The 60,948-nt window shown below is 39.9% G+C and overlaps 4 protein-coding genes across 8 annotated transcripts in view; 2 read left to right on the forward strand and 2 right to left on the reverse strand.

The window, feature by feature from the left end:
- SFTPD (surfactant protein D) overlaps nucleotides 1-15,841 on the forward strand; it is a 17,912-nt gene extending 2,071 nt beyond the window's left edge. For 2 of the 5 annotated variants that reach the window (XM_053949660.1, XM_053949661.1), the window contains exons 2-7: nucleotides 1,594-1,648; nucleotides 5,826-5,913; nucleotides 6,342-6,466; nucleotides 13,346-13,484; nucleotides 14,519-14,596; nucleotides 15,295-15,841. In XM_053949660.1, the coding sequence (XP_053805635.1) occupies nucleotides 13,361-13,484; nucleotides 14,519-14,596; nucleotides 15,295-15,671 (579 nt within the window). In that variant the 5' untranslated portion in view covers nucleotides 1,594-1,648; nucleotides 5,826-5,913; nucleotides 6,342-6,466; nucleotides 13,346-13,360 and the 3' untranslated portion in view covers nucleotides 15,672-15,841. Of the gene's footprint in view, nucleotides 1-1,593; nucleotides 1,649-5,486; nucleotides 5,914-6,341; nucleotides 6,467-10,763; nucleotides 10,853-13,345; nucleotides 13,485-14,518; nucleotides 14,597-15,294 lie in introns of those variants that run through there. The other 3 variants (XM_053949662.1, XM_053949663.1, XM_053949664.1) reach the window with 3 other exon arrangements.
- A 6,548-nt stretch (nucleotides 15,842-22,389) lies between these two features.
- On the forward strand, nucleotides 22,390-24,547 carry LOC128791778 (pulmonary surfactant-associated protein A-like). Its single transcript, XM_053949659.1, has 3 exons — nucleotides 22,390-22,589; nucleotides 23,229-23,306; nucleotides 24,008-24,547. Exons 1-3 carry the CDS (start codon nucleotides 22,433-22,435, stop codon nucleotides 24,382-24,384), a joined length of 612 nt encoding a protein of 203 aa, XP_053805634.1. The 5' UTR covers nucleotides 22,390-22,432; the 3' UTR covers nucleotides 24,385-24,547.
- A 12,275-nt stretch (nucleotides 24,548-36,822) lies between these two features.
- LOC128791777 (uncharacterized) lies at nucleotides 36,823-41,219 on the reverse strand. Its single transcript, XM_053949658.1, has 6 exons — nucleotides 41,021-41,219; nucleotides 40,625-40,704; nucleotides 40,090-40,204; nucleotides 39,342-39,448; nucleotides 38,994-39,108; nucleotides 36,823-38,158 (listed from the first exon to the last, which is right to left on the reverse strand). The coding sequence occupies exons 1-6, from the start codon at nucleotides 41,082-41,084 to the stop codon at nucleotides 37,971-37,973; spliced, it is 669 nt and encodes a 222-aa protein (XP_053805633.1). The 5' UTR covers nucleotides 41,085-41,219; the 3' UTR covers nucleotides 36,823-37,970.
- A 2,517-nt stretch (nucleotides 41,220-43,736) lies between these two features.
- MAT1A (methionine adenosyltransferase 1A) lies at nucleotides 43,737-60,660 on the reverse strand. Its single transcript, XM_053949655.1, has 9 exons — nucleotides 60,329-60,660; nucleotides 53,618-53,695; nucleotides 52,995-53,117; nucleotides 51,206-51,318; nucleotides 49,489-49,632; nucleotides 48,617-48,835; nucleotides 45,447-45,629; nucleotides 44,788-44,921; nucleotides 43,737-44,499 (listed from the first exon to the last, which is right to left on the reverse strand). The coding sequence occupies exons 1-9, from the start codon at nucleotides 60,420-60,422 to the stop codon at nucleotides 44,397-44,399; spliced, it is 1,191 nt and encodes a 396-aa protein (XP_053805630.1). The 5' UTR covers nucleotides 60,423-60,660; the 3' UTR covers nucleotides 43,737-44,396.
- Nucleotides 60,661-60,948: the final 288 nt, after the last annotated feature.

The following is a 60,948-nucleotide window of genomic DNA, read 5'->3' on the forward strand; positions in this document are numbered from 1 at the left end:
TCTTCAGTATTTAGTGATGCCTTTGCTCCTGGGGCTCTTTTATTCTAGGTCTAAAATTGACTGATAATGTTCACTTAGAACCTAGAGTGGTATTTATCCTCTGAGTACAGAAGTCCACTGCAGTAGCTACTGACATGGAAATAATTTCTTTTTTGAAGTTTCAGCTATTTTTGTGCAGCTCTTCCCATGTGATTGGAAAATGAATTGTGCTGTGACTACAAAGAGGAATAAAACAGTAAACCAGTCAGACAAGTTGCTTTGTGTGCAGTAGAAAATCATGAGAAGAGAACAAAATGAATCTATAGGCATCAGCTGAGTTACAGGAGATATAAATCAATATTTAGATGCAGTGGAAAGCAGAGTTTTTTTGTCTTAAATTAAATACAAAAGTCTGCTACTGAAATGTTTTCCAAGGGGAATTTAGCTCATGCAGGAAAAAAAATCAAAAGGCCCTATTTGTGATAGGTCCTTAATGGAAGTGATCCTATAAGCTTGTATGATTTTCTTGATGGGAGCTTCTTTCACCTCAAGTGAACTACAAAAACACAATTATGGACTGTATTAACTAGAAATGGGTGAATATCATGACAACAAAGCCCAGTACTACAAGTCTGACAATTAAGAAAAATGTTTCCATTGAATGCTATAAGTATTTAACCATGGAGGAGCAGATTTTCAATTTGTCTTCCACTTAGTTAAAGACTAAGCTAAGTGCCTCTAAGGAGAGAAGGATTGTGGCTACAGTGGCAAGGTATGGACCCATGAGAACATAGAAATAGATCTGTACAGAGGAGCATTTGATGCCCAGCTCATCTGTTTTATAGCTGTTATTTTCATTGCCTAATTCCCTGCCTACCTTTATAAGTAATGACATTTATTTTCTCTGCACTAGGTTATACAGGTACAGAAAAAAAGCAATTACTAAAATTGGTAAAGGATATGAATTTTCCAGAGTATGATTTATCTACTGATCTGCTTCATGCCCTCCTTGTCATTACTGGCAAAGTATCTTTGCAGTTCTTAAGAGAACTGCATTCCTTTTCTGCATTAATTGGTGTCTTGCAGCTACGAATAACAGAACGTTTAAAATTTTGCCTGGAAGTTTTTAATCAATATTTATTACCTAAAAACACAGGAAATGGTGCAATATTTAAAAGATGTATTTGGGTTTAGGGATCAGAAACAATTCAGTCTCCAATGCATTCATTTGGAATGATTATGTAAGTCTATTTTGAGGCACAAAAACCACTGTGAAATGTTTTGAGACCATTTCATCTGGAGCTCAACTAAGAGCAGTGACATGTTTTACCTCCAGTGCATCTGCCAGTAGGTTGCAATGACTAAACTACTGATTTGAAAAAAAAAAAAAAACCAACCTGGAGTAGTATTTTGAAGATATGAATGGTTGTTTTCTTTCAACTGTTTTTCTTTTTTAGAAATACTATTCCTGATGCCATAGCAGCCACTTTCTCAAGAGTTCAGCTTTGAAGTGTAATTTAGACTGATTCTTACACTATTTTTCCCAGCATATCGCCAATAGATTTGAGAAATTTATGAAGCTTCTTGTAACCTTAAGTTAATGTTTATTTTCAGAGATCACTGTGTTTCATTCAAATGGGATCTATACAAACCATAAACTGGTTTGCAGGTAAGTGCAAAAATACTTTTATGCTAAACACACTGGAAATTTGCAAAAGCAGAATGGGAAAACATTCCTATTGCATGCTCAGTTTCCTACGGCCCAAAGTTACCAGATAATTAACTTTTAAACCAGGCTGTGTACAGGAAAGGCATGTTTGGCCCCAGCAAGGATTGGGTCTGTAGAAAATCTGAGCTGCACTTCTTGGAATAAACTCCCAGTGCTTAAGCTTTTAGTTTCCTTTGGGTGTCACTTCTCATTTCCAGCATTTCCTGTCCTATAGGCTTACCCTGGGGTAAACCACCTCACAGGAAATGCTCCCCCAGCTCTCACACCTCCTGTGCAGAAGGGAAGCTGCCAGCTCCCCTTTCTTTTGAGGAAACCAAACTGCTCTTTATTACACTGGTGAAAATCCCTCTCTGCTGGAGCTGCCCTGGAAAAGCAGCTGGGCAAGTCTGTGAGTCTGGGCTTACCTGGTCAACTCTGCAGTCCTGAAGCAGTGCTCAGAGGAGCAGAGCAGTGATGCTGGACTCTGACAGCCTGGAAGGCCATTATGTAGGAGTAGGCTGATCTCAGGCTGGACGAAAGTCCGCAGGGCAGGAACCACACCTAGAGATAGAAAATGAGCTCTTACTAAGTGATATTACTCAAAACTTTAAAATTCAGCAAGGTGTTATCAGATGTGCCCTAAGTTCTGACCTTTTTCATCGTTTATGTTAGGGACACCTTTTCTTCCTTGAGGAACACCTTTCTTCAGTAGGTGCTAAAAGGGAAGAGTTTGAAATTGTGGTCTATTGTCTTCCAGGAGGCTTAAAGCAGCATTCCTAATGACCACTTAATTTTGCATTCATTATAAACTAATCTGTATTTGCTGTTATATCCCTGATTAGAACCAACTCATATGGTGCTAATATGACCTCCACAGAGCTTATAAGTAATTCAGGATGAAAGCAGCATTTGCTAATCGGCTGCTGGGTTTATCTTTCTAAAACACAATTTCAGGTTAAGTACGTGCTCAGGAGGAGCTATCCTGTCACATGTGAAAAAACACAATCATTGAAAGGCTCTTTTCATTCTCTTTAGTTTTCAAGTGGCAATTTTTAGTGGAAACGACAAGGTGCAAACAGGAAGCTATTCAATCAGTAGCAACTCATACTTGTTTATTTTTTCCTTATAACACATAAATATGGGGGAGCAGGAGGTTAATGGATAGCTAGAGCAGTGGAGAAGTGTGTTCTTTGCTGTGGCCCATTTCCTGTTGTGAAGGCATCAAACTCTTCAGTTTAAACATGCAGAGGAGAAGCTTTATGCAGGCTCTGTGACTTTAGCACTACCAAATGGCTCTGCTCTGTTGCTTGACAGCAGGAGACCTAAGGAGTGAAAAATGATTCCTCGGTTGCAGTTTGGCCAAAAATGCTCAGGGGAATAAATAATGCAAGATTGCCTGGAAACCTAGGCACAGCCTTGTGTCTCTTTTAAGCTCTGCTAAACCTCTCAACACTAGCAGCATGACTGGATACTCTGTGCTCTCTCTAGCACAAATGACTTTTTCCTGAGGCACCTGCAGTTAAAATCTCTTTTTATGGCCTGTGACCCCAGTGAAGATTCAGACATCAGTAGCTTGAGCTGTTTAGATCAGTGCTTCAGGGCAGACAGTTGTAAGAGCTCTTTCCTGGCTTTCTGTGAGCTCTGGTTTGTTTATGACTTCAGCTAGTGGCACAGTTTGTCCCTCAGAGCTGAGCTTGTGTGTTCATCCTGCATTGGGAGGAAGACTCTATGGTGTGCAACTGGTTGGTATCCTCTTCCAGGGTGTTTAAATTCAGATAAAATTTCAAGCAGCTGGACTAAACACACAGCAAGTGAGAGCAGCAGTTGACCCACGTTTAGGTGTCTGATTTCAGTCTAAGATTGCTACGCTGGGCTTCATGCAAACAGACCTGCACCTGCTCAGCAGTGCAGCAGCCTGAATTCCAGTGTTTCATTGTACCTTTCCTCATCAGGCTTTCTGGGCTTACTTGGGAGGATCCTGAACAAAATCTTTTCCCTTTCTTCCCACCTGCATGGTTGTGCTACAACACTCGGCCACCTTCGCCTTGTGCTTCAGCTACGTAGGAAAAAAAAAGTTCTATGCAAATTTCCACCCTGCCCCAAGAATTATACCCAAGCACATTTATAATTCAAAGTTTTCTTTTGCTGTAAGAGAAGCTAAACCACGCAAGCTTCTTTAGCTGAGATAGACACAGCGTTTCACTAAATTTAGTTGGAAATCCTGAAACCTCTTCAGCAAAATCATCTTGTCTACATTAGTTACTCTCTTGATTAGCTCCTATCTTGCACATAACATATCCAATGACACCTCTGTGAAGGTGTCCCATTCAGACGTGGTTTGACCAGCACTACACTGCCTACAGATCACAAGCTATTAACTTCTCTAGCCCCTTACACCCTCTCCACTGAAATTAAGGACTTTTTAAATCCTTTTACCTCTTTACCTTTTTATTCTAGAGATGCAGCTGAAATGGAAAAAGGGGAGTATTTATGGTACTTCCCAAGCCTGTTAAGTGGAACTTTTATTTATGAATCAAAAACTAGTGGAGCAAGTGTTATCTTGAAGCCTCTGATTGTCCTCTATGGGCTGTTATTTTCTACTACATGGTATTTAGCTTCAAGCTGCAATTGCCACCCTCTGGAGAATCTCATCTGTCATTTTTATGAGTGAAGTGCATTTCTAGCTTTCATGAGTAATGGTGGAAAAAAGTTAAAAGCCTTTCAATGGAAAAGTTCTATAAGCAAAGTGAAAATATTAATTTCTTTATAACATCATGTTTTAAATTCTATCTTAAAGCAAAACCTGTACTGTTAATTAGTGAGCATTAAGTGTTGGCAACAATATGGCAGGACTGGATGAGAACAAAAGTTTGCAGCTCCTCACACAATAGCAGTTATAAAAGCTATTTAAGACATATTTTAAATGTATCTGCAGTGCTGAAGTGTATTATGTATATCACTTCACTGAAAATTGTATATTACTCTTTGGCTCAAGTTACTGGGAGCTCTCCAGTGGTTTTGAATGCTCCAGTCCTAAGGTTTATTTTTGACAAATACTCTCAAAATAGTTCTGAATTTGGTCTTTCTTCTGGCAAACTGTCAAAAATATAATAATTTACATCATTTACAGTCACAAAGTATGCTCCTCAGGAAAGGTAAAAAACCATAAAATATGGCAGTGATTAAACAGTTGGGCCCCATTTGTGTGGGAAAAAGCTGCTAGAGAAATGCAATATACTGCTGGCATGGTGACACTAGTATCAAAACAGGAGCACAGTTGTTCTCCAGGTTTTGAAAACTAAGTTTTATAAGCTAATACTTAAAATCACTTCAGCTTTAGAGGATTGTCCATGGGAACAATGGCAATGGCCTGACCCTGTGAAAGAGGCACTCCATTGTACCCAGCAGGCTGGGCTGTGCACAGGGCTGAACACAGACACAGCTGGGGAAAACCTGTTTTCTAGCTTGGGCCCCTGAGGTGTTCTGGTAAGGCAGACAAATAATGAGACTACTTGAAAAAAATAAGCATATTTGAAGAGTTCTTGTGTAGATTCCCACTCCTGGGAAACAAGTATGTTCCTGTCTGCCTAGAACAAGTCCTCAAATCCAAGTAAGAGTGCCAAAACTAATTTACAAATAAATACAATTAATACTTTCATATACTATAAAGGTATATTTTATACTAGAATAGGTAGCTGAAATGATTATTAATAATTGTGTAGAGTTTCTCTTGTCTTACTAACAAAAATAGTGCTTAATCTTCAAAACAATACATATAAAGCTACTATAAAGGCTGTGACCCCCCCCGGAATAACAAAATGATATTTTATTAGTTAAGTAGTTGACATTCATGGTTATTACATTTCTCAGAGTTATTAAACATTCTCTTTGATTTGTCATTCAAGTTAAGTCTGCTGTGTTTTAATAACCTACTAAACGACTTCAGTTTGAATCATTTTGGCCTCAAGCAATATTCAAGATCTTCCTATGTCTTGAGAGAGATTCTGTGGGTGTAGAACTTTGTTAATTCCTGTTTGTTTTATTTCTATTTCTTTGAGTCTTCATCTGTTCCTTGTTTTTACCTATTAGCTGAACTACAAGGGGCTTTAAATAGAGTTTTTCTTGTTTACCCTTTCAGGAACCTTCCAAGAATATTTCTGCACCAAAACCCCTGCAGTAACTGCACCTTACATCGTTTCAAGTCAGCTGAGCTATATCAATCCAAGGTAAGGAGATTAATCTGCTTCCTTGGGCACTTACAGCCTTTCCTTTGCATGTCAGCACTGCAGCTCAGAGCAGCACCCCTGGCTCCTGCAGCCCGAGGTCTGAGAGCTGCTCCCGGGAGTGAAGCACAGAACCACCACGTGCAATAGCAGGAGCTGGGTGGATGCAGGGCTGGGCCTCACCAACCCATCAGGTGCTTTTCAGGGGAACTGAAATGATGAAGTACCTTACTAGCTGTCTGCTATAAAATGCTCCTCTGCTTTTGCACATATTAGAATCTAAACATGTGCAAAAGAAGCAGATTTGGTATTTTAAGCTCTATGTGCTTCCAACAACGTAATCAGCTAAAACAGAGAGACTTGTCTGTTCACTCTCCTGAAAAAAGCTATGGAAAATGGAATTCTGTAAAACCTGTTATCTTAATTTTCAGCTCATAACAGCAATAAAAGCCACAATAAGTGGTGTTTGCTGAGAATTCATTAATGGTTGTGTCCCTTCAGTAAAATACAAAGCAGCTTCATTTCACTGTGATCATCAGACCTTAACAGCAGCTTGGTGAGTTCATTATTTTCCTTTGCTACTCTGCATTTTCTGCCATGTGTTTTCAACAACAAGTTTCTCCCAAGAACTTTGAATTTCAATTGCAGATAAAATGTTGACAATGCTTTTGGATACATATGTTCTAACACTTATCAGAGAGACATTACGCAGCCATTTCCCAGCAATAACAACATAATAAGAGCTTGGCAGATTTTTTTTTTTTTTTCTATCAGCAGGCTAGATTATTTTAAATTGATAACAAGAGCCAGGTGGCTATTCATAAGGGAAAGATATGAATTGCATACACACATTTCCAAGGCAATGTTGGCCAGTGGCTGTTCAAGCATAAATTGCTTCCTATTACCACTTTTGATGGGAGGTAAATGGTCCAGTTCATCTCTATGGGAACACAAAGTGGCAGGACACTTCCAGCATTACTCTTTGCACTGTTCCCAGTGAAAGAAGGCAATGTTTACTCCACTGTGACACACCTAACTGACATTGCAGTGAGTAATTTCCTTGTGCTGTTGAACAAAGATTAGGAATCATGCCCCATACTGTTATGTAGCATTCCTGTAAGAGGGCTGCTTGGTGCAGAAGATGCAAGGAGGAATTAGAGTTGGTAATGTGTCCTACAGGATAAAAAAAGGTGAATTGTTCATCTGAGGGGGAAAACCAGGATTCCTCAGTGATCCTAGGAATAACATCTCTCTGAACTTTAGTTATTCTAGCTTTGAAACGGGTAAGAAACACACTTGAAAACATTACTAGGTTGTGAATTCAGAGTTAAATATTTCTGGTTTCTGTTTGTTTATGAAAGGACAAGACAGAAGCTGATTATAATATGGTCCAGATTTTTACTAAACCTGGATAAAAAATATGGGAAGGGAGAAGGGAAGAGCACTTGTCCTGCCCAAAGGAAGGAATAAGGCTATGTCTAAAAATCTGTTATTGTCAAAACAAGAGCTGCTTAATGCCTTTGTTTTAATGTGCTCTATTTGATTTTCTCCTTTTTTAATTCAAGGCATAGAAACAATAGTTCAGTCAAAATGACTTGACTCCAGCAACTTGCCTACAATTTTCATAAAACCCAAAAGACTACTTTGATATCTGTAGTTTAAATAAATTATTTCAAGTATGTGAGAGAAAAGGAATGTAATATAATCTGAAAGCAAAGGCCAAGTAGTTCTGTTAACATAGGCTTAAGTTGCAGGTTCTTTGGCAGGAGAGAACCATGACTTAAAAAAAAAAAATATGGAAATATGGTCACCGCTTTTCTTGATAGGAAAGTTTGAATTATTTTTCCTAGAATAGAAATTTGATAGATTAAAAGGGATTTGGGTTAGGGTTGAATTTCAGTTCAGTCTGGTGAAGCCAGCTCTTCAAAATCCGATGCTCCAAGCTGTATTACTCATCTCTGCTTGGAAAGTCATGATCTATATTCAGTATTCCTTCTTTTTCTCCATACACCTTGTACACTTAGATGTAAAAATCTCCCTAGGATCCACTCCCCAAAATAACAGTGTACTATTGAGCTGGCAGCATTTCTTTGATGCCATGGGTTTTTTCATAAATATAAACAGGTCTCATCAGCAATCACATTCTTCCTGTAAGATGTTTATCCTCAAGTTAAGGTCTAGGGCACACAGAGCAGAATTTTCTTTCAGTATTAGCAGTGTGGTTAAGTGCCACACTCTACAATTTTCCTCCCATTCCTGCCTGAGTGCTCTGTAAATTAGCATACAAACCATTTTATCAGTGTTTCTTATGGGGGACTGTTGAACTTCCCATATTTTTGTTTGGTTTTGTGTCAATAAAATTGAATTCTAGGAGGGGAGGAGGTAGCACTTCACCTACTGGATTGTTTCATGACATAAGAGGTGACATACACTTAGTGCCCTGTATTTCTGATGAAGTCTTAAGCTGATGCCAATGAGCCCTCTTAAAACTAACTATAGACACTTAACTCTATATGATTTAAAGCTCAGCAAATAATTTAGAGTGGAAATACTAGAATACAAATATAAAAAATGACTATTGTTTTGAAAGAGGTAAACATGGAGAATTGACCACACCTGCTTACCACACAGATGCTGTACCAAGGACTCGCTCAGAGAGTTGATGTCAGGAACTTGCAGCACAGTGACACACTTTAAATTATTGGCTCACAAATTACTGATATAATCTAGCAAGGCTGTACCTCGCTATTTTATGCGAAAGAGCACAGCATGCAGATCAGGATATGCTAAGTTACCATAATCAGCTCACTTCAAATCAGCAAAATGAGTTTACCTTGTGTTCTGAAAATGAGAGGCTTGAAAGCTGTATAAAATTCCTTCTGGTTCTGAAACCCCCTTGGCAGTTAGTTTTTTGAGGGTAGCATGCAGAGCTGTTATAGAAAGAAGCAGTCCTTTTGGCTACATCTTGAAAATCAGATTCCATTTTCCCCCCAAGTTCTCCTTTGCTGAGAGTTGAGCAGGGTTTGGGTTTAATCCACTGCAGCACATAATTTTTAACATTCTTATGGTTCTTCCTAATGATAGAAAGAGGCATGCAGTACCTGGGGTCCACTGAAACCATTAAAGTTCCCTGGCTGAGTTTTGTGGATGTTTCTCAGCTAAAGGCCTTCAGCCCTTACCACACAGGTTCACCTGCAAATTTCAGAATTCCCATCCCAGCTATTCTACAGGGATGCTAGGTTGCAGAAAAAAAATTTACTTTCTTTCTTCCTTGTTTGAGTTTGTTTGTTTTCCCTCATTCTCTGCTGCATAACTAAGGAAAGTAAATCTAAGGAATAAGTAATCTCTCACACTGGATTATGTTTTAGATTTCTTATCAGATTCCATTGTGTTAGTATGATCTGACTCATGGGAGAACAATTGTTATCAAATGTATCTTTCTTCAAAAGTTTTACCAAAAGATAATAATTGATAAGGTTTTCCTAGATCATAAGCCATGTTTTGCTCATGCCACAGTTTCATAAATGGATAGAGATAAGCTAATGGAGCTTTACTGATCTCCCCGTTTAATGTTTTCAATTCTTTAATTTTCTTATAATATAAACTGTGTTAGGTGGATGAAACAGTACAAATCTCCAGAGACTTATCATGTTCATGTATTAGAGCTGCATGCATATGCAATGATGCAGCAGAAAAACTAGCCCTTACAACTGTTGCAGAGTTGCCTAGAAACTGGATCTGTTGAGATTTGTTCTGGTAACATTCCCAAGAACTTGGGCACCTAGTAATTTAAAATTTTGCTTCTCAATATCTGGATCCATTAAGTTCCATCTTACTCTGGAATTGAAGAAATTTCCTTTGTACCCCAGAGGTCTGCTAGCATCCAGATACAGAATTACATGTGTCTTTGACTGTGCTCAGTTGTCTGGTACCTGTGCTATTTCCAAACTGCATCAGGACCTGGAAAAAAATATTTTATCTGTTGGGTACTGTCTAATCCACATTTTATGCACTCAACACCAGTTTTTTGCATCTACCTCATCTGGACTACAGAAAGAAATAGTTTCCATTGGTGGTGTAAAAGGACTAATCTGCATTCAGAGCTCTGCTGCCCAGCTGGTAGAGGAAGGACTTTGAAGATAGATTGTCTAGACCATACATTTGTGAGTGCTAACTGATCATTTGCTAAGCAGGAAACCTGCTACATCCTCAGTTTGCTGTTTGTGGGGGATTTTGAGATGGACAACAGGGCATGCTGGGCACTTTTAACTGGAGGACAAGGCTCACAGTTGTGAATGGAAGTGGATTTAAGTGCCTGCACTGTGTCTAAGGGGAATTCTAAATGTATCACCTGCTTTGGTATTTTATCTTGGCTTGGTCAGCCAGTTGATAATAAACATCTCTAACTGCTGAGCAGGGAGGCTAAAGATGTTAGCTTGCAGCTTAGAATCCTGCTGGAATTATTCAGAGAGAATAACAGTATTATTAGGGATGATGACAAAACTTAAGTACTTTATGTAAAATGCAAATGAAAAATAGAAAACATCCTATCTTTAAGAGACCAAATTATAAACTGACAAAACACAGAAAATCTGTGAAGCTGAGGTATTTCTATGTCTCAGGTGAGGCATTGAAGTATTGGCTTGCTAAGGTTTATAAAACAAACCCCATCTAGGATCAAACATTCTAGAGCAGAATGCATCAGAACTAGAAGGAAGTTACAAAATCTCAATATTTCTTTCTGGGAAACAAGAGGAGCAAAATCTCTGGTTTCTTCTTCTTTTTTTTTTCTTTTTCCCTTGAAAATGATGTCTATTTGAGAATTTTGTGTATATATACATATATTTTCCAAGATCCATCTCTGACAAAGAGAGGATCAGCTGTCTTGTGCAAGAGAGACCAGAATGAGCATTCTAGCACATAGCTGGAAAATTGTATTAAGGTAAGATAAGTACATCAGATACAGAGAGGGGAGGAAAGTTTAGAATTCTGATTACTGGGTCAGACTATCTGGAACGTACCATGCTTCCCTAAGATTAATCACAAGAGTATCATGCCTTTTACAGGAGCCACTGGTAGTCATCTGCCATTTTTTGCTTTTATAAAACAACAAACAATTTTAATATATGACCTAGAATTGCTGAAAGTTACTTTACACTTTTATAGCTTTTGTGTCTACAAATCTGGGGTTATCTGTTAGTTCTGTATTGTATTTTCTACAACTTTGGCTTTATTTTGTTAAAAAAACCAGAAATTTCTCAACCCTTAAAACTGACCTCAGTATTTGCATAGCAAATATATGAGCAAAACTGAAAAAGCTAATTCATGGCCTCAGTATCCAGTCTCCACTTCAGCCACATCATTTAGTAAACACCACACTATATAAAGGGGATTTGTGTGAACTGCTTTTTCATTTCATCTTGAAGCAGAAGGGTAAGTTGAATTTCCTTTTAATAAATCACAAAGAATTTCATCTAGAAGGCAAACCTGTTCCTTTTGATTTCTGTGGTCATATTTACATTCTGAAATTAAATTTCCCTTTATTAGTAATTTTTTTTACTTTGCTTATACTAGCAATTTTAGTAGATAAGGAGGTGCCTGAAGGACACTAGATAGTAATGACTGATGAAGGTCATTAAAACTGGATTAAAACTGAAGGGCTGTGTTTTTTCAATTTTGCTGTATAACTGATCAGGAGTCTGACTCTGCATCATAATCCAATTATGAACTGGATGCAGTAGTCCATTCAAATGTAATTCCCTGAATGATCATCACCAGGCAAAGGGTACATGTTGTAATTGCATTTCCTTATCTCAAGGATGTAAGTATTCCTAGCCACCTAAGGTAGGTTTCTGTTAGGGTCTTTAACAATCTTCTCTCTCTGAGTCACTGGCCAGTGTTTCCAGAGGTGTCTGCTGGCCTTCAGTAAAGGGTGAACGACCGAGATGCTTCAAATTCAACAAACCAAACTCGACAGCACCTTTTATACTGCACATGTGTTCTCAGGTGGACTTGATTTTACATTCTTTAAAGTGCAAATTCTTGACCATACTGCTATTAGTTAAACAGATCCTACTTGCTGCAAATTTATGACATAATTGAATATTCATATATTCAAGAGTATGTCACATCAGATTGAGGCTGATGAGACATTCCCCTAGAAAAACAAGTTGCTGTTGATACAGATTAAAAATAATCTCAAAAATCTTCTATAACAGTGTCAATATGGAAGATATAAACAATGCTTTTTCTTTTAAAAGCTCACCTCACTTAGTAAATGACCCTAGACTGATATTTTGATTCTGCTTGGAATATATACTTTGAAATGTAATAGCAAATACCTTGTTATAGCTTGATGAACCTAGGTGTTAATAATCTTACAGCATTCAAGCCAACCAAGTTTTTATTTTAAATTTTAAGTGGAGATAGATTTAGATGTGTAAATGCGGATTTTTTTTTTAAAGATGGAAGTTTTTAAGAGGGAGCAGGTACAGTATCCTCTTTGATTTGTGCCAATAAAAAGTAAAGTAATGGATATTAATTGTATAAGTCAACCCACGAGCATCACCCCATTGGAAATAAATACCTATTCTGGCATCTTGAACCTTTCTTTATATCTCCTGTTAGTTTAACTGAATGATATCAATAACTGGATATTTCTATGCCATAGTATCTTACAGTCCTTCAGGTTTCACAGCTGCACAGCACACCCACTCACTCTGCTGTAAACCCACAATGTACAGTTTTTAAATGCTTTTTAGTCACGACAGCTCAGCACTAAGATTATAACCCTAGTTATTATTTTATCTGTAGGGATAAAATAAGATGAATAAGACCATTGCCAACCAGGAAAAATGTATTTTCTACAAGATTAACTGACATTTGCAAGCTTGTGGAATTTTGTTCAGAACAGGATAGGAATGTCAATTGAGCTATAAAGTTTTGCCCATGTGTAAAACAGTATCAGTTTATGCTAAATAAATGTGCTTAGATAGTGTTGTGCTTTAACAAGCTCCCAGACATTACCAGTACCACTGTAACAGATTTGCCTTTCAGGTTAATATCCTATGCATTGAGTGATTACTGTCCTTGCAGACAGCTAATGGCTTAAGAGTGATCAGTTACCTCTGAACCTATCATTTCTCAAGGATTAATCCAACAAATTGTCAGTGACAGTGAGAGGGATAATTTATCTTCACTACTCCAAGTTTATCAATCTAGAAAGAGTTTTGTGCATAAACTACACAATGGTTGCAAAATAAATCTGGGAAATCTCTTACACCTGAACTATATACTTTATTTAAACAAGGAAATAATGTAAATTTCAAGAAGGAATGATGGGGGAGGAGCATGCAGCCATGTAAACCAATGCCTACAATTTCTTCCAGAATCATTATTGCCTGACAAATATGTGGTTTGTTTTTTTTTTTTACAGCTGGCCTGAGAAATCATGTTGTCTTACTCATCCTACATCCTGATAGCACTGGCTGCTTTGTTAGTGACTTGCCATGCGTTGAGTAAATGTCCAGGAATTTCTGGGCTACCTGGTATCCCTGGAAGGGATGGACTGAAAGGTGAGCAAACTTGCCTCTTTTGCAAGAGATCCACATCACAAAGGCTGCGTGACTAGAGCAGATAAGGCAGAAGGACACGTGCTCCCAAGGAAGCAGATGTGTTAAGCACAGGAAGGAAAAGAGAATGGAGGAAATGGGCAGTTTAATTTTTTTCTAAAAAACAGGTCTCCTCTTTCTTCTGGGGGAAGAAACACTGTAACATATAAATATTTTATATATATGTAGAAAAGTTTTCTCCAGGTCTGCTGACAAGGCTAAAGCACTATCAGAATTATTCCCAGACTCCCTGTATTAGGCCAAATATGTTTGGTTTTTTTTTTTTAATGGATTGTGAAGTGCAGTAAGAGCTACAACGTTATAGCTCAGGGATGCAGCAACCTTTTGTGCCTCTACATTGCTATTTGTTTCAGCTGTGAATTGTGGATTATGATCATGGGAGTACATTAGTGACTTTATTCTACATGTAGGACCTCTGTTACCTGTGGAAAGTAGTATGAAAAATAGACTCTACCTTTACAGTGGGTTCCCATCTTTAACAAGCAGTGCTGGATATATTTCACACTATCCAGAAACCTTTCACTTCCAGTGTTTATGGCTCCCATTAAAGCAAGACAAACACAAAGCATACACCCAGAACTTTAAAAAGAAAACCACACGGTGCCGTAGAAACTGTTTCCTCCTCCTCAAAGTATCCCTTGTGCCTGTTCACTACCAATTAGTAGAATGAAACCTCTCTTTGGCAAAGCCAGTTTCAGAGATATAACTAGCAAAAGGCTTCAACCTGTAAAGCTTCAGTTTCTTTTCTGCAGAGGGCAATTATCAGCATTTCAGAGGATTGGATGTTTTTGTTAGTTTGTTTTAATTTAGATTAACAACAATGGGAAAAAATACAGGGAAAATATTTATTTTACACTTGCTAATGTTAAAAAATACATTTGCAAGTTAGTTCTGGAAAGTAATTGATTTTATCCAGGGGATTGCTCCTAGCAGCACAGCCTAGTATAACTGTATAACTTTTGTTTTTATCTCTGTAGGTCTGCCTGATTCTCTGGCCAGCAAACACCACAATGCTTTAGCAAATTTGAGACACCGACTTTTCCAACTCGAGGCTGGTAATTCTTCCCCTTGTTACTTTTTCAGCTCACAATCAATTTAAAGTGCAATAGGCAAAGTTAGCTACAGAATCACGACTTGCAGGAAAGAAACTGCATTTGGAAAGGGTGCTACATCCCAAAACTCCATTTTCTCACTCAAAACAGGGGAAGCCAGGATTCTTGTTTCTCTGGAGAGAAACAGATTCCTCTTGGCAATCATAATGCACGTTTATTCAAATTGGGTTTATTTTTAAAAATATTCCAGCTACTTGATGTTGCATGTTCTACATGATTCATGGAAACTCAGTCTTGTACCACTTTTACCTATCAGCAACCAGATTGTTAAAGGTGGTAAATTGTTTTGCAATGAAAAGAGATTCACAAAACAATTATCATTTTTTTGTTTCCCTTGCTCAAGTCTGTAGCACACTGATCTTTATAAAGTACACAAAATATAACAGGGCTGATATTTACCAGATGTTGGTGGTACATTCTTGTCTTGAAGACAAGGACAGTGGTCACAAGCAGCAAAATATATTTAGTGAACAGTTAGTGAATGGATAAAATTAAAGATCTTTATTTCTCTTCATCTTTAGCTCAATTTTCCCCTCTGTTCCTCTTAGCACTTTTAGTTTTGATCTCTTGATTTCGCTTTCTTTGCTTTTACATCAGTATGCCATAGAAAATTTACAAAACTAACTCTTTTCATGTTTCAGTGCTTGCTTTGAATGGGAAAATAAGAAAAGTAGGAGAGAAAATACTTGCTAGCAATGGGAAGAAAGTTGACTTTGCATCTGCACTGCAATCCTGTGAAGAGGTTGGAGGAACTCTTGCAGCTCCCAAGAATGAGGAGGAGAATAAAGCTATTATGGACATTGTGAAACAGTATAACCAATATGCTTACTTGGGCATTAGAAAGGGGGAGACTTCAGGTCAGGTTAAGTCTATAAATGGCCTGCCTCTGAGTTACAGCAACTGGCACCAGCACGAGCCCAATGGCAAAGAGAATGAGAAATGTGTGGAGATGTACACTGATGGCACCTGGAATGACAAAAAATGCAATATGTACCGTCTCACAATCTGTGAATTTTAAAGAATGGCCTTTCAGCCACCTCAGAGTATGGAGATAATGAAGTATCTGTGTTTCAGGTTGATTAAATTTCTGCAATTTCTCTGTATCCTAAAATATAAGATTAATCATAATTGTGTTATTTTTTAGCCTTAGGAAAATGCCAAATGTACTAGGTGATTAACATGATTAAAATGTGCCTGAACTGATGTGCCTGATGTGTTTTTCCCTTTTGGAGGGTTGGGAATACCTCAGAATTCATTTCTCATGGCAGACTGTCTCCGTACCTTTGTGAAGATTAGAGGAAAATTCCAAGGTTTGACTTGGGATATTGGAAATGCTGAAGTTAAAATTGCCTGTGGCATTATAGTTGGAAGCATTTTGAAGTACTTAATGGTTTCTGCCTCAAAAGAGATGCAAGAGGTTGACTTCACTGGAGAAATTATAGTTTCAGATTTTGGACATCACTTTCAATCACAGAGCCTGTGTCACATTGAACCACTCACTGATTCATTGGCATCCACCTTTTTTTTTATAAAAATATCAATAATACTAGTTACAAGTAATTTTTCTAGTTTCAGAGGCTACTCTCTGTAAAACTCAAAGATAAATATTGCACTCAATTCAAGTAGATAAAGTCTATAAAATGCTAAAAATTGCATTTTATTGCTAAAACAGCACATTCCCTCAGAAAACTATGAGATTGCAGTGTTAGAAGGCCACCTGTTTTCTCCCAAAACACTGAGCAAAGCAGATAATATTTTTGGAAGGCAGCTAAGAGTGGAAGTTCAATCAGTTCAAACACTGAACATATATATAACATCATCTCTGCTGATGTTATATACCAAGCAACAGCACAGACAGACTTCAACTCAAATCTGGTAGCACCAAGAAGCAACTTTTCCCAAAATATTTTCACTGCTACTCCATTTGGGCAGCTGGTGAGCCGGGGCAGCCGAGCAGAGTACCACGAGCAGCAAATTCTCACATTCTTACCTCGCACTGAGCAAGTCCTGGGCTCGTCCATCCTCATTTATACACTGGGGAGGGAAAGAAAGCACTAGCTTTAAAATTCATGCATTAAACACAATCTCCTCCCCCACATTTGGCTCTGTGCAGGAAGCCCCTGGGAAGCTGGACTTGACTCTGAGCAGTCACAGATGTCCCACAAGGAAGAGAGGTAGGGTCTATTCCCATTCATTGCAAGTCCTGTCAAATTTTTGGCAAGGTATGATTCATCTCCGAGTTGCATTCCAACTGATAAGAGAGCAGAGCAGGGTTCTGAAATGGAAAAGGTACACCCAGGACCACGCTGGATAGATTTCAAAGTGTGAAACCTGCTTTCAAACCTGCTTTCCAAAGCATCTTGTTTTGAGACCTATGACCATGTTTCCATTTTAGCCAAAAGTTTCAAACGGGGAGGGAATAGAGCCATGACAGCAACTCTAACTCTGTGGTTACATTGAGAAAAAAGCAAGGCTAAATTTATACCTTTTCATTTTTTCAGGTTTAGATCTGACCAGCTACACCAAATCTGCTAGAAAGGGTGGAAGGTTTACCTAAAACAACCTGTTAAATATTAGTATTTTAATAAGCAAACCTCATTAACAATTTTTGAGCCTAACTGTGCAGTTTCTTTGTTAGAGCAAAGTGTTTACCTGTCACAAAAAATCACCAAAGCCTTCCCCCAAAAAATCCCTAATAACATAATCTTTTATTCTCTGAACAGAAAAAGTATATTTATTTACATATATCTCCAAATAGTTTTGGGATATCCTATTCCTTTAGTTAATGAAAAATTTATTTCTACCACATTGGGGTTTGCAAAATGACTTAACAAGCAATCTCTTGTTAATACCCTTTATGAGTAAAATGTTTTACAAATGTTTTAACACAATATGACATCTATATCTAAACAGATTTAGACCTCAAGACAGCAGGGTGTTTTTCATCAAGTTAAGAAAAATAAGATTTTTATTTTCCAGTCACAAGCTAGTATTTATTACATCAATAAGCAAAGTATCTAAGCTAGGTCTAAAAGCCCCATTTCTTCTGCTTTAGCCATTATTTTTGAAAAAAGGAGAAAAAAATTAAATCAAACACATACATGCTGCTGAAAAATAAAAGCTCCTCAGATCCAGCCAGAGAACTGCTAGGCAGTACTTTCCTCTTTATGGTTCACACTTGATCTGTAATGTTGCTTGATTATTCTTTGCAGTTCAACAGAGAAAAAATATCCAGAAGTTGTTATTTTTTAAATTTTGATTTTTTTTTTTGTGTGTTGGTGTATAACCCTATCAATTTATACCCTCAAATGCCATTTAAAACACCAGCATTTCTGTCTATTTTTTGTGAAAGATCTGAATTCTTCATTTATATATTAATTTTTTTTTAATGGACAGAGAGGTTGGGTACACGAAGAAACAAAATACATTGTTTCTGTGGTATTACTATGGTAATAGAAATATTTTTGGTAAAATCTTTCCTTAAAAGTGCAATGAGCAACAATTCCTGATGTATAATGACCAGACCAGGAAAAATCCAGGTTAATCTTTTTTTCCTTCATTTGTAATAATTTGCTACAGAAGTACAATATAAAGGTAAGATCTTTAAACCAGAAAATTAATTACTCCCCAAATGAAGCTGATTCTAAGAATTAAGATCCTAGTACCAGTAAAAGATGGCAAACATTCCAACCCTTTTGAGGCAAGTGGATCCTGTCACACATAAGAGAAATTGAATACAGTTAATATGGTATGTTTAACAATAAGACTTAGGCCAAAAAAGTTATGGATATTTATTTCAGAGAGAATTGTCACTGGTCTAGAGTGATATGCTCTTTTATAATAGTGTAATGTAATTAGTTATTTCAGCTTAGAAATACTATTATTAATTTTGAGCATTCAAAAACCTCCCACCAGCCCCCACCAATCCCTACCACATGTGAAGAAATTGACCACTGATTCCAGCAAAAACAATTTTTTCTGGTTTTTCTAGAAACTTGATTAAAAACCCCCTTGGCCCATGGTTCTTGAGAAAACTGAGTTCAAATTCAACCTTTGGTGAACTTGACTGGCAGGATGTGCCACAGGCTGCCAGGGCTCCCTTATCTTGTATCAATTGTGAGCTGTACCTCAGAGTATCAGGTTGCAAGTGATCTTTCATTATCGGAAGTTGAAGCATATTTTTATAAAATCCTATTAGCCAACAGCTACACAAACACAGCTGATTCCAAAACACAATAGATACAGGATTCTTGGAAATTAGAGTAGCACCTTAAAAAATTATAAGAGGACTGGGATGTTTTTTTGAAGTCCCTGTTAGGAAACCAGGGTTTGGCAGAATTTCCCTCAAGGGTTGTAACCCAGGTGTGATGCCAAGTGAAACCTGGAATGAAGATTTCACCCATCTCTGCCCTTGTGGCTCAGGAGCTGAACAACACTGCAGAGCAAAGGTACCTTAACCCTTGAGCAGGCTGTGGCAATGGGAACTATTTGACTATTAAAGAAATGAGATATTTTCTTTCTATTGGCTATACAGCTTCTGTGTTTTTTCTCAGCTGAGCTGCACCAAGTGACATATCAGAGACATCCAGAGGATGCAGGATCCTCTTGGATCCTGCAGTTAAGTCCATGGGGCAAGATGGCAGGAGCATTCATGTGCACTGATCACAGGTGAAATGAAGACTTTCTGCTCTAAAATGCTGCTCATAATTTAATTTTTAAAAATGCCTGTTGAAGTCTGCTATCCCAAGTGTCTACATCTTGCTGAATTACTTTTAGCACTCAGAAAAAACAGCCTTAGCCCGCCTCTGAGAAATGGGACCTTGTGTCTCCTCATGCTCTGTGCTCTTCCTGCTATTCCCAGGCATAAGGGAGTTGCTGGGGACAGTCTGACAATTATTTGGAAGATAAAAAGATGCAGAAAACACAGGACAAGGTGGAAACAAGGTAGGGTGGAAACAACAGCAGAACAGAACAAAATCAACTTAAACAGAAAATATTGCTGAGGTTGGGAGCATTTAAATACAAACAGAGAATAAGAAAATACTTTTTAAGGTTACCTGTGAATAGCACTATGGAAGGAAAAAATCTAACTTTCAGGAGACTAAGTATACCAAGGAAAGGCTAACAAACAGGCTTATGGAAGGAGCACACAGCCATTCAGCTATTCAGCTCTGTCCATATTTCTCAGAGCAGCTAAGAAAGCAGCACTGACCAGCCTTTGTCCTTAGCAGTTTTGCCTTTGCCTACATACACTGCACAACACAACCTACTCAGAATATCCATCATTTGCTTCACTGGCACTGAAACTATTAAACCTCTTACTGATTGATGTGGAAACTGAAGAAAAGTTACCTCAGTACTCAAAAAAATAGTTTGTTCTTTATCAGATCTGTGTCCTTGAATCTTGCTAGACCTCTGTGATATGTGATTCAAGGAAAGATCAAAAAATAGTTTACAAGCTATGGTAATTATATAAAATATTCTATTAGGCAATAATAAACAAGCATATTAGAAATGAAGGTGCATTTAAATATCTATTTAACTTGCACCATCTTATTCATATGCTGATGAAAATCAAGGGTTTACAGTTTATCAAATCTACATGTTTTTCCTCCGGAGTCTATCACAAGAAACCTTTTGTCCCCCTCCTGGTTTCCCAGGCCCTGAGTCAGCATGTGAAACCCACAATTGCAGGCCAAACCTCCTCCTCTTCTCTCACTTGCCTAACCTGTGGTTTCTTCCAGGTGCAGTTAAATGTTCAAGTTGTTCTCACCATGGATGCAAAGGGCCAGGGTCTGCCAGTGACCTTTTCCAGGGCTCATCTAGAACCCAGGTACTGGCTTGTCTCATGTTCTCTGTTTGATTTTGGTGGGGCTTTTTTCCCAAAAAAGATCAATTAAAAAACCTCTGCCAGAAGAATGTTGAAAGCATTACATCAAACACTTAAAATCTAAGAAACTTGAAATTTTACAAGAAACTTGAAACAAAAGTAACTTGTGCAAATTTAAAACAGCCCTCTTCTGTCAATGTGCATAAAACTGGGTACTGCCTATTTGTTTTTCACAGGACTGGTGCACTCAAGGGCACTCAATAAACAATGCAGCAGGATTTAATCCAGCATCTGTGGGCACACCACCAAGGACAAAGGTGTTGAGGCACACGTCCGAGGCTGAGGTGAGCGTGGAAGTGCAGGGCATGGGTGCACAGTGCCTGTGGAGGTGATCTAGCCTTGCTTGGAGCCAGTAACATGTTAGACTAATACAGATACTGCTGACATTCCCCATCCAGTCTCAAAGCACTTCACTCCCCAGCTGTCTTGGCTGTTGGTCTTGCTGCAACATCAGGATGCTGGCCTGACACCACAAGTATGATGTGACCACATCTGACTTGGTTGAACTGGAACACACTCAAACACCTTTCCTCAAAGTCTTCCCTGCACAGAGCCAACTCTCTGCTGAGAACAACTGTAAAATACTTGGCAAGGACATCTCCATTTCAGTGATGCTCCTCATCTTGGGCCTCTGTACTTACAGGACTGGCATAAAGCAGCTTTTTTCCTTCACTGAGAGGTCCTTGCTCCACTAGAGAAAACTGCTCTTTTTAACACATAAATTTCCCCTGGAGTGTTCTGTAAGTTATATCAGCATGTGTCTCTCTAGCTGTCTCCTCTACACGTGCTGCAGATGCAACACTGTCATTTGCCTTTGTTGCTACAATTGTGAGATTCTGTTTAGTTATGAGACTTTGGTCATTATCACTGGTAAGTCCTCAGTCTGTAACAAAAATGATGGTGGTGTTCCTGGTGAATATTATATTTTAGGTGAACTTGTTATGGCTTGTTATGCCACTTGTTCTGTGGCATTTGCACAGCCACTCTGTGGAAATGTTAGGTATTTCAAATATGAATTGAGAAATTTGTACTGTTCCAGGGTTGGTGTTTTAAAACCTGTGAAAGTGTTTCTACAAGTTACAAAAGTACCATGTTTTAAGTATGCTTACCTCTTAAAAAAACATTCCCCCTATCATTCAAGTTCAAGTTCATTAGCTTTCCATTTATATGCCAATTCATATCACATGATCTAGTCTTTGTGCTCTCTGTAGATAAGAAGACGAATCTCAAGTTACATGCCCTATAAATTGGATCATTTAATGACTCTTTCTTAATTCACACTGGAGCTGCTAGGTAAGTTGAACATCTTTAGATAGGTTGCTGCTTCAACTATGCTGAATCTACTAAACTGTATCACAAAACTTTCCAATTTTGATGTATCAACATTTTTATTAACAATTTCACCTCTTTTTATAGACCATATTCACCTGAGGTGAAGAGATATTAAAAATGGATGCTGCAATAGAAGAATAAGTATTAGCAGTTGTTTTGCTCTTAAGCCAATTGAAGACAGCATGTCCCATTTTGCCTTAAACATTCTCTTGCTAAAGCAGCCATGGGTCTAATGCTCTCCTGTAAAATGAAGCTATAACTTTTTTCATGGGGAAAATGGCATATAATGGTGTCTGATGTACAGGAAAGACCTTTGAAGGGGTGTTTTGGGTTTTTGCTCTGTAGACTTTCGTAGACTTAGGAGACTGTCTTTTGGGAAAATATTTTAATTGTCTGAAATAACTTTGCAACTACATGAATGGCATTCATGTCACTGCAGACAAAGCATAATATATGTAAGACTTCACACCCAGAAAAATTTTAAAACATTCTCTTTTTTTTTTAATGCAGGACTCTACACTGGAGACTAAAGCAGTCTGGTTTACCTTTAGCTTTAAATGATGCTGTCTCCACAGCTGCACAAAATCTTAGCAGTAGCTTTTTTTCTGCTCGCATTCTGTGCTCAAGGTAAACTTGCAGGATTTCTTCCAAAGTTCTCTTTCAAGCCTTTTTTTGGAGATAGGAGCAACAATGGAGATGAACAACAAATACCAGGTACATGAAGTTATCTCCGTTTTTATCTGTTGTGTTCTATTGTTCTATTTTTATGCTTTGAAAACTCAGTGCTATCTACCATAATCTGATGTGTGATCTACTTGAAATAAAATAATCAGGACTTAATATGAATTTCCTTTTATGAAGTAAGATGCTTAAATCTCTATTTAATGATGCAGTAGTTCAACTCACAGAGAAAAGTTTAGAATTTTCCATAGCACAAGAAACTTGTTGCTGAGTCCTAGGTTGTAGCTGTAAACAAGTGCTTGAAGAGCCTGAAGGATTCTGTCAAGGATTCAGTCCCTAGACACAGTTAAAAATCAACTAAACGTACTGCACAAGTGCCAAAGTTTTGTCTGGACTGGCTCAATCACTTAGAGAGAAAACTATCTCCATTTTCCAGTTCCAGTTTTCCATAAACATCCCTGCTCTGCAGGTGACTTCCAGGAACTGATCCCCTCTCCTTACAATGATTAATATGTGAAGATATCACCTGCTTAAAACACAGAAGTAAACTAAAACTTGTCAAACAAAACATTTCAAAAGTTCATATTAATTTCATATGATGAGCTCTGCTTTATTTGAAAGCCAAGGCTGACACTGTAAAGCAAAGTGCATAATAGCTGGTTTTGTTCACAGATCTCACACCACTGGCTGGTTATGAACATGGAGATGCTATCCATCAATTAGAATATCGGATTTCCAGACTGGAAGGAGGTATTTTATCTGCCTTTACTTTCTGCTGCTACTGGGTTAGTGGGAATAGATCAGGTGGGCAAAAATTGCTTCTTAGGAAAAAGGCAGAATTTTCTGCAGTTTTATTGCATTCCTTTTATATCTTCTTTATTGGTATATCAATGAGTGAAAACTTACAAATGGGAGTGGGGGAGTGGGAATTAGATTTTCATAACTAGTGGGAGACACCTGGGCAACAGCTCTGAAGTATGAGTGCAAGCAAGGCAGGAATGTGCCAGATTAAAATCCCTGCCTATGCAGAGCTGCTCCACGCACACCTTGTGCCCCCAATAGACAAATGGAACACTAAAAACATACTACAATCATGACCAGATCACATCTAAGATCCCACTCACTCAAAAACACTGGTATACTGCAAATCACCTCAGAGCCTTATAGAGAATCTCAAAGAAAATCATATGCTTAAAAAAAAAAATCCTAATTTTCTTTCCTCCTCCAAATTCTTACATGATTCTCCTGTTTCATCACCTGTATGTTTCTTCCTATTCCCCCCTCCTCATTTTCAAATTTCTTTGAAATATTTGATTTCAGGTTCTCCTTTCCTGTACCTTTTCCTGGGTTTAATCTACAGTTATGGAGCAAAATAGCAAGAGTTAACACTGACAGCAAAGTGAGCACAAAACAATGCACAAATGTTTGACAGCTTTTCCCTCCTCTTGCAGTCCTTCGTTTGAACAAGATGATAACAGAGTCTGGAGGAAAAATCTTTGCTACCAGTGGAAAAAAAGCTAATTTTAATGCTACAGTGGAAAAATGTAAAGAGGCTGGAGGCTCTATTGCTGCTCCAAAAAGCCCTGGCGAGAACGATGCCATTCTGTACTTTGTGAAATATTTTAACACCTACGCCTACCTGGGGATAAAACAATCCCTAATTCCAGGAAGATTCCAGCTCCTGAATGGTGCTCAGCTGAGCTATACTAACTGGTATTCAAATGAACCTTCTGGCAAAGGGGAGGAGGAATGTGTGGAGATGTACACTGATGGCACTTGGAATGACAAAAAGTGTAACAAGAATCTCCTTATTGTCTGCCAGTTTTAGGGCTTCCCTTGCTGCTCTCCTGAATATGCTTCCCTATGACTTGTGTCTTCCTTTGTAGCTAGTAAACTTAGATAATGCAGCATGAAAAAATAAAATACACTTTTTCCCAGTCTGATTTGTCTTTTAAACAAATGCCAGCCAGCCATAAAGAGGAAATTGTATAATGAAAGCAGAAACCATTTTTTCTGCTTGTTAATCATTGCCCACTGAGTGTTTTAATACTGCTGCTATGAGCTCCTGCTGCTGTTAGCCTGCTGATTTATTACAAGACCAAAAATAAGAGTTCTTGGCCACATATCTAAAGTGACTTGCAGCCACAAAATCTTCCAGTACTCCTTTACCCATGAGCCTCTGCTTTGTGTGTATTTGGATCCCTTTCTGTAAGTTTCCCTCACCAGAACTCCCCATACAGACTCTCTGCTGTTGCTCAGCCCATGTTGCTTTGGCCACTCTCACCCCCAACAGATGCCCTGAAAGAAGACACGAGCAGTGCTGCTGGGCTTCTTACACATCCCATTGGAAAACTTCAGTCAGCAGGTCTCTATCCTTCATGCACCTCAAAAGTGGTGACCAGAAGCCACCTGTTCAGCAATTCCTAATCCCTTTCCTGACTCAAAGAGCAGAAGAAGACCAAGGGCCCCTGTCACATGGGATGTGTGTGGAAGAAAACACACAGGAGACAACAGAAAAATTACTAGGTCTATGTGATTTAGGGAAAATCAGCAGAGCCATGACATGGCCAATTTTTTTAGGCTATATTGTCATGAGATTCAGATACAGCTAATTTTGGGCACCACAGAGGTGCTTGTCAGACCCTCATTGTGATTCCCACAGGACCAAGGCTGGTGGATGCCCAGTGACCTGGCACTCATTGCAGAAGCTGCTCAGTCTCCACCATCCAGCTTAAATTAAAGGATTAAGAGAAATCTTTCTCAGCTTTCTTGCTTGAGTCTGTTCACCTACTGAAGGTGAGGAATCCCCAGGCTTAGATTCACAGTTGTGCAGTATAGCTGCACACACAGAGATGTCTGATTTGGATTTTTCCTTTCCCCAGGACAGTTGACTTCAACATAGCTTAGGCAGTGGAAGCTCTGCATCAGCTCTGTGACATGGTGCAAAGGCTGGCTGAGCATCTGGGGGTACCTCCATAAAGCCAAATTCCTGACTGTGAGCCACACTCATTCACACTGTGTTAGTCCCAGCTGGGTCACAGAAACCTGAGCAAGGACATGCCCAGCTCTAGAGCCAGATCAGCCCCCCTCACCCTCTGCATGACAGGGAGACAGAACAGCCAAAGCATGGAAGGTAACAGGGGAGGGAAGGTGTGCTCACAGCTCGTGTGAACCTGGGGGCCAGCAAAGAGGCTGCCTGGGACCTCCTAGCTGTGCAAATCGCTGTAATTCCAGAGCAGCAACTTGCCATGCACAACATTCCTGCACTGGCTTAAATTCAATTACAGGATTATTTTGGGCACATGGTCTCACCACCTGCTCTGTGGCAAGGAATGGGTCTTCCTGGCCTTCTTTAAGCCCTCTGCTTGATGTCAGGGCCTGTGAATTATTCTTGCTGTTGTTGTCTGCAAACTAAGCTGCTTGTCTTTTAGGTATTAGGAAAATTAATGCAACAAGGTTGGTGTCAAACCAAGACAACTTTCTGCTTGAACAGCCTGGTGCCTGCAGGGGTCCACCTCCACGGGTAGGCTCAATTAGTCACTCCAGGAGTATTTAAATCCTTCATCAAAATGCATACTAAATAGGACCTTGTTTCCAAGATCTATAAAATTATCTCAACATATGCAAAGATAAAACTTTTGTGAGCAAAGTCCTTTTTATGCATGCATCTCTTTGGCATGTAAGGAGATCTACAAGCTGTTAACAAGTGCCTTTATTTCTGGAAAGCACAGCCAAAATACAAACTACTGAATCCCATATTGTGTAAGGTGTAAATAAACTCCTTACTCCTCTGTTAACCCAGTGGAAACAGGTACTTAGAGGGGAAATGAGGACTCAGGAGTCCATATGGCACTGCTTCACTTTCCAACTCCATTCTTACTCACAAACACTTTACAGCTCACCAGTATCTGCCTGCACCCATCAGCTCACCTGCCCAGTCTTCAGCCTTGCATGACTCCTGTTGTGAAATTAACTCTGCCACGAGCACAAGGAAACAGGATCACAAACATCATCTCATATAGTAATTTTCCACTCATCATATTCCAGTAAAGTTTAAGAAATTTACAGTGATTAACATCAGCCTGAGAATGAAGTTGGACACACAGCCCACCATCACCAAACATTTAAAGCCATGGTAAGTTTTTTAGTCTATCCTGCTAATTTCCAGGGGGTCACAGAGTTATCAAAATTAAAGCTAATTGCAGGTGTGTATGAAAGAAAGCAGCTACAGTCAGTGTTACTCTAATGAATATGCACCAGAGCAGAAATGTTCCACCACCATCCATCTTTGGGCTTTTCCCCTGTGGGCTCCCAGGGAAGACAGTAAAGGATTTTGTTACTCCACAGCTGCAGGTGCCCTGCTGAGACACTGGAGCTACTGACAGTACAAGGATGAGGACACAGAACCTCAAAGCAAATGTTTGTCACCCTGCCTGAAGCTGCCACCTTCAACAGCCCTGCTGACAGCAGGCGGGTCTGGAAACATCAGTCTTGGCCTGAAAGGCAGACTGGTTCAGCATCTGGGCACCAAATTTATTTCCTAAATCTGAATGAGATGGCTGTACAGCATCCTCTGATTTGTAGAAAGACAGGATTTCCCAAGGCTAGCAAGCATTTATTTCAAAAGCTGTTTTCTGAAACATTTGTGAACTTATTTTAAAAGCTTAATCCATCCTATCCTAACTCTAAATACTAGTTGTGCTTTTAGAAACTGCCACTATTTGACATGTATTTACTAGTACTTGTGGATATTCTGGACCACCCAGCATGCTGACAAGCCAAACTTTGTGATGTTCACTTTTCAGTCAATGGCATGCACTTTTCACTTCTGATTGTAGGACTACTAGTACCACCACTAGGATTAAGTAAAGTTAAAATTGTATTAATCTGAAGAGTTAGTAAAAGAACAGGACAAACAGGTTTCTCAGAAGGCAACTTAGCAAGGAATCTGATTTTAGCAAGATGAAATATTAGTGTCAAATATCAAGAGAGGTCACTTGTCAAGTTCTGCAGGGAAAAGTGTTACTGATTCTGCCTCGTATAGTGGAAAACACTATTAAATTATTCCACCCATCCCACTGCCAATAATTGTTCAGAAAATTGTTTTGAATCTATAAAAATATCCATCATGTTAAAAACTATTAACAGCTGTTATTTTCTGTGAAGACACCCTAGTTAATATTTTTTTCTGCTTTGTAAGAAACTGAAAAACCTATTGCTGGTTGTGTGGCTTTGAGGTCTCAAGGGACATCGTTGCAATCTGAAGCTCTGTACAGCCCTTTGGATGCATCTACTCCAGCACAGATCATTGCATAGATATCATTGTTAAATTTTTAAGGCAGGCTGCAGTTTGGCCTTTACATCTTCTCTTGTCAAGAGTCAAGAGCCAGATGCAGCAGTGTGTTCAGGCAGGAGGGCCACTTCTCTGGGACTGTGCAGTGCCACCTCCACAGCAGCATGGAGAGGAGCCAGAGCTGGCTTTAGCAAAGCCTCTGAAGAGGTTTTCACATGCACTTTATATAACAGATACTGCAGCAGCCTGAGCACAGCTGTAGTTTTTCAAATATTGAAATAAAGCTAAGCTGTTGAGTAGCAAGTGGGTTGTTGAAGAGAGTTGGGTGTATGAACGCCTTGGATCTCCAATAAACTTAGGGGCATCAGCCTTCATACTCTGAATGCTGTTCACAATAATCAGTCAGAATGAGTTACTTAACCAGATTACTCACTCGTCAGTAAAAAGATGGTGGTTTTCTGGTGAGAAACGGGCCCTCATTTTTCACTGCAACTGGCTGTCTCCTACAGCAGGCTGTGCGTGTGTGAAGAGCCAGCTATTGTTGTGCTGATCCCGGGCAAACTGCGGTCAGGGCAGAGCGGCTCCCTCGCTTCCTTGGGAAGGCTTGTGCCGCTTTAAGAGCGCTTTAAGTGGGAGGCGGTGGAGGCACCGCTGTCCAAACACGGGTGCCTGAGCAGCCTGCTGCGCTCACCTGGGGCTGGCACAGCCGGGGGAGCCCGCCCTGCCCTGCCCTGCCTCTCCTCCCGCAGGTGGAGCAGCAAAGGCGCTGCAGCCCAGGGGCAGCGCCCGCAGGACTCCGCCAGGGCACTGAGCAGGCGAGAGGGGACGGGAAAGATCCAGATGCCGACTGTCGGGTAGTCAGGCTGCCAAAGGTGAAAATATTCAACACAAACTCAACTGCTTTGATGCCTTTCTGTAAAAGTAAGGGGGGTAATTAAATTATTTCTAATTTGGGTAAAAGGTTGTCAGCAGGGAAGAGTTGAAGAATGTAGAGTTCTTAGTCACGTAATTAATTTTAAGTGCAAAATAGTTTGCTAAATGGTTAGTATTATGTCTGTAAGTGGACTGCATAAGGCAATCTTTATTCTCCTTTTACAGTTAGCACACCTCCAGCCTGTATAAGTTTATTCAAAAGCGTTTAAAATCGAAATATTTCAGAATGCAAAATGTCTGTGACTCAGATGTAGGTAACTCCTCGTGGCTACACATTCAAGAATCAGAAACCTAACAGACATATGCCTCAATGTGTTATCTATGAGAGCACAAAACCATCTTTTTAGACAAAATACAAAAATCTGAATTCATATGTCCAGAAAAGTGTGATTTAAATAACAACTCAGAAACTCTTCTTGCATTTTTGACTTTTATTGTAGTCACCTGATTAAAATTATTTTTGGAAGTGAGGTGAAGCTAAGGGCTTGATCAGCTTAATTACAAAAGTTTGCTATGCTAGTTTTATCTATTAAATAGTCTGTCTTCATAATAATTTTTGTATTAAAAGTCTTCCCCCAGGTTTCATACATTTAATTTTTGCCCCAAATTTTCACATTAAGAGGTTTTCAGTTTGATTTGTATCCTGCAGTGTGTTTACTCACTGAAAGATAAATACATACAGATTTGACTTTAAAATAATCAGACTAATCTGCTTCATCCTTATAAATGCTGAAATACTTTTAAAACTTTTAAAATACTGAATTTTAATGAATACTTTAGTTATTTGTAGAGGGAGATATTTATAATAAACAAATTCAGTGAAATTTCTGTTAATATTTTGATGATTCTGAGCGTGTTCATACACTCTTGGTTTGAAAGGTTTGTCCCTCTAGAGACCAAAGCAGCACTATCAGATCTTTCTAAGGTTTCACATAATTGAAATGCAGCCTTTTCTCTAAGGTACCAAGCTCATTAATTTGATTTCTGGTTCTTACAGGCATTCTAAGTGACAATTTTAATTTGCAGTGTAGTTATCTCTCAGTCATCACCCCCTTTTCAAGTCCATCACTGTGCCAGACATCCAGGTCTGAGAATTTTTCCAGTTCCTACCATTTGCTACCTCTGTTTGCAGCACACAGCCCGGGAAGTGGCAGAGGAATTAATTCACCTTGCTGCAGTTGCACAGGGCTACAAGGCACACCGAGGAGGCTGCTGCAGCAGCAGTGACCTCTTCAGAAAGCCAGCCATGGGTATTTATGCTGGAGAGTTAACAGGAAGCTGGCAGTTCAGTTAGAGAGCAAGCACCCAGGAGCACTTGTTTTCCCCACTTGAAGGGCAAATATTTATATCACTGAGTGGAAAATGAAGCAGAACAAGTTCATTGTTGTTGTTGGTTTGCCCCTTTCAGCTTGTTCTTCCTTTAGAATAAGTGTGTGCCTGGGAGAAGAGTGGTCACACCGCTGCAGGGTGGGAAGTGTTTCACAGCTCTGGTTGTGCTGAAGCCACTGGGAGCTTTCTTTGTATCTGACTGAGCAGCTCTCAGGTGCAGATAATAAAACCCCTCCCCACATAAACAGCTGTAAGCCCTGTTTGTAGAAGATACTGAAAATTCCATATAGTCCATGTGGTTTTATCTGATATAATTTGTAGAATCTAGTGGAATTCCTGACCTAATAAAATACTAAAAATTGTATAAAGATATCATTAATGAGCTTTAATATTTCAGATATATTGTTTTGTATTTTATACAAATTTTATATTGTTTTGTACTATTGATTGTGGTTTTTTATCCACTCTGACTGTATTCATCTCCACCAAAGTAAGAACTGAGCACTGTCACTAGATTTCACAAAGACAAATCTTCGACTGACATTAAGTACTCTAGCTCCTAATCAGAATATCTTCCTAGAAACAAAAGAAAATATAAATATTCATTGATATAAAATAGACCTTGCAGACTTCAATCCCTTCTGCCATTTGGTGGCTGCATTTACAAATTTACTGGGCTCCCAAAGTTTTAAAACGTGTTTTTCTGTTCCCAGAGTTTAGCCAGTAGTACTAGCTCTGTGACTTTCCAGGCACAGAGAAAAATTATATGATAGCCAATAATTCTGTAGTTTGAAGGTCAATAAATTATATAAATATTTGCTAATTCAGATACCAGTTCATCTTTGAGCTCTATGCAAAGAAACCACAAGTGAGAGCAAGATACAGACTGAGAGGCCACCACCTCCCTCAAGCATCTTGCTGAAGGGAACTTCTCAAGTGACAATAATTAAAGTTACTGTAAGACTCAGAGGGCTGTCTTGAACCTTCACACCATTTCTGTAGACTGCAAATAAGGTTGGTATTTTTTTTTCCCTTACAGTATTGCTACCTTCTGCATTTGTCTTCATTGGACATTGAGGAAGTGCAATTCTCCCCTCCTGGATGTGGTATGGGATAAATACATCTGGGGGTTGTGTAAGGTTTTCCCTTCTGTTAGTTCTCTAAAATCAAGATATCCATGTGTAATTTTGAGGGGGCAGGGGGAAACAAGATTAGCAGAGAAAAATAACTGTCTTTTTAACCCAGTAAAGATTACATTCAATAGAGCAGGCAGGAAAAGCACTTTTCAATAGTTTCAGATGGTGGGAAGGACTGGGGTGGATTCCTTGCAGGGCAGAGACCCCAAGGCAGCTGTCTCAGCTGCATCCTGCAGCAACACAGCAGCAAGACAGAGTAAATCACTGTCTCCCTAAATGTGGTTTTGCTCTTTTTCCTAATAATCAAAAGGTAAGGCTTCAAATCAAACAGTCAAACAGTATTTTCTGGCTTTTCAATATTGCAGCAGGCTGTAAGCCAGCACACAGTACATCAGCTAAAAACACTGAAGAGAAAGTATTTTGTTTCCTGCTTGTACTGTCTTCTGCAACAGTTGTGTGCCATGATCTTCAAGTATTGCAATTGAAAAGTGAATCTTTGCTAAGAGAGGGGGAGCAGTGAAGCAATCCACAATCTAGGATACATTTTTACAGAGTATACTTTAGCTTGCAGTAAATATATTACGTTAGTGAAGGATACCAACTTCATTTCCAGAATTATATAAGTTTATACTTCTGAAAGACAGAATGGTCTTTCATCAACTATAGTGTAGGAAAAAAACCCGCCTCAATTTGTATAGCCTTCAGGCAAATCTTAAATGAAACACTGGAAATGGAAGGTACAATCACAAATCACACCTCTAATAGGTTTCTTTTTTTCCCCACCCTATCTTCTTTATTGTATGCTTCTCTAAAGTCTTTAATTGCATGTCATTCAATATGTTCAGCTCAAATTCTGCCAGACACCCTTACTCATCTACCCATTTCTTAAATTTAGGGATAGATCTAGAACAAACCATTATTTTGTGGCTTAGAGACCAGATTAGACATGCTAACACATTCACTGATGAGGATTTTAGTTGAGATAAAGAACTCTAGAAGCTCCAGCATGTATTTATTCTGAAGACTTTGTATTTCCAGAGCTATGTTTTGGTTGACCACTATTTTGATTAATTTATGCCCTCCCATAATCAAATACTGTGTCCCTGTGAGAAACACCTGGTTAATAGAGCAGCTGCAGACCTTTTATAGCTGTGCTGAAGGGAGCAGGCTGCCTGAGATAGGCCTGCAACATTCAGAAGGGCACTGAGCCATGGCCTGCAGCCTCTGCTGATTGCACAGCTGAACAGCTTCACCTGGCAGTACACCCATGTTCCCTTTGGGATGACCTCTGCTTTGATGAGTGTACCTTATTTTTGATTATCTTACTGAAAGGTATGTATATAGCAACACTGACTTATGGCACAACCTCCTTGTCACATCAGCAGAGTTGTTGTATTCAGCCCCCAAAGACCAAAGCATGCTGCAGGTTGTGCCCTGAGGCTGTGCAGCACTCCCTCAAACTAAGAAAAACCTTAGGACATGAGAACACAAGTACAGGAAAAGCTTGGAATAGGTTAATGTAGAACAAGTCCACGCTTTGGGGACTTTATGTAACACTTGGTATCACTTCCCAGCCAGCAGCAGCTTTTCTAGCTAAAGCCAATGTAGCCAACAGCTCCAAAAGGTGAGCAAGGCCCTTGGTAATTGATCTGCTGCTCTCACAGCCTTGAACTACACATCCTTGAATCCTCAGAGCTGCCTCAACACTAACACAGACCTTCCCATCACTTCCCAACTGCTTCTGCAGCCTCATCTTCACCAAGGGCCAGGGCAGATGGAAAGCCAGCAGTGCTTCCCCCATGTAGGGCTCTTTGGTCCAGCCCTTGTTTCACTGCCAGGGGTACAACTGGCAGGACAGCAGCTCCTTATCCAAGCACAGGAATATGTCATGTCATCTCCACCCAGGGATGAAGGAGAGGGATGTGTGCCCAAACACACTTCGCCTTCCCCACCCCAAACCACAGGAAAAGAACAGAGCCTTGCTTCACCCTCAGCATCCACTGTCTCTTGGGGTCTCTATTTCTTACACGGATTGGGGTACAGTCCAGCTGAAAATCACTCCAAATTTGTTTTATGCAGAATTAACTGGTGTGGCCTTCCCTCACAGCCAGGATTTAAGGAAAGGGGCAGTGCTCTGCTCTCACCCCACCAGATCTGGCTGCTGGCAGAGCAGTGGATGCTCTCACTGGATTTTTTTTTCCCCCCAAATCCAGACACTAGTGAGGAATCAATAAAGCAGAGAATGGGGACAGGGATTTCCCATGCAAACCATGATTGATTTTTCAAAAAAGAGAATTGCAACAAACAGAAGGGAAAAACAAAGGGAATGGAATGACAATAAGATTTGAAACAAAAGCTAGAAAACAAAGCAAAAGTAGCAACAGCAAGTGCTTAAGAGCAGATGCCTGGCAGAGAAAAAGGCAGGAAAAAAGGACCATAAAGCAAGTCAGAAACTGAGATATTTAAAGGAGTTAACTAACAAAGAGATTCAAATTAGGAGACCAGAGGCTAATACAGCTTTCAGGTGTGTGGGTTCTGGCAAAGGACTTGCAGGCCTTGTGACTTTCAGGTGTGTGAGTCCCGTGGAAGGAATTGCATTGAACACTGCACTCCTTAAGACTTCCCTATTAACACTCAAGAACCCTGTGCAGCAGCTCTAGGCAGCAGAGAAGCAGCACAAGGAAGCTCCCTGAGCAAAAAAAAAAATCCCTCTCCAGGTTAAAAAAAACCCTCACACCTATCTTGACCCACCAGCCAGTGGGAAGAGAACAACACCAAAAGCTGCCACAGGAAAGGTCAGACTATCACACAGCCTGATGGGCTCTGCAGCACAGCCCACACCAGCAGAGCCAGAGGTCAGAGCAGATAAAAACACACACACAATCAAGCAGCTGCTCTGTAGCTTGGGTGACAACAGACACAGAGCACAGCCCACTTCAGGGAACGAGCCTGGTGGCAGCATTCCAGCTCCAGCCACCCTCCTGCCACAGGTATGTGGCTTCACTGGTAAGGAGAGCAGCTGAGAGAGTGCTCCAGGCCCTGGGCTAGGGGAGCTCCAGCTGCAGCCTCTGTGCTTTTTCTGTGCTTGTAAGATTTGAGATTAATCCAACTAGAACATGACAGCAGCCAAGGAGAGCTCCATCAGGACTCTGCTGATGGATAGCTAGGTTTCATTAAGGATATCATGGCCTGAATCCACCAAGATTTGTTACTAGACATACACCAGTAACACACACTCTCCTTAGAAACCGCAGGGAAAAAAAATTGAGCTAATGGCAATTTTAACACTGTCGTGTACACAATTGCTGGAAAGTATTCAAATTTTCTACTCTCCTTAGACAAAAATATCGACCCAGTCTCTATCTTCACCTTTACACAAAGGTCAGGATTTAGTAACAAAAGCCCAGTAAAGCACATGCTTAGACAAACCTTAGACCTCCTCTGGTGAGTTGTTGTCCCACTTCTCACAGCAAAAGCAGCACTGCAGCCCCTGAGGAAACCTCCTCACTACTGGTACAAGGGATCGGGGAGAAAAAAACCTCTTCAGCCCCTGGCACCTCATTTATTCACCCAGCTTTCAGGTGGGTCCAGGAAGAGGACTTGTCATCCTGATGACTTTCAGGTGTGTGGGTCCTGTGGCAGGAATTGTATTGAACCTGCATTCCCTAGGACACACCTGTTAACACTTAACAGAATCAACACAATTTAACTCCTTCCTAAGCACCCTGCTCTTTCTAAAGCATTTTCCATGGAAAAAGATAAAATATGCATTCTGATGGCTGTTCAATTTCCAGTTCTCCTTTCCATCATATTCTTTTATTTTCAGCTTTAGGGTGGATCAGGTGTCTTACACCAGCATCAACAACTACAGCTGAGCCAAGGGGGAAAAGGCAGGCTGATGCTGTACAGAAGCTCCTCAGGGCACAGAGAGAGAGAGAGAGAGAGAGAGAAAGCAGGAGCTCTTCTAGAGTCTGCAGCCCCCAAATGGGTTTATTCTTCAGGCTGAGAAAGGAATAGGCCAAAGAGGCTGACTCCCCTATGCTGGCTAATGCAAACCCATCTATTCAGACATAATTCCTATTTGCAAGTAAATAACGCAGCATGTTTTTTGCTTTGCAGCTTCAGACTCTTGACATAGAGGAAATCATGGTGGAAACAATCCTGGCCCCATGGGAAATCCTGCTGGTCATTTTTGCTGCAGTGCTGGTCATGAGTTTCCTGATGCTGCTGCCCCCCACTGCGGTGGTGATCTGGAGGATGAAGCGTGTGCCGCAGATCTCGCTGCAGGGCTCCGTGTGAGCCAGCCCTGCTCCCACCAGTGCCCTGGGAGGATGGTTCACACTCATAACACCTCTCAGGATCACTCTTGCTACCTGTGATCCACCCAAAAGCAGTGGGTCTACCAGTCTGCTGCTGCTAAGTTCCTGTGAAAAGAGAATGTGTGTGATTGTGTCGCCATGAGCTGCGGCTCTCTGCACTTTGCCCTCCATGTTTTGGCTGGGTTGTAATTACTGTTGTTGGCTCAGTTCCTAGACTGAGTTATTCTCTTGTGGACTGAAAGAGAAGTAAGGATAATGCAGCACTGTATTCCCTTAATTAATATCAGGAATCTCTCTCTCTCTATAGTTACACTGTAAATACTACTGAAGCCTTTAGCTGACTGACACTTATGCAGGTGGATTTATCCAAAGCATGCAGGATACTCTGGGAAGTTGCAACTCTGGAAGTTAGTCTGGTTGTATTGCAAAACATAAAAAAAAATAAAATTTCAGAGACTGTTTCAAGAAATAAGCCTCCCCTGCTTCTGTTGTTTGATCTGGAAACTTAATGGTTTAAAGTGTTCTTACATTCTTTCCTTCTATATGCATTTTCCTCTTTCCTCAATCCTGTAGTGCCAGAACAAACCCCATCCTGGGGCTAGAGCAGAGCACAAGGAATGGTCCAATGCTCAGACAGGCCATACACCAACAAGAAGTTAATGCAAATACTCAGCAACCATTTCTATGAATGAAATTATGCAAATGTACTCTGGGAAATAACACCATTTACTTTAGTTTTTAACTGTGTCATATGGGCTTATTGAGTCAACTCCCTGTCTCATCTATAACTAAGAACTCAGGTGGTGGGAATAGACCAAAACAACTTCCCTGCAAGTTTTTGAAAAACACCCCAGCAACCCAATCTCCAGCTTAATATCAAGTTCATGACAGATGATCATTAAAGCTTTTCAGCCTCATTCTTCCACACTGTCCGACACTCACATGAGGATTTCTGACCCACAAATTAAACAGATTCTTCTGCTAGTTTACAGGTTTGATTTCCTCATGAAATAAAATATGAGTGCCTTTTCTTTTCTTTTGTTGGTTGGTTTGGAAAGTCAGTAGAATAGATTAACAAAATTCAGAGAAAAAATGGGGTTTAGCACCAGTAGAAAAATTATACTGCAAAGTACTCCAGATATTTTATGTGAGCATCGGTTGATGATGATTTGACTGGAAAGACTTAAAACCATTATAATTTCATTTGATAGAGATAATCTGTTTGCCATAAATAAATAAATACCAAAACCCAGTGATTCAAAACTCATTGCTTTCCTTTAAGACTACAGCACTTTTGTCTCCAACACAATGACTTAATTTATTGCCACATGGTTTATAAGCAGCCAAAGCAGCCAACTCATCCCCTTTCTGGTGTAATTGTCTGTTCCACTCATTGTCATATGTCTGCTTCTGGGCCCTAAAGCAGCTGGGGTTATTTATGGGTTTTTTTACTCGTAATGACTCGATTCTGAGCCTGAAATATAAGTATGTAAATATATCTATTTGAACCATTTAGCTGATTAATGAGGTATAGGTCAATTTTACATCATGTACCACAAAACTATGCTGTCTGTGTCTGAGAGACAGATCAACAGAAACAGGGAAAAGGTAAAAAATGGAAAGGAAACACAAACAGATGAGTTGTCTGTCTTCAGATCTACAGCTTCACTGTTTGCTCAACAGAAGAAAATGAAAATATTACCTCAAGCACAGATTCCACTGAAAACCAAGCAAGCAGTAACTAAATTTCTTGTTTATATTTCGCAATAATTCACATGCATATTGTTTGATAGCTAGAGCTCCACAAATAAGCTGGATCACCAGTGCTAAGTTGCCTTTGATCTTCAATTTCACTTAGTGCCAAGTGGACAATGGACAGGTTTTCTGCTGCTGTTCTAAGCCCCAGTCAAGCAAGCAAGTGAATAAAGTATTATACCCCTACAGCCAGGAACTGTTGTCACTTACAGCTTAAGCGGTCATCAGAGCACTAATAGTGATTAACTGGCAGCTGTAAAAGTGAGTAGAAGGACAGCCCTTTCTCAGTAAAGAGGACCCCTGACACAGGACAATTTCTGACAACAATCAGTGCTATCAACTATCTGCAGACATCCTAAAGAACTTAAGCCAATAGGAAGGCATCCATTTAAAAACTGCAGTTCTTACTGAACTCCAGCTAGACAAATTAAAGCCATAAAAGTGGTCTTCTTTCTTTGAAACTCTTCTGCCATGAGCTGCGGGATTAGATTTAGCCTATATATCCATACCCCAAAGCTGAGGTCATGACCATGATCTCCAGACCTTTAACTAAATAAAAGCTGTGTGTTTACACATGCTAGCCATGATTTCACTGCTCTGCTTCTGCTGCCCAAGTGCAGTGAGAGGCAGGGCTGTGCTCAGGCTGCTGCTAGTAACCACAGATGATACAATCGGCCCCCTGGTCCCGGCTGGAGCCGTCGATGCCCTGCTCCGCAATCTCCTGGAGGAAGATGTTCAGCTGCTCTGCCTGACTCTCAGGGAAGGCAAGCGTGTGCACACAGGTGCTGTTGCTGGGGAAATAGGCAGATTTAGCTCCACTGATGGCCACCTCAGAGGCTGGAAAAGATCAAAGATGATAATAAATAAATAAATAGGCAGCTGAATTAGCTTAGCATTGTCCTGATTTTAAACATGTGCTGGGATTCCAATTTTCTAAACTAAAGTCTCCAACCTGGAATAATTGTCTAGATGATTGCTTGCTTTTAGTAAGCCTTGGAAAACAACTAGCAACTGCTCTAGCAACCAGGCACTGTCAACGGTAAAATATTTTCCATTAAACATAGGAGTGGTCGAGTGGTCCTTTTGTGTATCTATATGCACATTTATTTTTAAATTAAGACAATAACAACAGAGTCATACAGCCTGCTTTGGGTCACAGATTGAGCAATGGATAAAATGGGAGCAGTCTTACAGTCCTTGGGCTGCCATGAAGATGGCATCATTGCTGGCTAGGGCCCAGCTGCTGGGCTTTATTGTCTGTACATACAGGTGTTGGCCAGTTTGCTGAGATTCTTCAACTATTGTTGCAAGATAAACAGATTTATGTCCTCTTGCTGTCTGTCCCGTGCACACAACCCTTGTGCAACATGGAGTTTGTGTTAGGATGATACCAGTTTTCTGGTTTTTTTAAAAAAAACAGGTCCATCTTCCCACAAACATTTGCATAAATGCCTTATTTAGTACCCCAAGATGAAACAGCAGTGCCTTCATGAGAGTATTATAGCTAATGTGTTTTATTGCTCATCAGTTTGCCAGCTCAGCACTGACTCTCACAATGTCACACATGACAAGGCTGTCACGAAAAGAGAAACTTTTCTTTCCTCCTATTTTTTTGAACAAAAGAGAGGAAGCCTCGTGTCCTTATGAACAGATATATCTGAGAAGCACTCACGGTTGCAAACAGCCAGTGCCTTTCCCCCACTAAGCTGCGTGGTCCAGGAAAACCCCGTGGCATTGCCACACACTTCATAGAGCCTGCTCCTTCTGAGGAACTGGAAGTCATAACCCTTGGGAAACAGTGGTGGGGAGAAAATAAACAAACACTGTCTTAGGGTACATCATGGTAACTGCAAGGGGAAAAAACAGGGCAGGGAAGTACAAACACTACAACCTCTCCCAGCCCTGAGGGATATAAAAAAAAGTATAGCAAGCAAAATTACGCTTTATGTAATTTACCTTAGGCTTTACCAAAGGAAGGAATAGGTGCAGCAATATAGCAGCAGTAAGGCAGGAATGTTACCTTGTTGCACATGGGTTTGCAGTACTGAGTGTTGTCAATGGTCACACACACGAGCCCCCCGTTTTTTGGGGCCACTGGGCGCGGGCATGGAGGTAGCTGCTTGCAAACTTTTGGATGGATAAAAAGAAAGAGAGTGAGAAAACAATATATCAGAGTGAAAGTGGGTATAAAAGCTTTCCTTTCCCAAGCAAATTCATTGACCTGTCTCCGCCAGCTGACATCATCAAAGCAAGCATTTTTGCTTGTTTAAAATTTTTTTGTCCCCTCACATTTTTTTTTGGCCACACCCACCAAATTTTCCCCTCACTTGTCACTGTGACTACAGGGTCAGCCCCAGTTACACTTTAGAGGTGGCTCACTGTGGCATTTGCATTTGCAGCACTGACATTCAGCGCTATTGTGGCCAAACCTATCCAAATATTTCTTGGAAAAATGTGACTGGCATGCCAGCTCCAAGGCAGCACAGAGGCTGGAGGGCAGAGCAGACCCTGCTGGCCCTGTGACTGTGCTGCTGCTCAGCACCGGTGCCTGGGCTGCAGAGACAGCAGGACCCCCTGTTTGTGCTGCCGTGCCTCCCCAATCCCAGTGCTCCCTGTTGCTGAGATATCTTTTACATTATGCCCTCCTCCCCTAAAGAAATGCAGACACTTGGTTCATTCTGTAGTAGAAAGAATTTCCTGTGTGCTTCTCCTCTGCCACTTTGTTCAACGCCCAGCAAAGGGGAGCGTTGGTTCAGGAGGGGCCTCACATTTCTCCTGAACAGGGCGCAGCAGATCAAGTGTTTCTTGCAGTGTCCATGCCAGGAAATTGATTGAAGCTTTTTCACCCTCGGCAATAATGTCAGGCAAGCATTTTGAATATTTCTGTGGAGATAGGGGAGAAAAAGTTGAAGTTGAAAAGGAAAGACTTTGGAGCCTTAGAATTAACCTATCTGTGAACACATGTAAATAAAGAAGCTCAGGTATTTCTAGGTAGCTACTGTTATTTATCTCGCTGTTCTGCTTATGTTCAAGCCACTTTATATATCTAAAGCAGAGCAAAACTGGAAAATATATCTACAAGGACATTTTTGGACAAGCAGTAGCAGGACCAAAGCTGTGGTAAGTCAGATGACACTAATGTTTTTCTGCTCTTGCGTGTGCCTCCCCTCCCCAGCATGTACTTTGTACATTGCCAAAGCAATACACGAGTTGTGCTTGCCCAGCAGCACAGGCAGACACAGCAGGAGCCCACCAGCACAGGAGGTGGGTGCAGAACAGACCCTGGGTCAGCCAACCTCTTACCTTGAGACTCCCATTCACATCATCTATGGTTGCACTTTTGCATTCACTTAGATCGGCAAAAGCTCTGATTTCAGTAAAATCTAAAAGACAAGCAGAAGCAGGTACTTAGCTAGGTCATAGTCCCTCCTGACACAGGAACAAACCCCAAATACCACTTGTTCAGAGGAACTGTTCTTCTATCCTGCTTCTACCCTATCCCACAGTCCTAGTACCAGCTTGTATATCCGAGGTGATCAGGGCTCAAATCTGAATAATCTGTACAAATATTGATTTGTTGGAAACAGCAATGTAAGCACCTGCTTGGGGCCACTCAGAGCTGGGTTCCCAAGCAGGCCCTTCATTTCTCTAAGACAGCCCTGTTTAAATAATTGCTAGTCATAGTCAAGAACATCTTACCTGCAAGAAGAACTGCTAAACTTAGAACAAACTGTATTTTCCAGAGGAGGCAGGAGCTGATCATTTCTCTCTGCAGGAGACCACAGGTAATTATTTGTTGCTTGTGGTGCCTAAGAGCAAAAGCCCTGGAGTCAGGCACAGAGCTGTGTGGCTGGATGTTTACCCTGTGCCTCACTCCACAGCAGTGCTGTGATCAGGGATTAGGGGGAGGCACATATTGCCCCACTTGCTGGGAAGCCCAAGAAGAGCTTGCCAGAACAGTCTGGGGGAGGGCAAGGGCATGTTCTTGTTAGGGCAGGCTGGCTGAGGCGGGCTGGCTCTGCTGCTGCCGGCTCCACGGGGAAATTTTCACATTAACTGGTTTACTGTAAACATGTTCAGTGTATGCACGTTCTTGCATGCTATGGCTCTCTCACCACCTTCTGTGTTTGCCTTCTCTCTGTGTTTGCCTCTCACACACACACACAAATATACTTTTATAAAGAAGACATAATAATGCCTTAATTTGTATGTCATACTCAAAGAGAAAGCGTAGAACATCAAGTGACAACTGATTTGAACCAATGGGTTATGGTCTGTATCCTGTAGCATCCAGAGTTTTACTCTTTTCTTTTCTTTTCTTTTTTTCTTTTCTTTTTAATGAAGCCATGATCCTCATGTGGTTAAATCCATTTATGGGAAGAGCTGAATAGGTAGCAAAATTGCCACAAAAGTTCAACCTTTACTACCCTGCACGTTTACTAGCAGATTAATCCAATTGTCCTAGGGGTGTGCCTGACCCATGTGTGAAATGCAGGGTTCAGAATCACAGCCTTTCACCTGACAGCTGTCACACATCTCCTCACACTGCCAAACCTAGGGCCATTCAGCCTCACCTTCCTGCTAACCAGCTGGGCACACACACAACCCTCTCCTTTCCAACAAACCTTTAATGGTTGTTATTGCCACCACCTGAGCAGAACTGTTCCTTTCATTTGCAGGTGTTTCTTTTTGTTGAGAATGGACTTTATGTTTTCATGTCATGTTATGAAACACATTTGTTTATTTCTTAATTAATTTTAAATTATTTTTATTTAATTTTTTAATTAATTTTTCATTCACTTGCTTCTGCTGGTTGTAGTGTACTACATTATGACCTGGAGCTGCAGAAGAAGTTAAGCCAAAAGGAAGGCACCCAGGGCATTGACAAATGTCTGCTTGTGCTATCTCAGGGACCTCTTGATAAACAGGTATGTGTAGGAGTGTAACACTTCCATGAAACATGAAGTCAGCATGAATGGTGACTTCCTTATTATTAGCAATGTGCCTTTCTATACATCCCTGACAGGTAAAAGGTCATTAGCAAAACAAGTCTTCAATAACAAAGGTCAAGGTAAATGTTTCTAGGCAGACCAGCAGGACCTGGCTCCAAACAGCTTACCTTTTGAGGCTGACACACACATATTCCATATTCCTCGGAAGACAACCAGTATGCAGTTAGGAAAATGGTCCCTGGGAAATCCTTGCCAACTCATTCTCTAAGATGCAGGTGGTCTTTAAGATATTTTCCTGCCAAAATGTACCCAGGTGGGCCAACGAGGCCCACTGATTAATGTGCTAAGTCCTACACATAAACCTGTTTATCTCAACTTACACAGAACACAGAGTACATTAGCATAATTAATAAAAGTGAGAGACCTCTGGCTTGACTAGATATAAATTGTGTTTATACTTGAAAAGGACATACTTGAAAGGAATAAATGGCAGCTTTTTCTTTAATGTTCATCACAGGCACTTTCTTTCCACCACCACATCTGCTCGGGAGGCGCTGTATGAAGACACTTATTTAGGAGATAGATAAACACGGGGTGGCAGCACTTCTCCAGCGCAGATTTATCAGAACGCTGGCTAAAAGCAAGAAGTCCCTCTTGGGGGCCATACACAGACAAGCCTTGCACTGGAGGATTAAGTTGTTGCCTACTGACAAACAAAACTGAGCACAGAAGATAAACGTGGTCTCACACCCTCCCAGTTTAAACAAAGCTGTGCCTAACTCAGGCATTTGCAAAGAGCAGTTTGCCACTGTCAAGGACAATACAGCACATGGGCACAGAGACGTCCTTGTCCTCAGCCTTGGCCATGTCCCGGCCACCTGCAGCTGCGACCCTGACCTGTGGGGAGGAGAGGCGGGCGCTGGTCCCGGCAGGAACAAAGGGACACCGCCAGCAGCCCTGGCAGCCACCGGGGCAGCCCTGGTAGCCACTGGGACCAGCCCTGGTAGCCACTGGGACCAGCCCTGGTAGCCACCGGGAGCTGGGCACCGCCCCGAGCCGGGACCAGCTCTCCGGAGGGACACTGCTCCAAACGTAACCTCAGTGTGTTTGCTGAAGTTTTGAAGTTATTTCTCTCAGCTATATTTTATTCCCAATTTTATTCCCAACACAGAAAGCCATGCAATAAGCCTGATGCTTGGGAGTAAAAATTATCAAAAAATACTGCATAGCACAAACCTAAGAGTTACAAATAAAAATCTAATACTTTTTCATAGAGTTTCCATTAATCACAAAGACTAAAGAGTGATCATACACATATTAACAGGGAAATGCATATAACAATTTCAAAATAAAATTAAATTATGTTGGTAAACTAAATTCTGACAAGAGTAGAAGCAGCTGAGTTGAGATGGACCATTTAATAGCAACATTAAAGAAACATAGAAAAAATATACACCTTTACATACATGGTAGGAAAAAGTTTTTTATTCTATGATCGTTGTGTCACAGGAGAGCACTTATGTTTCAAAACCACAGGTAATTGAAACACGACAGTAACAGCACATATGCACTGAAGGTGATTTAAATATTACATATATGTTAACATCTTTTATAAAAGAGGCAAAGATACTGTCAGGTGCTATTCAGCCTTCTCCCATCAAAGCAGCCCCCAGCCATATGCATTGCTACCTCCAGTAAGGAAATTGGACCCCAGAATTTCCCATTGTCTGATCAGAAGCAACAGATCTGCTGATCCTTAGTCAGAGTTGGGAAAGTCGTCTTCACCATTGCCCATCAAAGGCTGAGGTTCAGCTTTTGGTTTGAGTACCTGAGTCACACTTAGTCTTTATCCAAAGAACCAACAAGCAGCAGTTAAAAGTAAACTGTATTTTGTTGTCTTATGCTGATTTAAAAAACAGACTCTGTCCATTATATCTTAGATAATGAAAGACAGTGAGGGTTTAAAAAAAAATCAATTTCCAAGAAAATAACCTTTTCTTTCTTTCCTTTTAAAATTTAAAATTCCTTATGCTGAATATAAAGCTGTCAAATTTAATTTTCAGAAGCATCCTCATCATTAGTGGTCTTCCTTTCTGGTTTTAAAAGGTGACATGTCACTAATGTCAAAACACGAGTTTTTTAGGCACTTCCCATGAGAATTCCTGTCTTCCAAAGTGACCATAACATGCGGTCTTCTGGTAAATAGGCTTTTTTAAATCCAGATCCCTGTGTGTATAATAAAAAGAAGGAAATTTTTTCATATTAAGATACTTCATGATAACTACTATTAAATGGAAAAGATGAAATAATCTGAAATTCCTTTGGTAAACCAAAAGATACCTTTTTATCAGAGCAAAGTAACTTAAAGTTCTTGGAATGCAAAAGTTGTTTTATTTGACTTCCATATATTATAGAAGAAACCTTCACTAACAGCTAAAAGAAATGATTTTTTTGCAAGAAATCATTTCTTGGATGCAACTACTGGGATATTTTCCTTTCTGTGTGTTTCTTTACCTGACAATGACTCCAGGCCGAAGATCAAAGTTTTTGTGCACAATGTCCAGCAGTTCTTTCTCTGTTTTTTGGGAAGTTCCGTAAGTGAACAGTGAAATAGACAGTGGATGAGCAACCCCAATGGCATAAGAAACCTGTGGGAAAAAAGGTACCTTAGTCAGCCAATAAACACAGCACCTCGGGGCAGCAGTGGGCAGCAGAAGAAAGCATTAATTTATGAATCATCTCATGAAAACTAACGCCTCTTCTTCACTTCTCATATTTGCACAATCTGTATTTATAGAAACAGAGAAGAGAAAACTTTGAAAGTGCTAAGGCCTCTGGATTACTTTCTCCCCCATTATCCAGACACTTCATGCTCATTTCAATGAGAGTGAGTGTCAGAAGGTTGAGGGCTCAACAAATATCTGGAAAAATTGCCAATAAGCAAATTAGCCAAGAAGCTAAATGCAAACTTTCAGTTTCAAGAAGCTTGTTTCAGTTTCAAGAAGGCTGTTAGTGACATTACAGTGGGCTTGAACCAAGCATCAAGTCATCCTTTCTCCAGAAAACCATCACCAAGACCACTTCTACTACAGGGGCTCGTACAATGGGCATTCAAAGAAAATCTAAAGAGGGAAAATGGTTTTGAGAGAAGCAACGTCCTTAGCAAACCATACCTGAACCAGAACACGGCGACAGAGCCCGGCTTTCACCAGGGACTTGGCCACCCAGCGGGCAGCGTAGGCGGCCGACCTGTCCACCTTGGTGTAGTCTTTGCCAGAGAAGGCCCCGCCGCCGTGCGCTCCCCAGCCGCCGTACGTGTCCACGATGATCTTCCTCCCAGTGACACCAGCGTCACCCTGAAGCAGTGACAGAAGTTGTCTGTTTCACATCCATGCAGTCTCAAACAAGGCTATGCATTCCCTCAGAATACTGCAGCAACGTGTAAGTTCACCACACAGGCACTGCTGGGGGCAGCTGAAGGAATGAACTTGTCTCACCAAGGTCCAATGCTGGCTGTAATTGTTCTTTAAAGCCAGATTCTCAAGATAAACCATTCACAAATTTGTTTGGTTAATCAAGCAAACAGGCCTACACCCAGATAGCTACAACATGTTTTAATTGTAAATATGGAAGCTTTGATTTAGAAATTACCTATTAAGTATCCAAACCTATTACAGAATACTGCTAAAATGCTACGTGCCATAAAGGAACCCTTGAGAGATTTCACACTGTTTAAATTATGAAAAAAAAAACCAATCCGGGCTTTCCTATCTTTTAGTCAAAATCACAAATTGTGTGAATAGTAGATTCCTTTTTTATTTACAGTAGATTCTTTTTTTTAGTTTTATTTATGTCAGTGGTACATTATAGATGGTCACATGGACATTGGCATCCAGCACTTCCAGTGCAGTATCAGAGACTGTCATATATGTACTAAAAACTGCATTTCCAACCCCAAAATATTTATAGTCTAATTTTTTCTTTACACAACAGGTATGGAATACTAGGCAGTTATAGGAAATTGAGAAAGGATTACTTCTTTCTAACAACAGACACTTATAGATGAGTATTCTAAAATATTAAATAAGGAAGTGCAGATAATATTCTAGTTGCCTACAGCTATCCTGACTGCTCCTCACAAGTGCTTTTCAATTGATCTGAGTTAGCTGATCAACACCAGACTAATTGTCTGACCCCTGCAATTTACTAAATCCTTAGACTTTCTGGTGTGAAAGAAAACATGTTCAAGTTTTAAATTCCACTGCCACCTGTGCAGGCAGATTTGAAATTCTTTGCCTCAGAACATCATGTCACTAAAATTCAACTGCTGGAATGTTTGCATGGCAAACACAAGTGAGGAGTTAAAGTTTTTCTTAGAAAAACTGTGCATATACACAAAAGTAAACCTTTGGCACTGTTTTTTCTATTCTGCTAAGAAAGCACTGTGATGTAAATCTGGATTTTAGATAGCTGAACGTGTATTAAAGGATCCTGTCCTTGGGTTTTTCTGCTTGCCTCAAACATCAATTTTTTGATGGTGCAGACAGTTGCAATGAGAACACCTTGCGTGCCACCATGACTTGGCTGCAGAACTGAGTGAGACGAAGAATAAATGGATATGTGAAAGGCAAAAAAACCACCCCTTGTTTTAAAGGTGCTGAACAAGTACAAATGCACTTGTAAAGCATGTGGAAGTCATCGTTGTGATGAGCTGTAATGTCTGTCCTCATCACACCAGCAGGTATTGCTGGTGGGAAAACAATGACAGCAGCAAACCAACTCATTTTGCCATAGCCAGAATTCAAGGTCCCACCATACTCAAAAACATAAGATGAAAATCCCAAGTTAAATATGTGTATCTTCCTTAGATTAATTGAGCTGGAGGTAAGACAGCCTCCTGTAGCTAGCTTTGTTAAAAATAAAACTGAGTGACACTCTTCTGAGAAATAAGCAGAAAGCTAAAGTTGTTAAAGTCAAGAGGAGAAATAGTTATTTTCTGGTTGCTGCAATGCCATTGTAAATTGCACAAGTGATGATAGCAGTTGGAAGGTCATGGACACATAGGCAGATTGATCCATACTGAGTAAACTTAGGCCAGGTTTAAACAGCTGTAAATGCACACTGTGACTTTTCTCAGTTCCTATGTGCAAACACATGCAACCCAGCTCCAGCACAAGAGTAGCGAGAAATACCTGGCTGGCTAATCACTTGTAATTATAGTACATTTTTTAAATGGATGCAGTTCAGTACACATCTGAAAGATTTACATTTTTAATGGGTGCACTTCACTGCACACATAACATTTTTCCTGTGTGTAGCCTTCTTTTTGTATGTAGCTATGATTGCTGCCTTGGTTCATTCACTCTAAGTTACAGCTCAAGTTTGACTTTCCTTTTGTGCATAGTCTAGGATGTCAATGATACACAAAATTACAGTGATACAACCCATTCAACTGCATAAAAATACTTTTTTTTTTTTGTAGAATCAATAATTATAAGTCTTGATATCTTCCTACCTGTTACATGGCACTAATATTAAAAAGAGTGCTTTAGAAATAATTCTAGAAAATTCTGGTAAGTGAATGAATTTTAAAACAAAGGGAAAACACTGTCTACTTGGATTTGTTGTAAAACTGAACCTAATTTCAGGAAGGAGCTTTGAAGTTTTGTTGTGATAGTTCTGAAGGCATCTGAAGATTAAAACATTCATAATGGTAAATTTGTTTTCAAAAACTAAATCTCAGAACTGCTGATCCTAAAGAGAGTGGAAGTTCTTCCTGACTTTGGTGAGTACAGGATCAAATTATAAATCCCATTTCCTGCATCCTCAAGTAAGAGGAACATTTATTTTCTCAACAGAAGAAGTCTTATTGGGGCTGATTTTCAGGACAGATGAATACCTTCAACTCTTACTGGTGTCAGACAGAACAGTGAGAGCTATGCAGATCTGAAAAGTGGGTTCACTGTAAGAGAAGTAAAGCTTCTCTTGTCCATCTCTCTGAAAGAAGTGCTTCCCATGAGGAAGGATTGCAGGTCTCACTCAGTGCTGGTCCCCAGAGGGTTTGAGAAAACCCAGAACTGGGCTCTACACTCTACATGCAATGGAAAATTGGATGCAGACTTGCCTGCCTGGTCACCACACAAGTACAGTATCACCAGGCCCTCAAAGGTTACTTTGGCACAGGACATGTGAAACCCTGGGCCCTTCTCCCCCATCCAGCTGCAGGAAAAGTCTTCCACTGGGCAGCTTGCTCCTTACCCTGGGACAGAGATGCCAAAACCATTGAAGACAAACATATAGTGAAAAGTAACCTCATAAGACCACCAAAATAATACACACAAACCTGAGGCCCACCAATAACAAAACGTCCGCTAGGCTGAAGGTGATAAACGGTTTTGTCATCCAAGTATTTTGCAGGGACAACGACGTGGATGACCCGTTCCTTCAGGGTTCTGCGCATGTTCTCCAGAGAAATGGTCTCATCGTGCTGCACCGAGATCACAATGGTGTGAACACGCACGGGGATCACTGCTCCGTTCTTCTGGACGTACTGAACTGTCACCTGAGGGGCACAGGGACAACGGGAAAAAACAACAGAGTTGCCGTAAATGTGTTAGTGGTATTCATCAAATGTCACCCAGGCTATTCCAAAAGCAAAGCTGTAGCAAAATGTCAGTACTGACAATACAGTGATCAGTGCTCACAGTGATGCCGGGGTATGAGAAATGAAGCCTATTTCCTCACTGCATCTTTGCTATGCTAAAGGAAAAAAAAAAAGAAAGAAAGAAAAAACCCAACTCAATAAGGACAACTTGATTCTCTATGAAATCATTCAAAATATGTCTTTCAGGTGGGGCTTCCTTCAATACACTCAAGCCTCAGAAATTTATGTTCTTCATGCATCTTGAAAATGTCAGCCTGAACCCCTAAATACAAATAAATCCTTTGGATGTCACTTTTCCAACAAGCAAAAGCACTTTTGTTCTGAAGGGTTAAATGTCCCTTCGCTGGCAGGTGGTGAAGAGCTCTAAGTTAACCATTTTCCAACAGCCAAGGAGACAATGTCACAAGCAGTGGAAAAGCTTGATCTGCTACTTGTAGGTTATCCTGATAGGCTGAAACACATCAACTGCTGTCTTCAAAAAAAATTTCAGTATTTCTGGAAAGAAAAGGTGTTGGTTTCTAACTTTCTGGACAATCCCCTGCAGTATTTACCTGTGTCTTAGAGTCGGGCCTCAGCCAAGGGAGTTCTCCACTACGCCTCAGCTCTGCTAACCTGGCGTTCAGTTTGTGAGCAAGAATAATTGTTAGGGGCATGCATTCTTCTGTCTCATCTGTTGCATAGCCAAACATCAAACCCTACAGGAGGAGAGAACATACTTCAATCACTGTTAAAGGCACCACAATCAAAAGGAATGAGATTTAATCTGAAGCAAAGAGTCAGCAGTATCCTCAGGTTTACTTTCTACTGTTTTACATCACAGTGCAGGAAGCCAAAACTCAGATCAGGCTCCAACATGTTACAGTGTAATGAGAAGCAGAACATGTTCCTAGAATTTTTTCACTAGCGTGGAGGCTTACATGTTGAGCTACGAACCTGAACAAAAATGAAGACATTTCTATGAAAAAAACCAATAGGTTCTTTCACAGGAAAAAAAAATCTGCTGGAGAAAATATTTCAGGACTATTCTGTCATGGGAAAGAGGTTTTCAGTAGCCTGGAAATGTTCCAGAGGCTTTTATGTATGAATACAGACATAGTTATACTTACTGCAGCTCACATCTGAAATTTCAGTGGAATGGGGTGTGAGCACTCCATGAAGGACATACCCACTGTTTAAGGCACCTGCCTCAGATTTTTCAATGCCACATGCTTAGAGTCACAGCTTATACTGTTATATATTATATTTATACTGTTATACATTACTTTTATAATTCTGTCATGTTCCCTGCATCAGATTATCATTTGCTAAATAGAATTAGCAGCATTTTCTTCTTTCTCCTCATCCAGTGTATGTTGTGGGAAAAAAAAAAGGGAAAAAAAGACAGGAAGGTACTTGGATCAAATGGAAAGTGAGGCCATCAAAGTGTCAAAGAAAGTAAAATCTCTTTTCATCTTATGTAGTATTATGTCCCCATGACAGCAGAAAAGCATTTTAATTTAGTCCTCAAGGTATTTTTTTAACAATATTAGCTTGGCTCCTGAACTCTGATACTTGCACTTACAGCTCTCAACAGCACTCGTATAAATTAGATATCACTTCTAATGATAACTAGTAAATATTAAATTAACTCATATGGCATCAGTCACATTATGCAGTTTTTCTGTTAGTATCTTTCTCTTGGGATCACAGCATAAATGCCTACACGTATTCTTTAACTCAGAGAAACTCAGTTTGGACAGCCTTAATTGCATGGAACACCTATTACAAGAGCTGCCTCTGGGAATAAGTGAGAATTAGATGTACTCTGGTATTTATTGTACTCATGCCAAGGGCAGGTGAAACATCACCTACTTTTTTGCTGCACCAAATCTCAACAGCTCTTTGAATGTGAAAAGATCCTTTGTTTATTCTATGTTACATGGCAAGACTGGCTGCAAGATGAATGGTCTGATGAACCTAAAACTACACAACAAGAACATGAAAGACATAAGCAAAAAACCTTTGCTGAGTTCTAAAGGGAACCTCCTCAGCCAGTACAAATTGCCAGAGCTCTCCTGATTTGCCTGGAGTGCTAAAACAATACCAGACAAAAGTCTGCCCTCAGGGAACCTCCAACTGTTTTAGTATAATTATGGGTTTTATTCTGGGGTAAAGAGAAGTGTGGAAATACTTTGACACGGGTTTTGACATAAAAAATAGGGCATTAAGTTGGAGTCAACTTTTCCCATTAAAACAGCTTTGGTGTTTTAGATGTGATGCTATGTCTACCTGATCTCCAGCACCAACATCCTCTTCATTCCTATGTAGATGAACACCTTGGGCAATATCAGGTGACTGCTGTTCCAGTGCCACTAAAACATTACAAGTCTTGTAGTCAAAGCCTATTTGGAAAAAAGAATAGCAGTGAATTAGCTTTTTCTGTCACAATTTAGGAATGTAACATGCAACCAGAGGACATAATTTTTACTCTGAAGGATACCACATTCAGAACTCAAAACCAAACTGCTATTCTTTAGTAAAATTTTTGTCAATACCACACTTGAAACCTTTTTTTTTTTTTTTTTTGATGGGGTGGATCATACAGAGTTGCCTTTCTTGCTTGTTACTGGTTATTTTTTCTTGCACTGACTCCCTGTGCCAAGCCAAATCAGATTACGAGCCTCTCCCAAATGAATACTAATGAAGACCTCTACAGGAATTCCCAGAAGCTGAGTTTTCAGCAACGGAAGACTCTGTTCTCTCCACATTATTTGTAATACATACAAAGCAGTGTCCATACTTAAATCTCTCATGGGATTTTGCATGAACCACAAACAGAAAAACACCAGATTCAGGTCTCACAACAAATCTGGAAATGGGAATTTATATGGCTTTCCAAGACCAAAAATAAGGTCTTAAAAAGAAATTGAAAGACTTACAGAAGATTGTGGCAAAATTTCCCACCCCTTCCTAGGTATATTAATAGTAACTTGCTCCTCTCCAAATCCAACCTTTCTAGAACTGTAGCTACTGACAGGTTCTGACCAAACTCATGTTCAGCCAGTACAACATATATACACATCCATATGCATATGATCCACTTGAATGCTCTTCACCCTCTTTTCAGTAGACTATGTAGAGAAGAAAATTATATTTCTGTACATAATTGTTTGGTTTAGCGTTCTTTTTTACTTCTAGAAATTGTTTTTCACTGGGTCACCAAATGTCCCCTCATCTTTGTTGGCAGTTTGGATAAAAAGGAGATTTATGACCTCCTAGATTTGCTTCTGTGTTCTGGAAGCATTGTTGTTGTGTGACAGTGCAGGCAACCTGGAGCTGAGCTGCTGTAATATTCCCCCATCACAACCTCCTGCAAATTCGATTGCAATCAAAGGACTGCAGTAAACAATTTGTAAACCAAAAGCTCTTAAAAGATACACTTCACTGCAACAGAATACTTGGACTATTTCTACTGTATAAACAGATACATGCAAATCAGAAAGTGAAATGTGTCTGGTGCAATGTGTGCAAAGTGAAATGTGTCCTAGGTCTGGACAACACACTGCTCAGTGTAAAAGGAGTGTAAAAGGAGATATTCAGAGCTAACAAAGCACCCTGCAGTGACAACCACATTTACCTGGGAATTCTAAATGCTACTGCAGTACAAAAATACAAAGGAAAAATACAAAAATACAAATGAAATTAACTAGGTTTCTTCTCTCTCTTTTGCAACAAGATGCAACAATCAGCTTGCCAAATGAAAAACCAAGAGTCAAGTTTTTGCAAGTTTGGAGGAGTGACAGGTTCTATGGTTCAAGTTGCAGTTAACTATTGTGGCCAAATACCACAGCTCAAAGTATAGTCTGCCTACTCCAAATTCAGTTTTAACTAGTAAAAGGTTTTTACTTACTGGGGTAAAGCCAGAAAATGTAATATGTAGCACCATGTAAGCAGCTTTCACACAGCACATTAATTTTGTATCAGGCTTGCTAAAGCCCCTGTATGGAAGTGGTGACAGACCTGTTTTGCAGTTGCCTATTGCTTGCTTTTCCACGATTTCATGAGTTTTTCCACCAACCTTTAGCTGAATCATCATAGCCAATATGTCTAATTGCATCTCGGACAACTCGCTGGTAATCCACAATAGCACGAGAAGTGATCTCCCCGCAGAGCAGCACCATTCCTGTCTTACATACTGTCTCTGAAAAGAGAGATGAGAACAGGATTACAATAGCAGAATAAGCCAGCCACTAAGACACAGAACTGTGTTTGTGATCATGCTGATTTTGAGAGATCTATTGGATGTATATACAGTGTAAATCCTTTCTGTCCATATTTTTAGCATTGTAACTCCATCTATAAAAAATTTGTTTCATATTCACCATCTGTCTGAAAGCAAGGAAAAAATTAGTATGTCCAATTTACAAATGAGAAAGTCATAACACTGAGCATGATTCAGTGATATGCACCTGTTTCTTCCAGGACAATTTAGTCCACACACAAAATCAATGGCTCTACTCTTCCACAGCCTGCTTGCTCTTCAGTCTTTACAAAAACTTTTACTGTTTCTTCTCATCTCTCCTCTTGAAAACTGAAATTCTTATGTCATTTTTGAGAGTGAAACAAGCTAGGTCCTTGCAAACATCGTAAAAAAATAATGTGATTGTGTGATGACTTAAAGCAAAGCAGCAAACAGCTTACCACAAGCAACCTTGGCATTCGGGTCCTGTTTGAGATGGGCGTCTAGTACAGCATCGCTGATTTGATCACAGATTTTATCTGCAAGACATCAAAGCTGTGATTCAAAACCGCAGCACTCAATTCCAAACTTGGACTGTTTGCATCACTTTCAGTGGGTATTTCAGAAGGAATTCTTTTATTGCTTATTACTGGCATATTTAATGTAGCTAAATAGAAAAACACATTAAACATCCTTCCAGCAAACTCAGTAGGCACAGTGGGGCATTCACCTATCAGTGCAAACCAACCAACCAGAACTTTGTCCATAGTTTTCTGCACTTAGATGTGAAACAAGTGTGCAATGCACAGAATAACCTGAGAGGTTAAGAGATTTTACTCTCAGCTTTCTCCTTCTCTAGCACCACCAGCTCTGCAAACCAGTGGTGCTCTAATGGAGTGGTGACGTTCCAGCACCAGCTTCCATCGCCTCAACAGAAAGTTACAATGTACCTGACCAACACTGCTGGTAAAGCCTGAGAGAGTGTTTAGATTAATAGACATAATTCACAGCTCAGTGAAGGGCTGGGTTTTGGGTTGCTTTTTGTCACTGCTTCCTACCATCTGGCAGTGTCACCTCCTAATTCCTGCAATCCACCCAAAGCAGCACAGAGAATACAAACACAGAAGCAAAGAAGGGGTTACCAGCTGAAGTTTGCCTGAGGTAAACTTTTAGTTACATGCCAAATACAAAGGTTTCAGCTCGAGTTTGTCACAATGATATTTTATCTTTTTCTTCCTTTATTTTCTAATCTATAAAACAAATATTGAATCTTAATCAAATAATCTAGCTAATCTAATGGACACAAAAGGGCATCACCCATAGCAATGTCTTTCACATGAAAATGATAAATTTTCTTATATAATTTAATTTTATTGTTCTTTAAAAAAAGGCCTAGTATTGCTTTTAGATTTTGCCATAACAAGCTGTGTGGCAAAATAAATTAATCTCCTGCCTTGCTGTGTGCAACACAATCTGTTGGAAAGCAATGTTTTGTAAGAGTCTGTCATTAGAGCCTTTAATACACTTAAGCTCAAGTCAAAATAAATTCACACTTATTTTCATGAGGAAGGTGCACATTTAGCTAAGAGGGACAAATCAAGGACTGGAGAACTAATGTGATTCTGACACTTTCATCTCCCATATTCACTCCCATCTCACCACTTCAACACAAAAACAATGAACACAAATGACAATTAGCAAATGTAGGCTGCGTTGGAACTTTCAGCCTTGCAAGAACTGTACATGTATTACTAAATTTGGGACAATTATTACCAAACAGGAATCAGACACCATTCTTGCAATTTAATTAGATATCCAACTGAACCTTGTTTAGCAAACCTGGGTACAAAGGTGGCAGGAGTGATTAAAAATGTATCTTTGCTTGCTGTCTTCAAAGTTTTCATTTTTATAAGGAAATATATCCACATTTTTAAGCATAAAATATGCAGTTTATTACCTTTGTGACACAACAGATCAGCTGGGGTTGGAATGGCTTTCTTAGTGCAGGTCCAATACCCAGCAGCAAACTCTAGTGGCAGGGACTGCTTTGTAGTCTTTTTTCACCTCCCAGAGTTTCAATGAACAACCTTTATTGCTGTCCTTGCTCCACCTGAAGCATGTCTCACCTGCATTAGATGCCACTGTCCACCATGTCTAGGTTCCCTGTATGGCACACATGGGGTTTATTGTATGCATTCTTGCTAAAACGCTCAAGAAAGATGTTAAGAAGCCATGGGAAGGTTTAGGACAGAATGAGAAGAATGCCCTAAATCAGAAAAGTCTATCTTACAGGATGAAATCAATCAAACTCAATCTAGTTCTGAAAGATTGAAGGAAAGGCAGCCTACCAGAGGAAACCCCTATAGGCATTGAGATCCTGATCCCTAAGAACCTAAAAATACTGTGCTGAGAGAAAAGTGGTTTTTTGTTTTGTTTTGGTTTTTTTTTCTGATGGTAAATAATGTAACTACAGTTGATAAATGAAAGTTAAAAAGAGACAGATAAAGACTCAAAAAGGAAAATCTGAAAAGAGCGAGAGTCATGGAAACCATTCATCTAGAGGCATGCAGGATTCCTTATCCTTCAAATGTCTACATGAAAATTGGGTATCTTTTTAAAAGGTATGAATGAAATTCAACTGCCATTTACTGCTTGCTTGAAGAACTCTTGCATGAAATATTACTATCTATGGAAGGTCAGATCAGATCATATTTTAGAGATCCCTTCTGATCTTTAACATCTATGTGAGACCCTAATAAACTAAAATAACAGATTAGAGTAATTTGATCTACTATACTTGGAGCATACCTTTACATTAAAATAGTCTGAAGCAAATCAGTTTGAAAATACATGTCATATCTGATTGTCGGTGCAACAACCAGCAAATCCAGATACAGATATGTCTGTGAAGACAGGAAAGAGAAATCCAGCTGGATGATTGGCTGATTAATGCATTAAAGTAAAGGCATGTCTATTACTAAAGGTCTCTGGTGTAAAATAAAACCAGGCTTCCTATTTTTAGCAATGCTTAGCAGGCTTTGTGCACTCTTCATTATGTTATTTAAATTTCTCATCTCAGCTGGCCCATTTCTCTTATTATCTGCTACATGTGAGAGTTAAGTTTGTCCATTATTTTTTTCCATTTTATTTTCCCTTTTTTTAGAAACAGGGAGAGCATAATGGAACACCTCTGGTGAGATGTTATAATCTTTAAAAAACCCATTTAATAGGTCAGAATTCAGTCCATGCATACCTTCATGTCATGAATTACTATCCAACAGAATGAATATTGCAAAAGGGGTATCTGAAATGACTGAGCAGGAAAGTATTAGATAGCCATGACTCTTTTCATGAAATCCAGTCATCCCACAGGCACCAGCCTTATGGCAGAGATGCCAACTAGCCATGAAACAGCTCTTGCTAGCCATAAAATGAGTCTGGGGAGGCTGATGATAAACCCTACTCAAAATCCCAGTTGTAATACTAGGAAGTAAAGGAGGTGTTCAACAACAAAGGTGATCTCTGATAATTAGAAGAAACTTCACAGTTTTCCAGATAGTTAGACATAAGTTTGTTACATGAATGTAGAGTATGTAAGAGCCTAAAAAAAGTTCTCAGAACCTTCCCAGGAATTCAGTTTCACAGACTCACCACACAGAGAAAAAAAACCATGAACAGCAATAAAAACTGAAAATTTTATTCAAAAAAGCTTGACAAAGCACAACAAAGTGGCACAGCCACTTTGGCTTTGATGGTGTAGTAAATATAATAAACATTGAACATTTGAAATGGCAAGGCTGTTTTTCTTCAAAACCTGTAATCATCAACATTAAATTCAGTATTTTTAATTATATGTTATTTTTATCAACAGAAAAAAAATTAAACTCGAATATGAATTTTTATATTCAAAATATGGCAAACAGAGCAATTCTCAGTTTTCTGCTAAAAAAAATTAAACAGGGAAGAAATGCAGATACTTATCATAAGTATTTCATCAAAAAATCAGCTTTCCTACAAAAGACTTTCACTAGAAAGACTTCAAATACCTGCATTGTGCTGTACATTTTTCCTATTTAAAAGAACACTTGGGGAGTGCTAGTTGATAACTGCAGTGGTACTGCAATATTAGCAGTGTCTAAATGTCTTGTACATCTGTTCTCCTTGTTCAATGCACAGTTTACTGAACTGCATTCATGCATATCATTAAGTATATATAATCTTAGATATAAGACATGCTGGACAGATCTGCATTTTCTGGGGTATTTTTCCTTCATGATTTTTTTTTTCCTGTGAATATCTACAAGATAAACATGTGCTTTTAATATGCTTGAAAACCTGAAGGGTGCTTTTAGAAGATGTTTTGTCTCATATTTTTAAAGAGATTCCTTGATACTTTCTGGAAACCTGAATGGCAGAATGGCAGTTTGCAGCCAATTCCACCTGAAGCCAGCTAGGGCAAGGAATTACTTCTTGGTGGTTTGACATTTGTAAGACATTGTGGGGCATAGAAACACATAATGCTTTTCAAAGCACCATGAAACCTGTGCAGCATGACAGACACTCCAGGACTAAGGAAAATGGAGCAGTGACAAAAAAAAAAAAAAAAAAGTTATCTTTTTCATGCTTCTGTCTGTGTGCTTTTATCATTATATTGAAAGGAAGAAGTCATGTGCAAGTCTTCAGAGAGTTTGGAATTTACGCCAGTAAATGATTAAAGATCTGAAAGGAATTCCCAAACATTATGCCCAAGGGATTTTGAAGAATCTGGAGTGAGAAGATGACATAAACAGTCTTCTATAATGTCTTTGGGGAGCTCAGGTGGTACCTGTATGTTAATTATTGACAGCTATTACTTGCTTCTATGGAATCTGGGCTTCTCAGTGACACCCAGCTCTAGGCACTGCACAGATTTAAGACAGCTCTGTACACTCAAATAAATAAGCATGTAATTTCTCCTGCTTTGTGCATTAAGAAGTTCTCCATTAAAACATTCAATACTCAGCTAATACAATCAGAACAATTCAAATTTCCACCAGACAAAGATCTGGTTCAGGATCTTCACTTCACATTAATGCCCTCTAGCAAAATTATACTATCACATACGGAAGAGAAATGATCAAGAACACGCAAATTATCCATTTTGTATAAACAGAGGAAATCAGAACTCACAGTAAAATTCTATTGCTACAGATAACATCAGAAGCCCAACTACAGCCTCAGGCACTGAGCCTCATTTTAAGAAATAGCCAAGATTTTCCTAGCTGATAAAATCTTAATGGCATGTCTACACCTCTTGTGAAAAACCACAGAGGGAAAAAGGGGAGTTTGGCCAGGATGTAGGGGTGATCAATTTGCTGTCAGGAGCCAGAGTTGTCACTAAGGTGATTAAGATCCAGTGCTGATTCCCAGGAAAAAGAATTTGCAGGACAACTCAGAGTTACTGCCAGCCTGTCCTCCTTTGATCTGGAAAATCTCTCTCTTCCCTTTGCCATAGGCATTGTGGTTTTCAGTGCCCTAAGTGAAGGTCTAGGCTGTTTAAGAAAGCATCACAGCCTTGAAAACACCCAGGTAAATTTCAGTTTTCCACTCACTCGAAAATAAACATCCCAGGTTGGTACTTTGTATCTCATAGTACCCAGAGACCCAGCAAGCTCTGACAGGCGAGAGAAGCTGCAGAGATATCCAAGTGGTAACTGTGTTTCTCGAGGGCCTGCATAGCATTTCAGTACATGAGAAAAATAATATTCATGGGGCTTAAAAGAAAGGCTCAATAGAGGGTTTGGAAATAAAGGCGGGAATGTGAATAAGAACTAAAAAATTGGCCAAATTCTAAAACAAGAACCAAGATAAAGAGAGAATTGGTAAGGAAACAAACCAAGGGACAAAGCTAAATCTGGGGATTCAGTTGAACTCTCTCTGCTCTGAGACTTCCCTATTTTTGCCCCAAAATGATTAGAAAACAATGATTAGAGTAGCATAACTTGCGACCAGTTATCTTTGGAAATAACATCATCCACATAAAATTACCGCACTGTATTATGTTCTTTTCCCCATGAAATTACATAGCACTACAGACACAGGATGTAAATAAATATAAATTTGACATGGGACATAGGTTCCAAGGACAAAACGTGGCTGTCATTTTCTGACTGTGTTACATCAGAAAGAACCCCAACCTGTTTAACCTGATGTAGTTGACTTCACATTGATGGAGAGGTACTCAATTGCATCAGCCATGGATTTGATCTGCAGTAATAAGTTAATCTAGAAGAGTATCAAACTATAAAGTTCTTATTGCTGACCTTTTTATCCTCTGCTATAAATTCATTCTGCCAATTTATGGTTCACTCACACAATATGAATACAGACCTGAAAAGCCTTATTACAGCAAAAAGAACAGGCCACCAAATCAGCTTCTAAAATAAATACACTTTTCAGGACCTCAAATAGCCCATTGTCCCCTGGCCTCACTTGAGGGAACAGTTGCTGTTGACATAAGGTGTATGTTTATGGTGGATGAATATTTGTTTTCAATAAAATTGAACTAATCTCTGCTGACCATACATAAAGTTTAGCAAATAACTGTCCACTATTTGCTTAAGCAATTCCATATATTGCATCAGATGATGGAAAGGGGTGGGAGGTGGGGGGTAAATTGGTGGCTTTGCCATGTACAGCTGCTGGGACCACTAAAAAAAGGCTCTAAGATAGGCTACTACTTAGGGATATTCCTGTCATAGGTGACAGTCTTAGACCACTCCATATGTGCAGGACAGTTCCACAGGGTCCATAAAGATATGGAACTTGAGAAGCAAGCGATGCATTCTTACCCATATGTGAAATTTGAGCCTGTCAGAGATACAGTAGTGTCTTCACATGAATACTGAAAGAAATTTAGATGAAAAGGAAGGAGCAGCACCCATAAACCTCACTGTCTTCCTCAGCTGAACACACCCCCTACAAAGGCACATAAACTCCTGTTGGAAGCACTGTAGTTATAGCAATTCTACAGTCTGTATGGACAAAGTCCACTAGAAATAAAGTAGAAAAGCAGCTATTACAAATAACTTCTCTAGTAAGATTAACACCAGGTGGATTCTTCTTTAGGCTTTTAAAACGCCTCAAATGAAAATATTATACTTTTTAGACTTTTACAAGAGCTGGCTTCTTACCTGGATGTCCTTCTCCCACGGACTCCGATGTGAACATGAAAGCCCCTTCATCATCAAGCGTGTAATCACATAAACCATCCACTGGCCCATTCATGGTTCTGATGCTTTTCCTGATGGATTATTATAAATGGTGGTTGAAGAGCTCTAACTTCAGTGCCTTCTGTTTAAGAAGGCTCTTCTTATCAGCACGACTGTTGCTGTCTTCACTTATTACCTCTTTGGCTAACTTGAATTTCAGTGTGTGAAAGCAGCATGTGCTTGCATCCGTGCCTGCGTGCAAGGAGTATGCATGTGCCTGGAGTCTGTATCCCTACCTAGCCTGATCTGTCAGTCCCTGAGCTGCTCCTATATATGGAAAAGTGAAAGTGCCCAGATAATCATGTGAGAAAAATGGAAGAGCCCATTTCTTGGCAGGGGAGTTAGTTAACTTTAGGATACTTCACTAATTAACTCAGTTCTTGGAAACGCTCTGGATTCAACCTGTGCAAGACTGGTTATCTTAGCAGCACCACTGAGCATGAAGTAAAGCAGGAGTGCTAGTGACAGTTCAGGTCAGCTGCTTTTCTCTTTGGCTCTCCCCTGATTCTGGGATCTATGGTGTACTTCCAGCTCTGTGTTGT

This window comes from Vidua chalybeata, chromosome 8 (assembly GCF_026979565.1).
Source record: "Vidua chalybeata isolate OUT-0048 chromosome 8, bVidCha1 merged haplotype, whole genome shotgun sequence".
Lineage (NCBI taxonomy): Eukaryota > Metazoa > Chordata > Aves > Passeriformes > Viduidae > Vidua > Vidua chalybeata.

What these genes read in the sequence shown, in the direction of transcription:
- LOC128791778 (XM_053949659.1), top strand. Translation starts at nt 22,433, where the DNA reads ATGATGCTGTCTCCACAGCTGCACAAAATCTTAGCAGTAGCTTTTTTT. An exon ending in AGATGAACAACAAATACCAG is followed by an intron (nt 22,590 to 23,228) that starts GTACATGAAGTT and finishes TTTTGTTCACAG; the next exon opens with ATCTCACACCACTGGCTGGT. An exon ending in GATTTCCAGACTGGAAGGAG is followed by an intron (nt 23,307 to 24,007) that starts GTATTTTATCTG and finishes CTCCTCTTGCAG; the next exon opens with TCCTTCGTTTGAACAAGATG.
- LOC128791777 (XM_053949658.1), bottom strand. Translation starts at nt 41,084, where the DNA reads ATGATCAGCTCCTGCCTCCTCTGGAAAATACAGTTTGTTCTAAGTTTA. An exon ending in ATGTGAATGGGAGTCTCAAG is followed by an intron (nt 40,205 to 40,624) that starts GTAAGAGGTTGG and finishes CTATCTCCACAG; the next exon opens with AAATATTCAAAATGCTTGCC. An exon ending in GGCACTGGCTGTTTGCAACC is followed by an intron (nt 38,159 to 38,993) that starts GTGAGTGCTTCT and finishes GATCTTTTCCAG; the next exon opens with CCTCTGAGGTGGCCATCAGT.
- MAT1A (XM_053949655.1), bottom strand. Translation starts at nt 60,422, where the DNA reads ATGAATGGGCCAGTGGATGGTTTATGTGATTACACGCTTGATGATGAA. An exon ending in CGTGGGAGAAGGACATCCAG is followed by an intron (nt 53,696 to 60,328) that starts GTAAGAAGCCAG and finishes GATGTCTTGCAG; the next exon opens with ATAAAATCTGTGATCAAATC. An exon ending in GGCCCGACTCTAAGACACAG is followed by an intron (nt 48,836 to 49,488) that starts GTAAATACTGCA and finishes TGTGCCCCTCAG; the next exon opens with GTGACAGTTCAGTACGTCCA.